Source organism: Carcharhinus amblyrhynchos, chromosome 11 (assembly GCF_965287045.1).
Source record: "Carcharhinus amblyrhynchos chromosome 11, sCarAmb.v2.hapA, whole genome shotgun sequence".
NCBI lineage: Eukaryota > Metazoa > Chordata > Chondrichthyes > Carcharhiniformes > Carcharhinidae > Carcharhinus > Carcharhinus amblyrhynchos.
In genome coordinates, this window is record NC_137334.1 from 94,336,279 (window position 1) to 94,408,367 (window position 72,089).

At 44.7% G+C, this 72,089-nt stretch overlaps 2 protein-coding genes and 1 pseudogene across 2 annotated transcripts in view; all 3 read left to right on the top strand.

Moving 5' to 3' along the window:
- Window positions 1-12,839: 12,839 nt before the first annotated feature.
- On the top strand, window positions 12,840-53,293 carry LOC145350230 (C-X-C chemokine receptor type 2-like). Its single transcript, XM_080199293.1, has 3 exons — window positions 12,840-12,847; window positions 13,438-13,499; window positions 51,586-53,293. The coding sequence occupies exons 1-3, from the start codon at window positions 12,840-12,842 to the stop codon at window positions 52,689-52,691; spliced, it is 1,176 nt and encodes a 391-aa protein (XP_080055419.1). The 3' UTR covers window positions 52,692-53,293.
- A 10,357-nt stretch (window positions 53,294-63,650) lies between these two features.
- LOC145350231 (C-X-C chemokine receptor type 2-like) lies at window positions 63,651-66,383 on the top strand (annotated as a pseudogene).
- Window positions 66,384-69,495: 3,112 nt separating this feature from the next.
- The window catches only part of LOC145349788 (C-X-C chemokine receptor type 2-like), a 9,049-nt gene continuing 6,455 nt past the window's right edge, over window positions 69,496-72,089 (top strand). Inside the window, exon 1 of the mRNA XM_080198333.1 lies at window positions 69,496-69,752. The gene's annotated coding sequence lies outside the window, so the exon portion shown is untranslated. The remainder of the gene's footprint in view (window positions 69,753-72,089) is intronic.

The window sequence follows — 72,089 nt, forward strand, 5'->3', positions numbered from 1 at the left end:
CTGTTTGTTATATACCAACTGCTGTTCACCAAACCTTGCGATTACTACACTGGTGACAAGGTAAATCAGAACCCCTCCGTTTGCAGAGAACATTGAAAAAGAAGGAGCAGGCATGCCTCACTTTGGGAAGCTGCGAAGTCTGATGGAACCTCTCCATAAACTGGCAAATATTGGAGAATCAACACCAACATATCTACGAACTAACACCAACCACTCTACATCAGGCAGCGCAGTGATTAGCACTGCTGCCTCACAGCACCAGGGACCCGGGTTTGATTCCTGGTTTGGGTGACTGTCTATGTGGAGTCTGCACATTCTCCCCATGTCTGCGTGGGCTTCCTCTGGGTACTGTGATTTCCTCCTACAGTCCAAAGATGTGCAGGTTAGGTTGATTGGCCATACTAAATTGCCCCTTAGTGTCCTGGGTGCATAGGTTAGAGGGATTAGGGAGGTAACTATGTGGGTTTCCGCGGATAAGACCGGGGTGGAATTGTTGTCTGTGCTGACTTAATGGGCCGATTGGCCACCTTCTGCACTATTGCGTCCCTTTGATTCTGCATCTACTATTTCATTAGGGAAATGAGAAAAGGGGGCTCTGCAAGTGTAGGGGAAGGGCAAACATGAGTGGGGGGCAATGGGGATGATGGGCTGTGCAAGGGCAAAGGATGAATGAGGAGACACAATGGCAGGTTGAGGGACAAGGCGGGGGGTCATGGTAAGAACAATGGAAGGCAGAGGGAAGGCTGAGGGCTGGGAAGCTGGCCATGGATAAAGGTGCCTGAAACGCAATTAAACAAAGGGATTAAATAGATAGCACTTTGTGTACAGGAAGGGGATGCATGCAGACTCTGGAATATGGAGTGGGAGCTCGTTAATATGACAGAATAGGGAATGTTTGCTTTAGGACTTAGAAGGTTGGGCTGGTGAGGTTGGCGAGGTGGGGTGGGGGGGAGGTAGGATGGTGAGGTTGGAGGGGTTGGGGGGGGGTGGTGGTGTTCACTATTGTCCTTAGTCCTCTTGAGAAAGAGGAAGTTTGTCATAGTTACCATTTGAGTTCAGGGACTTGCAGACAGGAGTCAGAGAGTGCAGACAATACCACTGCAAAATGAAAAGGGATCATAGATGCCAGGCAGTCCTGGGGCTGTGCGGACCTCACAGTCTAAAGTCAGGATAAGGAGACAGTGCAGTGGGCATGCAGCAAGCGCAATCATTGGAAACATGGTGTACCTCAGCTGCAGGGAGGAGCAAGGGCTGCTTGCTTCACTGGAACACTGCACAGCTTGGTCTGTGCGTCACAGTCAATGATCCTGGACTTGGTAGACTCTACATTTGGCTGCAGAAGATATGGTGATGGTCACTAGGGGCATCTTCAGCCTGCAGATAGGGAAGATCTAATACAGGGGAGGGTATGTGAAGCTCTTTTGGGAGTGGGTTCATTCTCTGTAAGTAACGGTGCATGAAGCATCCAGATGAGTTGGGTAGAGGTCCACATGGGGCATGGTGCTTCACAGATGGTGGGTTCAGAGGGGAAAGTCAGAATGTCCACTGCCACCTCGATGGGATCCAGTGTTACTGGTGGAGGCTGCAGAGTAACAGGAAGCAGCTCAATCTGCACATCATAAAGTTCCAGATAAACTGGGGGCACATGGGCAGTCAGGGAGGGAGGGTCAAACTCGGTCCTGAAATGCAGGTCTAGGAGCACGATCTTGAGGTCCCAGAACAATGACAGTGTACAAAAATGAAACTAAGTCACTCCTCAGTGGCCTCCAGATGTCATATCTGTGGATGGATTTGTTGCTCACCTCTATGTGTGTGCTAGCATCTCAGACATAAGACTGCACCAAGCACAATGTAAGCATGGCTCCCAAAGATCTGCAGCCCTAATCTCCCATTGGCTATCAATTAGAGCTTCCCTTTCTCATGGATTCACAGAGGCTTACAGCATGGAAACAGGCCTTTCTGCCAAACTTGTCCGTATCGCCCTTATTTTTGTTAAAACCCCTAAACTAATCCCAATTGCCTGCATTTGGCCCATATCCCTCTATACCCATCATACCCATGTAACTATCTAAATGTTTTTTAAAAGACAAAATTGTACCCCCCTCTACTACTACCTCTGGCAGCTTGTTCCAGACACTCACCACCCCTGGATTGCCCCTCTGGACCATTGAAGTGGTGGAGGCTACCTTGTTGAATATATTTAAGTCACAGGTAGATAGATTTCTGATTGATAAGGGAATTAAGGGTCATGGGGAGAAAGTGGGAAAGTGGAACTGATACACTACAGATCAGCCATGATCTTATTGAATGGCGGGGCAGGCTCAAAGGGTTAGATGGCCTGCTCCTATTTCTTATGTTCTTATGTCACCAATCTTGGTGTCATCTACGAGCTTACTAACCATGCCCCCAATGTTCTCACCCAAATCATTCATATAAATCACAAATAACTGTGGACCCAGCACTGATCCCTGAGGCACACCACTGGTCACAGGCCTTCAGTTTGAAAAACAACCCTCTACAACCAGCCTCTCTGCTAGGGGACCCGCAATTTCCCCACTAGCCTCCCACAACGTCCTGGCATATATCTCATCAGGTCCTGCAGATTTATCTACCTTGATGCGTTTTAAGACTTCCAGCACCTCCTTCTCTGTAATATGTACACTCCTCAGGATATCAATATTTAATTCCCCAAGTTCCCAGACATCCATGCTTTTTTCAATACTGATGAGAAATATTCATTTAGGATCTCACCCATTTCTTGTGGATCTGCACATAAATGACCTTGTTACTCCTTTGCCTTTTATGTATTTGTAGAAGATCTTTGAATTCTCCTTTGCCTTATCTGCCAAAATAATTTTGTGTCCCCTATTCGCCCTCCTGATTTCTCTCTTAACTCTACTCCTGCACCCCCTATACTCTTCAAGGGATTCACTTGATCCCAGCTACCAATGCACGTCATGTGCCTCTTTCTTCTTCTTGAGCAGGGCCTCAATATCCCAAGTCATCCAGGGTTCCCTACTTCTGTCAGCCTTGCCCTTCACTCTAAGAGGAATGTATTTACCCTGAACCCCGGTTAACACACTTTTGAAAGCCTGCCACTTACCAGACACCCCTTTGCCTTCCCGCAGACTCTCCCAGCTAACTTTTGGAAGTTCCTGCCTGATACCATCAAAATTGGCCTTGCCCCAATTTAGAATTTTAATTTTTGGGCCAGACCTATCATTCTCCATAGCTATCTTAAAGCTAATAGAATTATGGTCACTGGTCCCAAAGTTCATCACTGGTCTGGAGGTCCATCATCGTTGATGAGGACCTCAACTCCATTAGTCACTTTGAAGCTGGTTGCGATATGTCCGAAGATGACTGATCAGGCCAATTCGTGCACGGAATGTTCTGGCATATATTGGACAGACTTGTGTAGTCACTGTAGTTGTTGCGCCGGTGGCTCTGGACTGGCGCAAGTCACGCTTAAGTTGTGCTTCAGCAATACACCTTGCTTCGTGAGCTTGACAGCTTTTGTGGATGAGGCAGTGCCAGGTAGGGTGGTTTTTGTGCCAGTGTTTCCCAGGTGGTCGTGTCAATGTCAAGCAACCTCAGGGAAGCTTTGAGTGTGTCTTTGTAATGTTTCTTCTGCCTTCCATGTGAGCGTCTTCAAAAAGCAGTCTACCAAAAGCAGAACTTGCCTTTGTTATTCTGTAGTTAACTTCTATATCAATAGTCACTGCTTGGGAGAAGGTGCTGCCAAGATAAGTGAACTGGTTCACTGCCTATAGTTTCTGCCCTTTGATTGTGATTATGGGTTCTGTGTACGGTGCATGAGGACCAGGCTGGTGCATGACTTCGGTCTTTTTACTGTTGATGGTGAGTCCAAAGTTGTCACAAGCCGTGGAAAATTTGTCCATACTGATTTGCATCTCTGGCTCTGAGCCTGTATACAGGGCGCAGTCATCGGCAAAGAGGAAATCTCTCAGAATAGTCTCCTTCACTTTGGTAATAGCTTGAAGTCTCCTCAGGTTGAAGAGCTTCCCATCCACTCTGTACTTGAGGCTGATTCCAGCAACACTGTCCTGGAAGGCATCATTCAGCATGGCAGTAAACATCATGCTGAACAGTGTGGGTGCGAGCACGCAGCCGTGTTTGACACCATTGGTGACTGGGAATGCCTCAGAGGATTCTCCGCCATCCAGTACTCTGGCCATCATGGAACTGGAGTACCATCTGAATGAATTTGGGAGGCCAGCTGAACTTTGATATGATCCTCCACAGGCCTTGCCGGCTTATAGTATCGAAGGCTTTCGTGAGGTCAACAAAGGTTGTGCAGAGCTCGTGATTCTGCTCCTGACACTTCTCCTGAAATTGGTGTGCAGCAAAAATCATGTCAGTACGCAGACAGGAATGACTTGAAACAGTTCTATGAAGCCCTCAACACTCTCTATGGACCTCAATCTCTTGGGAATTCCCCCCTCCTGAGTACAGATGGTACAACTCTCATTACAGAGAAGGCTCAGATCCTGCAGAGATGGGCTGAACACTTTGAAGCCGTCCTCAACCGACCGTCATCTATTAACGATGAGGCAATAGACAGGATTCCACAGGTCAATATCAACAGCACCATGGATGACCCACCGGTAGTAGCCAAAGTCACGAAAGCTGTCAGCCAGCTATCCAATGGCAAAGCCCCAGGGGCAGATGCTATACCCGCACAAATCTACAAAGCTGCTGATCCTGCACTTATCGAGAAGCTCACCGAGTTGTTCCAGTCCTTTTGGAAGCAAGGATCCATTCCTCAGGAACTTAAAGATGCTTCTATCGTACACCTCTACAAGAGGAAGGGCAATCGGCAAGTATGCGACAACCACCGAGGAATCTCGCTGCTCTCCATCACAGGAAAAACCCTCGCAAGAGTCCTGCTAAATTGTCTGGTCACTCATCTGGAGCTGGGCCTGCTTCCAGAGTCACAGTGTGGCTTCCGCAAAGGTCATGGGTCCCAAAGCGATCCCTCACTAACACTTCTGTCACCTGCCCTTCCTTATTTCCCAAGAGGAGGTCAGGTTTTGCCCCCTGTCTAATCGGGCCATCCACATAAATTCCTCCTGAATACACTCAACAAATTTCTCTCCATCCAACCCTCGAATACTATGGCTGTCCCAGTCAACGTTGGGAAAATTAAAATCTCTGACAATTACCACCCTATTTTTCTTTGAGCTCTCATTTATCTCCTTACATATTTGCTCCTCAGTTTCCCTCTGACTATTTGGGGGCCTGTAGTACAATCCTATCAAAGTGATTTCCCCCTTTTTATTTCTTAGTTCTACCCATATAGAGTCAGTGGGCGAACACTCAGATATATCCCCTCTCAGTACTGCCGTGATGTTCTCCCTAATCAAAGGTGCAACTCCCCCTCCTTTCTTACCTTCTGTTCTATCTTTCCTATAGAATCTGTACCCTGGAACATTGAGCTGCCAGGCCTGTCCCTCCTTTAGTCATGTTCTGCACCCTTTAACTATTGTTGCCTTCGATGTTTAATTTCAGAACAAAGGCACAAGGACCAGTGGATCCAGGACTCAATGCTGCATTTCTCCAAGTCCCTACCCAAAAGAGGAGGTGAAGGAAGGAGAGGCTTTACCATGTGCAGTTCCAGCAGGAGGCACTAACTGGGCGACATTGTCAACCAAATCCCGAGTGTGAACAGGAGGGTGAGAAGGAGAGACCCAGACAACAGAGGCACATTTCCAGACTGAGAGTATATTGTCAAAGAGTCTCCTACTTACAAATGAATGAGAAGCAGTGTTGGACATGTTTGTGATTGTACAGGGATCTGGTTCATCACATATGCCACATTCTTCATGAAAACCTGATACTATATGGAGTCTTTCCTCTGCCAGTGTTTCGAAAGCACACAATTTCTTTGCCTCTGGGCCTTTCCAGGGATCAACAGGGGACCTCTGTGGCATATTCCAGTGCACAACACACCACTGTATAAAGGATCACTTTATCATGGAATCACTACAGCACAGAAGGAGGCTATTTGGCTCATCGAGTCTGCACCGACAATGATCCCATCCAGGCCCTATCCCCGTACCCCCATATATTTACTATGCTATTCCCCCTAACACTAATGGACAATTTAGCGTGGCCAATCCACCTAACACACACATGTTTGGATTGTGGAAGAAATCCATGCAGACATAGGGAGAACATGCAGATTCCACATAATCACCCAAGGTCAGAATTGAACCCAGGTCCCTGGTGCTGTGAGGCAACAGTTGCTAAACACTGTGTCACTGTGCCATTGAACAGCCAAACCACAAAAAAAATTGTTTTCCTGCACACTGAGTTATTTCACACTGAGATGACACAAAAACTCATTCCTTCTCATCTTTCTTACACATTCCCTTACACACACACACACACACACGCACACACACACACACACACCCATTCACCCACACACACTCAGGCACAGGGACAGGCATACAAAACCCTAATTTATGGAAGTGTTTTCTTTTTCTTATATACATATATGCACATATGTACTATAATTACAATGTTCTCTTATTAAAAATGTTCTTAGGTCTCACCTTTTTGTCATTGTTAATGAGATTAGTGTCACTGCTTCTTTGGTTCAATTTGGGAAGGGTGCTATTGGAATACTGGATTCTCATCGTGGACACACACACACACACACACACACACATACACACACACACACACACACACACACTCACACACACACACACACACACACACACACAACTTGCAAACTCACTCATCGCACACACACAGCTTATTCTCTCTCACACAGACTTTCATCTCACACACTCATCTCACAAATGCACACTCTTAACGTGGCCCATGAGGTGGGCTACTTGGAGTATGATTGACTGAATAAATCCCTGCCCAATCAGGGATTCTCACCTGTGCATATAATGAGAAATGTCAGGTCTACTTACTTTGTAAATGAGGCACTCCTAGGAGTGGAGATAAGTTTGTAAATAAAGGAAATCTGGTAAAGGTTCACAGGCGTTTGATGATTTATTTCACACTAAGATCACACAAAAACTCATTCCTTCGCAGCTTTCTTACACATCCACTCACATACACACACACACTCACTCTCACACCCATTCACTCACACACACTCACACACTCATTCATCCTCATCTCTCTCACACACCCATTCACTCACACACACTTACCCTCATCTTTCTCACACTCATTCACACACACACACTCACTCACTCTCACACACACAAATACGCATACACACTCTCACACACACACACACACATACTCACTCACTCACACACACCTCTTTCTCTCACGCAGTCTTTCTCATCTCACACACCCACTCACACACAAATTTTCACACATTTACACACATAAAAATTTGCACACGCACTCACACCTACTCACACTCATCCTCACACATACCCAAATGCTCACACACTCACTCAGTCTCACATACACAGTCATCTCTCACTTGCCTCTCTTACTCAACCTCATCTCTCACTAACTTCCTATCATCTCTCCTTCACCTATTCTCATCCCTCAATCGCTGAGCCACTCTCATCTCTCACTCAATCTCATTTCTCACTCACTTAGTCATTTGCATCTATTTCTAATTTGATTTGTTATTGTCACATGTATTAAAATACAGCGAGAAGTATTTGTTTACTTGTACAGACAAAACATATTATTCATAGAATACATGGGGAGAAGAAAGGAGGGAGTGGAGAATGTAATGTTACAGTCATAGCTAGGGTGTAGAGAAAGATCAACTTAATATATGGTAAGTCCATTCAAAACTCTGCCAGCAGCGGGGAAGAAGCTGTTCTTGAGTTGGTTGGTATGTATGTGACTTCAGACTTTTGTATCTTTTTCCCAACAGAAGAAGATGGGAGAGAGAATGTCAACCTCCTGAGAAAGTAGAGGTGTTGGTGGGTTTCTTAACTATAGCGTCAGCATGGGGGGACCAGGACAGGTTGTTGGTGATCTGAACACCTAAAAACTTGAAGTTGTCAACCATTTCCACTTCATTGCACACATTCTGAGGCCCATCCGCTCTGCTCCTGGCCCAACCACCCTGCCCTTCCCTGCTCTCCCTTGCCTGCCCATGCTCACTCCCTTCCACAGACCACATGGTTACCTCCTCCCTCTCCAGGCCACACTTCCTCCCATCCGCTGCAGGGCATGATCTCATTGCCTCTCCTAGGCATTGCTTTCACTCCAGCTCACAGGTTCTGTTCTTGATGCCCCTTGCAGGACCCACTGTCACTCCCACTTGTAGTCTCCACTATTGTTCCGTCTTGCACGCCATGCTCTTACTCTCACTAACAAATCATACTCATGCTTTCCTTCAAAGACCTGCTCTCATCTTTGCTTCATTTTCTGCATTCACCCTGATGGATACAATTTGCTGTTCCCATCTCGTTCAGTCAGAAGCAGGATTCTGGAGAAGCCAGCCTCTGAATAGACAAGCTGGAAACAGCATGATATTCAAATTGTATCAATCTACCTTGTCTGGCATGGAATTCCTGGGAAGGAGGCTCTCATGGACCCCCCAGGTTCCAGGGTGGTCCATCAGAGAGGTTTGGAAACCTCTACACTAGTGGTTAGAAAAATCAGAGGCGATTTGATTGAAACATTTAAGACCCTGAGAGATTTTAACAGTCCAGATGTGGAAAAGATGTTTCCTCTTGTCTGAGAATCTAGAACTAGGGCTCACTGTTTAAGGTCATTTATTTAAGACAGAGATGACAATTTTTTTCAGCGTTGATTTTATTGAATGGTGGAGCAGGCTTGAGGGGCCAAGGGGCTGGCTCCTGCTCTTAATGCTTATGTTTGTATGCTCTTCTTAAATAACCCATGCTAAATTTTGTTTGATATCCCTCCTGTAAAACACTTAGGGACACTTTGAAGGTGCTAAATAAATACAAGTTACTGTTATTCTGACACACTTCTAAATGATCCAAACTGACAACTACAATCTATTTAATCTCAATCTTTACACCAAAGTTTCTCCTCAATAACTAGTCACAATCTGGGAAAACTCATAACTATACTGTGAAAATAAAAATATCAGTTTTTGCTGGATTTATCACTGACTGTTTATGAGTGGAATTGAGAAAATTAATATTTCAACACACTTGACACATAATTGCTAAATTGAATCAGGAAGGAAGTGCAGCTCATCGCCAATCGTTTGAAGAGGATTTCCTCACTCAACACAGGGAACAGTTTGTATTGTTTTATGAATTCCAGCCATCTCAATTCCAAGCTGACTAACAGCAATCCACCTGTTTGTATCTGATTACATTCTATCAATATAAACCAATCAGATTAGTCAGGAGGTGAGACATAGAGAACAGAGAAATAGAGAGGTTACAGTTTGGAAACAGATAAATTGGTTTGGCCAACCAAACCTGCGTTGGCTTTTCTGCCATTTCCGACACCTCCAGCATGCTGCCACCAAGAAGCACGTCTTCTCCATGCCCTTCTGTCAGTATTCCACAGGGACAACTTCCATTGACACTCTGGTACACTCCACCATCACCCCCATCCCTTTCTCACAGCACCTTCCCATGCAATTGTAGAAGATGCAACACATGCCCCTCTACCTCCTCCCTCCTCACCATTTAAAGCCCAAACAATCCTTTCAAGTTTAGAAATGTTTCGCTTGCAATTTCTTCAATTTGGCCTACTGTATTGTCTGCTCCCAATGCAGTCTCCTCTGTACAGAGGGATGCTAAAGACAGATTTGGTAACCGCTTTGTAGAACATCATTGCTCAGTCAACCTTCCTCTTGCTTGCCATTTTAACTCAGCACCTTGCTCTCATGCCTATATGTCTGATCTTGGCTTTCAGGGATGCTCCAATGAAGCCCAGTGCAAGCTGGAGAAGCAGCATCTCATTTTCGTTGCACGTTGCAACACTCGGGACTCAACATTGACTTGGGCTGCTTTAGATTGTTACCTTTCTCCTGCACCCTAAACTCCCTTTTTCAAATATTCCATGCATGCAGTGCTTCAATGCAAACCACTCCATCACTATCCCACACCAGGCCACTTGTTGCTATACTTTGCAAAATTGGATTATGCTAACAGAAAGCAAAGAGTGGGTGTAAATGGGTGTTTTTCTGGTTGGTGATCAGTGCCTAGTGGTGTGCCTCAGTGATCAGTGTTGGGACCACAATTATTTACAATTTACAGAGATGATTTGGAGTTGGAGACCAAGTATAGTGTGTTAAAGTTCACAGATGACACTAAGGTGAGTGGTAGGGCAAATTGTGCAGAGGACACTGAACATCTGCAAAGGGATATAGATAGTTTAATTGAATGGGCAAGGGTCTGACAGATGGAGTAAATGTTGGTAAATATGTTGGTAAATAGATGCTGTTGCAATCTCACACAGCAAGACTTTAAAATCTAACACATTCTTCCTCGCTTCAATTCTAACAAAGAGCCAAAAGGATTCAAATCATTAACTCAACTTTCTCATCTTACAGATGCTGCTAGACCAGCTGAGATTTTCTAGCATCCTATCTTCTTGGCTTTGAGCATTCATACTTGTATATAGTCTTACTCACATTTGCCTGCCTTGTTCTATATCTCTTCTGCTGTCTCATCCTTCAACCATTTATGATATGTGACATTAGTGTACCATTAAGAAAGTGTTTTTTGAAATCATGATCTCTGCAGCTCTCAGAGTTTCAACATTTTCTTAGCTCACAGTCTTAGCTGATGTCATTATGGCATTGGCTTGACTGGAGATAGAACATAGAACATTACAGCGCAGAACAGGCCCTTCGGCCCACGATGTTGCGCCGACCAATTAAGAAAAAAGCAATGACCCTCTCACCTAAACCAATCCCTTTCCATCCATAAACCTATCCACGGACCTCTTAAACACCCCCAAACTGGGCGCATCTACAACTGCAGCAGGCAGGGCATTCCATTCCCCCACCACCCTCTGGGTAAAGAACCTACCTCTGACATCCGTCCTATAACTACCACCCCTTAATTTAAAGCTATGTCCCCTCGTGCTAGCTTTCTCCATCCGAGGAAAAAGGCTATCACTGTCCACCCTATCTAAACCTCTAATCATCTTGTATGTTTCAATAAGGTCTCCTCTTAGCTGCCTTCTTTCCAACAAAAACAACCCCAAATCCCTCAGTCTCTCCTCATAGGACCTTCCCTCCATACCAGGCAACATCCTGGTAAACCTCCTCTGCACCCTCTCCAATGCCTCCACATCTTTCCTATAATGTGGGGACCAGAACTGTACACAATACTCCAAGTGCGGCTGCACCAGAGTTTTGTACAGTTGCAACATGACTTTGCGGCTCCTAAATTCAATCCCCCTACCAATAAACGCCAAGACACCGTATGCCTTCCTAACAACCTTATCGACTTGATTTCCAACTTTCAGGGATCTATGCACATATACACCTAGATCCCTCTGTTCGTCAACACTATTCAGAGTCCTACCGTTAGCCCAATACTCTGCTATTCCTGCCAAAGTGAATTACCTCACACTTTTCCGCATTAAACTCCATCTGCCACCTCTCGGCCCAGCTCTGCAACTTGTCCAAGTCTCTCTGTAAACTATGATACCCCTCTTCACTATCTACCACTCCTCCGACTTTGGTGTCATCAGCAAATTTACTAATCCATCCTTCTATACCCTCATCCAGATCATTTATAAAAATTACAAACAGCAGTGGCCCCAAAACAGATCCCTGAGGCACACCACTTGTAACCGAACTCCATGACGAATACTTTCCATCAACCACCACCCTCTGTCTTCCATCAGCTAGCCAATTCCTGATCCCATTACCTAAATCACCCTCAATCCCATACATCTGCATTTTCTGCAGAAGCCTTCCATGGTGAACCTTATCAAATGCCTTACTAAAGTCCATATAAACCACGTCAACTGCCTTACCCCCATCCACCTCTTTGGTCACTTTTTCAAAAAACTCAATAAGGTTAGTAAGGCACGACCTACCCGCCACAAAACCGTGCTGACTATCTCCAATCAATTCATTACTCTCTAAATAACTATAAATCCTATCCCAAATAATTTTTTCCAATACTTTGCCCACAACAGAAGTAAGACTCACTGGTCTATAATTCCCGGGGAAGTCTCTATTCCCCTTCTTAAACAATGGGACAACATTCGCTATCCTCCAGTCTTCTGGCACTATACCTGTGACCAACGACGACCTGAAGATCAGAGCCAGAGGCTCTGCAATCGCCTCTCTTGCCTCCCAGAGAATCCTAGGGTAAATCCCATCCGGCCCAGGGGACTTATCTATTTTCAAACCCTCAAGAATTTCTAGCACATCCTCCTTATCTACTGCAATACTATCCAGTTTACAACCCTGTAACCCAGTGTTCTCCACAACTACAACTACAACCTTTTATTGCTGCTTAAAACCACGGGTTTGTTTATTTTTATTGCGGAATCTTTTATGGCTCAGCATTAAGAACATAAGAACTAGGAGCAGGAGTAGGCCATCTGGCCCCTCGAGCCTGCTCCGCCATTCAATAAGATCATGGCTGATCTTTCCGTGGACTCAGCTCCACTTACCCACCTGCTCACCATAACCCTTAATTCCTTTACAGTTCAAAAATTTATCTATCCTTGCCTTAAAAACATTCAGTGAGGTAGCCTCAACTGCTTCACTGGGCAGGGAATTCCACAGATTCACAACCCTTCGGGTGAAGAAATTCCTCCCCAATGTTTCCCCTTATTTTGAGGCCATACCCCCTAGTTCTGGTTTCACCTGCCAGTGGAACAACTTCCCTACTTCTATCTTATCTATTCCCTTCATAATGAGCAGGTAAGCTTTTCTCTTTCTCTCTTTCACTTCTCAGTAAGGGAAGTTAGCAGGGATGGCAGTGCAGGGAGTGCAATGTTCTTCCTGTGGGATGTTTGAGGTGAGGGACACCATTAGTGCCCCAGCTAAGTTCACCTGCAGGAAGTGCCGCCAATTCCAGCTCCTTGGAGTCCATGTAAGGGAACTGGAGCTGGAATTGGATGAACTTGGGATCATTTGAGAGGCAGAGACAGTTATAGATAAAAACTACAGGGAGGTAGTTACTCCTAGAAATGAGGATACCTGGGTTAGAAGGGGTAAGTAGCAGTCAGTGCAGCAATCCCCTGTTGCCATTTCTCTGTATAACAAGTATACTGTTTTGAATACTGCTAGGGGGTCGACTCACCAGGGGTAAGTTATGGGTTACAGGTCTCTGGCACAAAGTCTGCCCCTGTTGCTCAGAAGGGAAGGGGAGAGGAGACTAAAGCATTAGTCATTGGGGACTCCATAGTTAGAGGGACAGATAGGAGATTCTGTGGGAACGAGAGAGACTCGCGGTTGGTGTGTTGCCTCCCAGGTGCCGGAGCCCATGATGTCTTGGATTGTGTTTTCAGGATCCTTAACGGGGAGGGGAACCAGCCCCATATTGTGGTCCACTTAGGCACCAAAGACATAGGTAGAAAAAGGGATGGGGATGTAAGGCAGAAATTCAGGGAGTTACGGTGGAAGCTTACAGCTAGAACAAACAGAGTAGTTATCTCTGGTTTGTTACCTGTGCCACGTGCTAGTGAGGTGAGGAATAGGGAGAGAGAGCAGTTGAACACATGGCTACAGGAATGGTGCAGGAGGGAGGGATTCAGATACCAGGATAATTGGGGGTCATTCTGGGGTAGGTGGAACCTCTGCAAACAGGATGGTTTACACCTGAACCTGAGGGGTCCCAATATCCTCGGGGGGGAATTTGCTAATACTCTTTGGGAGTATTTAAACTAATTCAGCAGGGGGATGGGAACCTGGATTGTAGCTCCAGTGTACAGGAGGTTGTCAGTAGTGAGGTCATGAATAAGATTTCAAAGTCACAGGAGTGTACTGGCAGGCAGGAAGGTGGTTTGAGGTGTGTCTACTTCAACACCAGGAGCATCCGGAATAAGGTGGATGAACTTGCAGCCTGGGTTGGTACCTGGGACTTTGATGTTGTGGCCATTTTGGAGACATGGATTGAGCAGGGACAGGAATGGTTGTTGCAGGTTCCAGGGTTTAGATGTTTCAGTAAGATCAGGGAAGATGGTAAAAGATGGGGAGGTGTAGCATTGTTAGTCAGGGACAGGGTTACGGTGGCAGAAAGGAGGTTTGATGAGGACTCGTCCACTGAGGTAGTATGGGCTGAGGTTAGAAACAGGAAAGGAGAGGTCATCCTGCTGGGAGTTTTTTATAGGCCTCCAAAAAATTCCAGGGATGTAGAGGAAAGGATTGCAAAGATGATTCGGGACAGGAGCGAAAGTCATGATGTGGGTATGCCGGCGTTGGACTGGCGTAAACACAGTAAAAAGTCTGACAACACCAGGTTTTAGTCCAACCTATTTATTTGATAATATACTCACAAGCTTTCGGGGTTAGCCCCTTCGTCAGGTGAATGGAGAGTTCTGGCCTCAGACAGAGCATATAAAGCACAGACAGCTTAGAGATTACTGATTAGATTCGCATTCTAATCAGTAATCTCTAAACTGTCTGTGCTTTATATGCTCTGTCTGAGGCCAGAACTCTCCATTCACCTGACGAAGGGGCTAACCCCGAAAGCTTGTGAGTCTATTATCAAATAAATAGGTTGGACTAAAACCTGGTGTTGTCAGACTTTTTACAGGAGCGAAAGTAACAGGGTAGTTTTATGGGGGATTTTAACTTTGCAGATATTGACTGGAAAAGCTATAATTTAAGTACTTTAAATGTGTCAGTTTTTGTCCAATGTGTGCAGGAGGGTTTCCTGACACAGTATGTAGATAGGCCAACAAGAGGCGAGGCCACATTGGATTTGGTACCGGGTAATGAACTAGACGAGGTGTTAGATTTGGAGGTAGGTGAACACTTTGGCGATTGTGACCACAATTCGGTTATGTTTATGTTAGCGATAGAAAGAGATAGGTATATACCGCAGGGCAAGAGTTATAGCTGGGGGAAAGGAAATTATGATGCGATTAAGCAAGATTTAGGATGGGGAAGAAAACAGCAGGGGATGGCACAACTGAAATGTGGAGCTTGTTCAAGGAACAGTTACTGTGTGTCCTTGATAAGCTATGTACCTGTCAGGCAGGGAGGAAGTGGTCGAGTGAGGGAACCGTGGTTTACTAAAGAAGTTGAATCACTTGTGAAGAGGAAGAAGGAGACTTATGTCAAGATGAGGTTCAGTTAGTGCGCTTGAGAGTTACAAGTTAGCCAGGAAGGACCTAAAGAGAGAGCTCAGAAGAGCCAAGAGGGGACATGAGAAGTCTTTGGCAAGTAGGATCAAGGAAAACCCTAAAGCTTTCGATAGGTAAGCCAGGAATAAAAGAATGACTAGGATAGGATTAGGGCCAGTCAAGAACAGTAGTGGGAAATTGTGCGTGGAGTCCGAACAGATAGGAGAGGCGCTAAATGGATATTTTTTGTCAGTATTCACACAGGAGAAAGACAATGTTGTCAAGGAGAATACTGAGATACAGGCTATTAGACTAGATGGGATTGAGGTTCATAAGGAGGAGGTGTTAACAATTCTGGAAAGTATAAATCCCCTGGGCCGGATGGGATTTATCCTAGGATTCTCTGGGAGTCTAGGAAGGAGATTGCACAGCCTTTAGCTTTGATCTTTAAGTTATCATTGTCTACAGGAATCGTGCCAGAAGACTGGAGGATAGCAAGTGTTGCCCCTTTGTTCAAGAAGGGAGCAGAGACAACCCTGGTAATTATAGACCAGTGAGGCTTACTTCTGTTGTGGGCAAAGTTTTGGAAAGGATTAAAAGAGATAGGATTTATAATCATCTAGAAAGGAATAATTTGATTAGGGATAGTCAACACGGTTTTGTGAAGGGTAGGTCGTGCCTCACAAACCTTATTGAGTTCTTTGAGAAGGTGACCAAAAAGATGGATGAGGGTAAAGCAGTTGATGTGGTGTATATGGTTTTCAGTAAAGTGTTTGGTAAGGTTCCCCATGGTAGGCTATTGCAGACGATACAGATGCATGGGATTGAGGGTGGATCAGAAATTGGCTAGCTGCAAGAAGACAGAGGGTGGTGGTTGATGGGAAATGTTCATCCTGGAGTTCAGTTACTAGTGCTGTACTGCAAGGATCTGTTTTGGGGCCACTGCTGTTTGTCATTTTTATAAATGACCTGGATGAGGACGTAGAAGGGTGGGTTAGTAAATTTGTGGATGACATTAAAGTCAGTTGTGGACAGTGTAGAAGGATGTTGCAGGTTACAGAGGAACATAGATAAGCTGCAGAGCTGGGCTGAGAGGTGCCAAATTGAGTTTAATGTGGAAAAGTGTGAAATGATTCACTTTGGAAGGAGTAACAGGAATGCAGAGTTCTGGGCTAATGGTAGGTTACTTGGTAGTGTGGATGAGCAGAGAGATCTCGATGTCCATGTGCATAGATCCCTGAAAGTTGGTACCCAAGTTAATAGAGTTGTTAAGAAGCTGTACGATGTGTTAGCTTTTATTGGTCGAGGGATTGAGTTTAGGAGCCATGAGGTCATGTGCAACTGTACAAAACTCTGGTGTGGCCACACTTGTAGTATTGTGTACAATTCTGGTCATCGCATTACAGGAAGGATGTGTAAACATTGGAAAGAGTGCAGAGGAGATTTACCAGGATGTTGCCTAGTATGGTGGAAAGTTCTTATGAGGAAAGGCTGAGGGACTTGAGGCTGTTTTTGTTAAACAGAAGAAGGTTAAGAGGTGACTTAATAGAGGCATATAAGATGATCAGAGGATTAGATAGGGTGAACAGTGTGAAGCTTTTTCCTTCGATGTAGATGGCTAGCATGAGGGGACATAGCTTTAAATTGAGGGGTGATAGATATAGGACAGATGTCAGAAGGAGGTTCTTTACTCAGCGAGTAGTAGGAGCGTGGAATGCCCTGCCTGCAACAGTAGTGGACTTGCCAACATTAAGGGCATTTAAATGGTCATTGGATAAACATATGGATGATATTGGAATAGTGTAGGCTAGATGGGCTTTAGATTGGTTTCACAGGTCAATGCAACATCGAGGGCCGAAGGGTCTGTTACTGCGCTGTAATATTCTATGTTCTATGATCTATGTTCTAACTTTCTATGAGGTCCCCTCTCACTCCTAAATTCCAATACGCCTTAGTCTGTCCTCATAAGCCAACCCTCTCAACTCCAGAATCGACCTAGTGAATCTCCTCTACATCCCTACCAGTACCATATATCCTTTCTCAAGTAAGGAGACCAAAACTGTACACAGTACTCCAGGTGTGGCCTCACCAGCACCTTATACAGCTGCAACATAATCTCGCTGTTTTTATAAGAACATAAGAAATAGGAGCAGGAGTAGGCCATCTAGCCCTTCGAGCCTGCCCCGCCATTCAATAAGATCATGGCTGATCTGAAGTGGATCAGTTCCACTTTCTCGCTTTCTCCCCAAAACCCTTAATTCCCCTGTCTATCAGAAACCTATCTACCCGTGACTTAAATATATCCAGCGAGGTAGCCTCCACCACTTCAATGGGCAGAGAATTCCAGAGATTCACCACCCTTTTAATGAAGAAGTTCCTCCTCAACTCTGATCTAAACTGCTCCCCCCGACCCTTATCTTGAGGCTGTGCCCTCCAACCCTGCTATCCTCTCTAAGCTGGAAGAATCTCTCTATCTCTACCCTATCTATCCCCTTCATTATCTTATACGTCTCTATAAGATCCCCCCTCAGCCTTCTAAACTCCAACAAGTACAGGCCCAGTCTATTTAGTCTCTCTTCATAGTCCAACCCCCTCATCTCCGGTATCAGCCTAGTGAACCTTCTCTGCACTCCCTCCAAGGCCAATATATCCTTCCGCAAGTGCAGCAACCAAAACTACACACAGTACTCCAGCTGCAGCCTCACCAGTACCCTGTACAGTTGCAGCAAGACCTCCCTGCTTTTATATTCTATCCCCCTCGCTATAAAGGCCAGCATTGCATTCGCCTTCTTGATCACCTGCTGCACCTGCAGACTGGGTTTTTGCGATTCGTGCACAAGGACTCCCAGGTCCCTCTGCACTGTAGCATGCTGCAGCTTTTCACCTTTTAAATAATAATCCCTCCTACTATTATTTCTACCAAAGTGGATAACCTCACACTTGCTAACATTGTACTCCATCTGCCAGGTCCTCGCCCACTCACTCAGCCTATCCAGATCTCTCTGCAGACTTTCCACACCCTCCACACAATTTGCTTTTCCACTCATCTTTGTGCCATCAGCAAATTTCATCCCCCTACACTCAGCCCCTTCCTCCAGATCATCTATATAAATGGTAAACAGTTGAGGCCCCAGCACCGATCCCTGCGGCACTCCACTAGTCACCAACTGCCAACCAGAATAGCACCCATTGACACCAATTCTCTGCTTCCTATTAGACAGCCAATCCTCTATCCACGCTAACACCTTACCCCCAACTCCGTGCACCCTAACTTTCTGCAGCAAACTTTATCCGTCTAGCAATGAAGGACAAATTTCCATTTGCCTTTTTAATTACCTGCTGCACCTGCAAACCAACTCCTGATGATTCTTGCACAAGGACACCCAGGTCCCTCTGCACAGCAGCATGCTGTAATTTTTACCATTTAAATAATAGTCCATTTTGCTGTTATTCCTACCAAAATGGATGACTCATATTTACCAACATTGTAATCCATCTGCCAGATCCCTGCCCACTCAATTAAACTATTTATATCCCTTTGCAGATGCTCAGCGTCCTCGGCATTATTTGCTCTACCACTCACCTTGGTGCCATCTGTGAATTTTAACACACTACACTTGGTCCCCAACTCCAAATCATCTATGTAAATTGTAAATAATTGCGGTCCCAACACTGATCCCTGAGGCACACCACTAGTCACTGATCGCCAACCAGAAAAACACCCATTTATCCCTACTCTTTGCTTTCTGTTCGTTAACCAATCATCTACCCATGCTAATACATTACTCGCAACACCATGCACCTTTATCTTATGTACATAAGAACATAAGAACATAAGAAATAGGAGCAGAAGTAGGCCATCTAGCCCTTCGAGCCTGCCCCGCCATTCAATAAGATCATGGCTGATCTGTCGCTGCTCAGTTCCACTTTCCCGCTTTCTCCCCAGAACCCTTAATCCCCTCTCTTATCAAAAACCCATCAACCCGCGTCTTAAAAATATTTAGCGAGGCAGCCTCCACCACTTCAACGGGCAGAGAATTCCAGAGATTCACCACCCTTTGAGTGAAGAAGTTCCTCCTCAACTCCGTTCTAAACCGCCCCCCTTTTATCTTGAGGCTGTGCCCCCTAGTCCTACTGTCTTTTTTGAGCGGGAAGAGTCTCTCCTTATGTAGCAGTCTTTTGTGCAGCGCTTTGTGAAATGCCTTCTGGAAATCCAGATACACCACATCCACAGGTTCCCCATTGTCCACTGTGCTCGTAATGTCCTCAAAGAATTCCACTAAATTAATTGAACATGGCCTACCTTCATGAGCCCATGCTGCGTTTTCCCAGTGGGATAATTTGTATCCAGATATCACGCTCATTCTTCCTTGATGGTAGATTCAAATGTTCTCCCTACTACAAAAATCAAGCTAACCGGCCAATAGTTACCCACCTTTTGCCTACCTCCTTTTTTAAACAGTGGCATCACATTTGCTGCTTTTCAATTCGCTGGAGCAGTCCCAGAGTTCATGGTAATTTTAATTTTAACTTTTTTGTAATTTTCCATGTAGTGAAACCTTCTCCCCACATGCTAACCTGCTGCTTTGTCTCTTATCAACCATTATACTTCCCTTCCCCCCACTTGCTAGTTTAAAATCCTTATGACCATCCTATTTATCCTTTCCGCGAGAACTGGTCCCAGATTGGTTCAGGTGAAGACCATCTCAACAGTACAGATCCTTCCTCTTCCAACACTGATACCAATGCCCCATGGAATGAAACCCCTCTTTCCTGCACCATTCCTTTAGCCACGTGTTCACTTCTCTAATTTTCTTATCCCTATGTCAATTCACAGAAGGCTCAGGCAGTAATCCAGAAATTATTACCCGTTCTTTATTTTAGTTCTACATAAGAACATAAGAACATAAGAAATAGGAGCAGGAGTAGGCCGTCTAGCCCTTCGAGCCTGCCCCACCATTCAATAAGATCATGTCTGATCTGAAGTGGATCAGTTCCACTTATCCACCTGCTCCCCATAACCCTTAATTCCCTTCTCTATCAGAAATCTATCTAACCGTGACTGAAACAAATTCAACGAGTTAGCCTCCACCACTTCAGTGGGCAGAGATTCACTACCCTCTGAGAGAAGAAGTTCCTCCTCAAGTCTGTTCTAACCTTCACCCACCCCCCCACCCTTATTTTGAGGCTGTGCCCTCTAGTTCTGGTTTCCTTTCTAAGCGGGAAGAATCTCTCTACCTCTACCCTATCTAGCCCCTTCATTATCTTATATGTCTCTGTAAGATCCCCCCTCAGCCTTCTAAACTCCAACGAGTACAGGCCCAATCTACTCAATCTCTCCTCATAAGCTCTCCCCCTCATCCCCGGTATCAGCCTGGTGAACCTTCTCTGTACTCCCTCCAAGGCCAAATAAGGGGACCAAAATTGCACACAGCACTCTAGTTGTGGCCTCACCAGTGCCCTGTACAGTTGCAGCAAGACCTTCCTGCTTTTATATTCTATCCCCCTCGTGATAAAGGCCAACATTCCATTCGCCTTCTTGATCACCTACTGCACCTGCAGACTGTGTTTTTGCAATTCGTGCACAAGGACCCCCAGGTCCCTCTGCACTGTAGCATGCTGCAACTTTTCACCATTTAAATAATATTCCATCCTACTATTATTTCTTCCAAAGCGGATAACCCCACATTTGCCAACGTTATACTCCATCCGCCAGGTCCTCGCCCACTCACTCAGCCTATCCAGATCTCTCTTCAGACTTTCCGCGTCCTCCATGCAATTTGCTCTTCCACTCATCTCCGTGTCATCAGCATACTTTGTTACCCTACACTCAGCCCCCTCCTCCAGATCATCTATGTATATGGTAAGCAGTTGAGGCCCCAGCACTGGTCCCTGCAGCACGCCACTAATCACCAACTGCCAACCAGAAAAGCACCGATTTAATGCTGGATAACTATGTTAACTACCCTGTTCTGAAGCTGTTCTGACTAAAACTGTTCTTAGTCTATGCAGAGAACTGCAGACTTTATCCAAAGGACTCAGGTTCAGTATCACATGAGCATTAGTCTATGTTGTATTAAACTTGTTTGAAGGGTCTTGTTTATGGGATAGATTTGATTGGGACAGCTTCTGTATTCATTAACGGTTGTCAATTATTGTGTTGTTTTGGTGCTGTTTATAATTGATACAAGTTATTTCCTGTAATCTTACTATACTTGTTAACTATATTTCGAAATAAACTTTGTTTGATAAAAGCTCCCTAGTGGGTCATTTGAATCATACCTGAACTGAAACCTATCATGCTTATCATAGATGCAAAACTTAAGATCCAGCCAGGCTCCATAACACACTTTGGAGTTTCTCACCTGAACCATAACATTATCCATTCCATTGTATTGAAAGCAGAATTTATATTATTTCCATTATTTGCAGCACTGAAACAGGTCATTTTGACAAAAAGGCCCATGCCAAGGTTCATGCTGCACATAAAACTACTTTTATTTATTTTGTTCTGGCAATGTGAGCATTGCTGGTTAGACCAGCACTTATTTTCCACACTTAATTACCGCTGAGAAAGTAATGATGAGCTACCTTCTTGAAGTATGGCAGTTTATGGGGCGTAGGTACACTCACAGTGCTATTAGCAAGGGCATTCCAGGATTTTGACCCAACAATAGTGATGGCAATATATTTCCAGGTCAGGATGGTGAGTGGTGTTCCATATATCTGCTGCCCTTGTTTGAGGTTGTGGGATTAGAAGTGTGATGATATTGTGCCATTACGCTATATTTTATACTTAAGGTGGGGCTGCTTTAAGAGGCAACATTTTATTACAAGAGTCAACTTGTCTGGGGAAACATGCAGCACCAATGATGAGAATGCAGGAAAGTAGCTGATTTTAGCCAGGAATGTGTTATTTTGTTGAGTTAACAAGCCTTCTGTTCATTTAAGTTTCCCTGGGATTTTACACCAGGAGTCATGCAGAGTCATCTGAGTTTTGATTAGCTTGATTGACAGGGTGTTAGGATATCAGATCAGAATCCCAAGGTGTTTATGAAGCCAGGCTAGATCCCAACAATTTTCTATTTTGACATTATTTGTGAAGATTGGATGTTTCTCTCGAGAGGTAATTCTATTGGCAAATTAGGGATCTTTTATAATAAACCAAACTCTATTCAATAACACTGTTTAAACATACGTCTAACAAATGAACCAGTTTAACTATTAACAGTTAAACAATGCTTAAAAAATGAAACAAAAAAACTTTAATTTCTGACTTATTATGGTTTCAGTTGCAAATAAGCAACATTCCTCTTACATCTTAAATACAGTTAGCAGTTATAGATATACATGACGGCACAATGGTTAGCACTGTTGCCTCACAACACCAGCGACGCAGATTTGATTCCTGGTTTGGGTCACTGTCTGTGTGGTGTATGCATGTTCTCTCCGTGTTTGCATGGGTTTCCTCCGGGTGCTCCGGTTTCCTCCCACAGTCCAAAGATGTGCAGATTAGGTGCATTGGCTGTGCTAAATTCTCCCTCAGTGTACCTGAACAGGCGCCAGAGTATGGTGACTAGTGGATTTTCACAGTAACTTCATTGCAGTGTTAATGTAAACTGACTTGTGATGAATAGATAAACATTATTTTGTCTTGAAGCTTTCAGAGAGAGAGAGTTTCAGTAACTTGCAGAAAACATCTGAATTCAATCAATTCCCAGCTGAAACTGATAAACCGTTTCTTTGCTACAGACAGACCTAGCTCTTCCTATTAACTACATCATCACATGGCCCTGCGTATCTCAACACATCTTTTATTTCTTTAATCAAAAGCCCTGGGAAATCTTCATCCATGAACAAAAATTCATGAGCTCTATCCTCATAAACAATACATGGCCCGCTCTCCCAGCATCTGAGCTAAATGTTTCCTAGACACACCAACTGTCTACAGAACAGAGGTGAATCTGTAAACAGTCCCCTTAGACATTAATATAACATATATAGCAATATATATATGATGTACTAGCAATATATATATGATGTACTATTATCACAGTACATCTACAGAAATGGCAGATGGAGTTTAATCCGGACAAGTGCGAGGCATTTTGGAGGATCAAATTTAGGTGTGAATTATATTGTAGGTGGCAGAACCCTCAGGCACATTAACATACAGAGGCATGCTTGCCTTCATTAGCTAGGGCACTGAGTACAGAAGTTGGGAAATCATGTTGCAGCTATATAAACCCTTGGTTAGGCTGTGTTTGGAGTATTGTGTGCGGTTCTGATCACCACACATGGAAGCTTTGGAGAGAGAGCAAAGAAGATTCACCAGGATGTTGCCTGGTCTGGAGAGTGTTGGCTGTGAGGAAAGGTTGAATAAACTGGGATTGTTTTCACTGGAAAGACAGAGGTTGAGGGGAGACCTGATAGAGGTCTACAAAATTATAAGTGGCATGGACAAGGCGGATGGTCAAAGGCTTTTCCCCAGGGTGGAAGTATCAATTGCAAGGGGGCACAGGTTCAAGATGAGAGGAGAAAGTTTAAGGGAGATGCTGTTTGTCATCTATATCAATGATTTGGATGATAATGTGGTAAACTGGATCAGCAAATTTGCTGATGATACAAAGATTGGAGGTGGAGTGGACAGTGAGGAAGGTTTTCAAAGCTCGTAGAGGGATTTGGACCAGCTACAAAAATGGGCTGAGAAACGGCAGATGGAGTTTAATGCAGACAGGTGTGAGGTATTGCACTTTGGAAGGACAAACCAAGGTAGAACATACAAGGTAAATGGTAGGACACTGAAGAGTGCAGTAGGACAGAGGGATCTGGGAATACAGATACATAATTCCCTAAAAGTGGCATCACAGGTAGATATGGTCGTAAAGAGTGCTTTTGGTACATTGGCCTTTATAAATCAAAGTATTCAGTATAAGAGTTGGAATGTTATGGTGAGGTTGCATAAGACATTGGTGAGGCCAAATTTAGAGTATTGTATGCCGTTTTGGTCACCTAATTACAGGAAGGATATTAATAAGGTTGAAAGAGTGCAGAGAAGGTTTACAAGGATGTTGCCGGGACTTGAGAAACTGAGTTACAGAGAAAGGTTGAATAGGTTAGGACTTTATTCTCTGGAGCGTAGAAGAATGAGGGGAGATTTGATAGAGGTGTATAAAATGATGATGGGTATAGATAGAGTGAATGCAAGCAGGATTTTTCCACTGAGGCTAGGGGAGAAAAAAAGCTAGAGGACATGGGTTAAGGGTGAAGGGGGAAAAGTTTAAAGGGAACATTGTGGGGGGTGGGGGGGGGGGCGCTTCTTCACACAGAGAGTGGTGGGAGTGTGGAATGAGCTGCCAGATGAAGTGTAAATGCGGGCTCACTTTTAACATTTAAGAAAAACTTGGACAGGTAGATGGATGAGAGGGGTGTAGAAGGATATGGTCCAGGTGCAAGTCAGTGGGACGAGGCAGAAAAATGGTTCAGTACAGCCAAGAAGGGCCAAAAGGCCTGTTTCTGTGCTGTAATGTTTTTTGGTTCTATGGTTCTGTGAGAGGGGGTGATTTTTCACGCAGACAGTGATAGGTGCCTGGAACGTGCTGCCAGAGGAAGTGGTGGAAGGAGGCACATCAACAACATTTAAGAGGTATCTAGACGGGAACATGAGTAGGAAGGGGATAGAGGGATCCGGACAGAGTAAGAGCAGAAGGTTAGGGCATCATGATTGACACGGGCTTGGAGGGTTGAAGGGCCTATTCCTGTGCTATACTTTTCTTTGTTCTTTGGTTTTGCTCTTTGTTCCAGGGCAAGCCCCTCTCTTCCATTTTCTTCTGTTAGGAAAAAAATACAGAAGTCTGAGATCATGTACGAACCGACTCAAAAACAGCTTCTTCCCTACTGCCATCATGCTGAATGGACCAATCATATAGTAAGTTGATCTTTCTCTATACCCTAGTTATGACTGTAACACTACATTCTGCACTCTCTCCTTTCCTTTGAACATAGAAATATAGAAGATAGGAGCAGAAGGAGGCCATTTGGCCCTTCGAGCCTGCTCCACCATTCATCGCCACCATGCTGATCATCCAAAAAGCCTAATCCTGCTTTCTCCCCATAATCTTTGATCCCACTCGGCTCAAGTGCTATATCCAGTCGTCTCTTGAATATGTAAAACATAGAACATAGAAAAATTACACAGGCCCTTCGGCCCACAAGTTACGCCGATCATATGACTACCTACTAGGCTTACCTATAACCCTCAATCCTATTAAATTCCGTGTACTCATCTAGAAGTCTCTTAAAAGACCCTATCGAGTTTGTCTCCACCGCCACCGATAGCAGCCAATTCCACTCACCCACCACCCTCTGAGTGAAAAACTTACCCTGACATCTCCTCAGTACCTACCTACATACATTTATGCTTTGGCATCAACTATTTCCTGTGGTAATGAATTCCACAGCTCACCACTCTTTGGGGGAAGAAATGTCTCCTCATCTCCATTCTAAATGGTCTACGCTGAATCCTCAGACTGTGACCCCTGGTTCTGGATTCTCCCACCATCAGGAATATCCTCCCTGCATCTACCCTATCTAGTTCTGTTAGAATTTTATAAATATCTGTGAGATTCCCTCTCAGTCGTCTGAACCCCAGTGAAAACAACCCAGTCAAACTCTCCTCATACGTCAATCCCGCCATCCCAGGAATCAGCCTGGTAAACCTTCACTGCACTCTCTCGAGAGCAAGAACATCCTTCCTCAGAAAAGGAAACCAAAACTGCACACAATACTCTGGGTGTGGCCTCACCAAGGCCCTGTATAATTGTAACAACACATCCCTGCTCCTGTACTCAAAACCTCTCGCAGTGAAGGCCAACATACCATTTGCCACCTTTACCGCCTGCTGCACCTGCACGTATACCTTCAGTGACTGGTGCACAAGGACACCCAGGTCCCTCTGCACACTCCCCTCTCCCAATTTACAGCCATTCAGGTAGTAATCTGTCTTTTTGTTTTTGCTTCTAAAGTGAATAGCCTCACATTTATCTAAATTATACTGCATCTGACATTGATTTGCCCACTCACCCAATCTGTCCAGATCATTCTGAAGGATCTCTGCATCCTTGTCACAGTTCGCCCTCCCACCCAACTTGATGTCATCTGCAAACTTTGAGATGTTATATTTTGTTCCCTCATCCAAATCATTAATATATATTGTGAATAGCTGGGATCCCTGTGGCACCCCACTAGTTACATCTGCCAATTTGAAAAGTACCCATTAATTCCTGCTCTTTGTCTCCTCCCTGCCAAGCAGTTTTCTATCCATCTCAATACACTTTCCCCAGTCCCACGCATTTAATCTTGCACAATAACCTTTTGTGCAGGACTTTGTCAAACGCTTTCTGAAAGTCCAAATATACCACATCGACTGGCTTCCCCTTGTCAACTCCTCAAGTTACATCTTCAAAGATTTCCAACATATTTGTCAAGCATGATATCCCCTTCATAAATCCATGCTGACTCTTTCTGATCCTGCCACTGCTTTCCAAATGCTCCGCTATAAAGTCCTTGATAATGGATTTGAGAATTTTCCCCACTGCCGATGTTATGCTTACTGGTCTATAATTCCCTGTTTTCTCTCTACCCTTTTGATTACTGAAGTGACACTTGCTACCCTCCAATCTGCAGGGACTGTTCCAGAGTCTACAGAATCCTAGAGGATGATCACCAATGCATCCACTGTTTCTAAGGCCACTTCCTTAAATACTCTGGGATGTAGATTTTCAGGCCCTGGAGTTTTAACCACCTTCAATGCCATCAATTTCCCAGTACCATTTCTCTACTAATATTGATCACCTTCAGTTCTTCCCTCTCCCTAAACCTCGCATTCTCCAATATTTCTGGCATTTGATTCGTGTCCTGTTTTGTGAAGACAGAACATTTCTTTGTCCCCTATTATACATTCCCCTGTTTCTGTCTGTGAGGGACCTACATTTGTCTTCACCAAGCTCTTTCCTTCACATATCTATAGAGTATGCTTTGTCTGTAGAGTATGCAAGAAACTAAATTTTTCATTGTATCCCAATACATGTGGGAATAATATATCAAATCAAATCTTTTGTTCCATGTAGTATCTTCATTTTGTAGAATGCAACTTGTTTTTCTTTTTGAAGGTACCCAGATTCTTCTTCTGAATATTCTTCATAGGGAAGTTGGTTTAACCCAACAGGTTTTCCAACAATTCTTGCACTGACAATTCTCGCTCCAGCATTCGCTCACTGAATGGCCCACTTTAACACTTCTGAGATGTGTTTGTTGCTGTTCTGACTTATGGGTGGTTCCCAACTTGTGGATCTTCATTCTTGCATCAAATTGTGAAGCCTCTTCAGCAGCGAATTCCATCAACACTGCGATTTCTACTGCTGTCCTTAAAGTCAAAGCACATTTAGTGAGCAATCTTCTCTGGACATCTTCATTTTGGAGACATAAACTAGATGATCTTGAATAGTGGCCAGAATTCTCCCCAAAAAATTCTAAGTTCCCAATGTGCAGGAAAATAGGAGTAAATTCCCCGGGTTTGTTTTTTAGAGAGATTTGCAGAATGAATCTCCGACACTCTTTGCATCACAGATTGCCCTCATGAGATTCACTCTGGAAATCTGTGGGCGGTGCCTATTTCCACCTGAGAGGTTGACAGCATAGCGCTGAGTGGGCCACTACACATACCAATCTGTCAGCGCGGAGATCAGCAAGCCCCAATCTCCCCAACCCGCCCACTTGGCCAACCCTGAAGTCCCAATTCCACCCCCGGGCAGTGCCTATCTTCCAACCCCCTGTCCCCCACTCCCTCCCTTCAGTCCTGTCCCTACCACCCCAACCAGATGGCCAGCTCCAGTTATCTCTTCCCTCCCTCTCCCAGTCATCCCATGTGCACGATTGCCACAGAGGCCATAGGCCCCATCCCTCTCTCATCCAACGGGCAGTGCCAGATGTGATGTGGAGATGCTAGCGTTGGACTGGGGTAAACATAGTAAGAAGTCTGACAACACCAGGTTTTAGTCCAACCGATTTATTTAATAGTAAACTCACAAGCTTTCAGGGTTTGCCCCTTCGTCAGGTGAATGGAGAGTACTCCATTCGGAAACCTCAAAAGCTTGTGAGTTTACTATCAAATAAATCAGTTGGACTTAAACCTGGTGTTGTCAGACTTCTTACAGTGCCAGATGCCCAGTGGGCAATGTCAATTTTTCCATTAGGAAATGCCAGGGCACCAGACTGGCACTGCCCAAGGGGCACCCCACCTTACCCTCAACTTCCTTGGCAGGGGGCCACAATGGCCTCTCGTCCCTCTAGGGACAGGCTGCCTGTTCTCCGTTAGTGGGGAGCAGGAGTAAATCCTGCTGGAGTGTATCACTCCTGGCAGGAGGAAGAGATGCTAGCGGTCTTGGAGACTTCAGTCCCAGGCCCGGTAATAAAATATAAATTCTGGAAATCTTAGTGTGGGAGACCTGCGGAAGCTATGGCAGCGCAGTGGGCTGGGAGAATCACCCCCAGTATCTTCTGCTGACTCACCAAACTCACAATGTTGTACCAGCCTTTTTAAGGTTGCCACAAACAAAGAAGGGCTTTTACCTTCCATTTGATTCCTTTAGTGAAACCTGACCTGTCTTGTGATGATCAGTGTTTTTGGAGAGTAATGTTCTTCAAGGTTTTTTTCCAGTCATAGAACATAGAACACTACAGCACAGTACTGGCCCTTCGGCCCTCGATGTTGTGCCAAGCTACGTCCAAAACCTAAGCTATCCCACTCCATGTGCCTATCCAATAACCGCTTGAAAATCCCTAAAATGTCCGACTCCACTATCAAAGCAGACAGTCCATTCCACATCCCAACCACTCTCTGAGTAAAGAATCTACCTCGAACATCCCTCCTATATCTCCCACCATGAACCTTATAGTTATGCCCCCTAGTAACAGCTACATCCACCCGAGGAAATAGTCTCTGAACGTCCACTCTATCTATCCCCCTCATCATCTTATAAGCCTCTACTGGGTCATCTCCCATTCTCCCCCGCTCTGAAGAGAAAAGCCCCAGCTCCCTCAACTTTCCTCATAAGACCTACCCTCCAAACCAGGCAGTGTCCTGGTAAATCTCCTCTGCACTCTCTCCAGTGCTTCCACATCCTTCTTATAGTGAGGTGACCAGAACTGCACACAATATTCCAAATGTGGTCTCACCAAGGTCCTGTACAGTTGCAGCATAACCCTAAACTCTTAAACTCAAAACCCCTTATTAATAAACACTAACACACTATAAGCCTTCTTCACGACTCTATCCACTTAAGTGGCAACCTTCAGAGATCTGTGGATATGAACCCCAAGATCTCTCTGCTCCTCCACTTTCCTCAGAACCTTGCCATTGACCCTGTAATCCGCATTCAAATTTGTCCTACCAAAATGAATCACTTTACACTTATCAGGGTTAAACTCCATCTGCCACTTTTTGGCCCAGCTCTGAATCCTATCAATGTCTCTTTGCAGTCTACAAGAGCTCTCCACCTCATCCACTACTCCACCAATCTTGGTATCATCAGCAAATTTACTGACCCAACGTTCAGTCCCTTCCTCCAAGTCATTGATAAAAATCACAAATAGCAGAGGACCCTGTGGTAGACCGCTGGTAACTGGCCTCCAGTCTGAAAATTTTCCATCCACCACCACCTTCTGTCTTCTATGAGACAGCCAGCTACTTATCCAATTGGTCAAATTTCCTTCTGTCCCACACCTCCTCACTTTCTTTATGAGCCTATCATGGGGGACCTTATCAAACGCCTTACTAAAATCCATGTATATGACATCCATTGCTCTACCTAAGTCAGTTAGTTACTTCCTCAAAGAATTCAATCAAATTTGTGATGCAAGACTTACCCTTCACGAAACCGTGCTGACTATTCCAGATCAAACTGCATCTTTCCAAATGGTCATTAAGCCTATCTCTCAGGACCTTTTCCATAAACTTACCGACCACTGAAGTAAGACTAACCAGCCTATAATTACCAGGGTCATTCCTATTTCCTTTCTTGGACAGAGGAACAACATTCGCCACTCTCCAGTCCTCTGGCACTATTCTCATGGACAGTGAGGACCCAAAGATTAAAGCCAAAGGCTCTGCAATCTCATCTCTTGCCTCCCAAAGAATCCTAGGATATATCCCATCTGGCCCAGGGGACTTACTGACCCTCAGGAGTGCCTCAGGGGTCGGTGCTGGGGCCTCAGCTTTTTACCATTTATATAGATGATCTGGAGGAGGGAACCGAGTGTAGGGTGTCGAAATTTGCTGATGACACCAAGATTGGAGGAAAGGCAAATTGTGCGGAGGGTGTGGAGAGTCTACAGAAGGATCTAGATAGGCTGGGCGGATGGGCCAGGAAATGGCAAATGGAATTTAATGTTGGCAAGTGTGAGGTGGTCCACTTTGGTAGGAATAATGGTAGGAAGGATTATTACTTACGTGGCGAAAAACTGCAGCAGGCGACGGTGCAGAGGGACCTCGGGGTCCTTGTGCATGAGTCGCAAAAACCCAGCTTGCAGGTGCAGCAGGTGGTCAGGAAGGCGAATGGGATGCTGGCCTTCATAGCGAGGGGGATTGAATATAGAAGTAGGGAGGTCTTGCTGCGGCTGTATAGGGCATTGGTGAGGCCGCAGCTGGAGTACTGTGTGCAGTTTTGGTCGCCGTACTTACGCAAGGATATTTTGGCCTTGGAGGGAGTGCAGAGGAGGTTTACTAGGCTGATGCCGGAGTTGAGGGGGTTGAGCTATGAGGAGAGGCTGAATAAACTAGGCTTGTACTCATTAGAGTTTAGAAGAATGAGAGGAGATCTCATTGAGATGTATAAGATGATGAATGGGATGGATAGGATAGAGGTGGAGAGACTCTTCCTGCTCAGAAAGGATAATAGGACTAGGGGGCACAGCCTCAAGATAAAGGGGGGGCGGTTTAGAACGGAGTTGAGGAGGAACTTCTTCACTCAAAGGGTGGTGAATCTCTGGAATTCTCTGCCCGTTGAAGTGGTGGAGGCTACCTCGCTAAATATTTTTAAGACGCGGGTTGATGGGTTTTTGATAAGAGAGGGGATTAAAGGTTATGGGGAGAGGGCGGGAATGTGGAACTGAGCCACGACAGATCAGCCATGACCTTATTGAATGGCGGGGCAGGCTCGAAGGGCTAGATGGCCTACTCCTGCTCCTATTTCTTATGTTCTTATATCTTCCCTCAGAACATCTACCTCCTCCAGCCTATCAGCCTGTATCACACGCTCATCTCAAAAACATGGCCCCTGTCCTTGGTAAACACTGAAGAAAAGTAATCATTCAATGCTTCATCTATCTCTTCTGACTCCATGCACAAGTTCCCACTACTATCCTTTACTGGCCCTAACCTCACCCTGGTCATTCTTTTATTTCTGACATAAGAGTAAAAAGCCTTAGGGTTTTCCTTTATCTGACCTGCCAAGGACTTCTCATGCCCCCTCCTAGCTCTCCTAACCCCTTTCTTTAACTCATTCCTTGCTATCTTGTAATCCTCATTTGACCCAACTGACCCATGTTTTCTCATCCTTACATACTCTTTTCTCTTGACAAGACATTCAACCTCTTTTATGAACCATGGTTCCCTCACTCAGCCATTTCCTCCCTGCTTGACAGGGACACACCTATCAAGGACACGCAGTGTTTGTTCCTTGAACAAGCTCCACTTGTAAGCTTTGGTTCCTGGCTTTGTAGGTTGAACCAAGTACTGGAGCAAATTGGAAGTTTTATTTCCAATTGTACTGCGGAAAGTTGATAACCTGTTTGCAAATTCATTTGCTTGTACAAAGTTCTGAAAATGCTCAACGTAAGGATTTCATGATTCCTTTTCTTCATTGAAAGTACCCATGGATTCTAGTTGACACATTATTGCTCTTGCAGACATGAGTGACTCGAGACTGCTCAGTATATATTTTTTGCTGTTGTCCTAGTACTCCCCTTTTATCCTGCTGTTGGGGAGGAAGACTCAACCGGGGTAAGCCATGGGGTACAGGTCTCGGGAGTAGAGTCTGTCCTTGATGCTCAGGTGGGAAGGGGGAAGAAAAGAACAGGATTAGTGATTGGGGATTCCATAGTTAAGGGGATAGATAGGAGAGTCTGTGGGAACGAGCGAGACTCGCGGTTGGTATGTTGCCTCCCAGGTGTCAGGGTCTGTGATGTCTCTGATTGAGTGTTCGAGATCCTTAAGGGGGAGGGGAACCAGCCCCAAGTTGTGGTTCATGTAGGCACCCATGACATAGGTAGAAAAAAGGACAGGATATAAAACAGAAATTCAGGGAGTTAGGGTGGAAGCTTAGGGCTAAAACAAACAGAGTGGTTATCTCTGGTTTGTACCTGTGCCGCGGGATAGCATGGAGAAGAATAGAGAGAGAGAACATTTGAACTCGTGGCTAAAGGGATGGTGCATGAGGGAAGGGTTCAGATACTTGGACAATTGGGGCTCATTCTGGGGTAGGTGGGACCTCTACAAAAGGGATGGTCTGCACCTGAACCAGAGGGGTACTAATATCGTGGGGGGGAAATTTGCCAATGCTATTCGAGGGGGGGGGGGTTTAAACTGATTCAGAGGGGGGATGGGAACCTGAATTGTAGCTCCAATGTACAGGAGGATGAGAATAGGGAGGTCATGGATAAAGTTTCTAGGTCACAGCAGTGTATTAGCAGGCGGGAGGGTGGTTTGAAGTGTGTATACTTTAATGTGAGGAGCATATGCAATAAGGTGGACGAACTTGCAGCCTGGATTGGTGCCTGGGACTTCGATGTTGTGGCCATTTCAGAGACATGGATAGAGCAGGGACAGGAATGGCTGTTGCAGGTTCCGGGGTTCAGATGTTTCAGTCAGAGCAGAGAAGGTGGTAGAAGAGGGGGAGGCGTGGCATTGTTAGTCAAGGACAGTATTACGGTGGCAGAAAGGACGTTTGATGTGGACCTGTCTATTGAGGTAGTATGGGCTGAGATTAGAAACAGGAAAGGAGAGGTCACCCTGTTGGGAGTTTTTTATAGGCCTCCAAAAAGTTCCAGAGATGTAGAGGAAAGGATCGCAAAGATGATCCTGGGTAGGTGCGAGAGTAACAGGGTAGTTGTTATGGGGGACTTTAACTTCACAAATATCGATTGGAAAAGCTATAGTTCAAGCACGTTAGAGGGGTCAGTTTTTGTCCAATGTGTGCAGGAAGGTTTCATGACACAGTATGTAGATAGGCCAACAAGAGGTGAGGCTACATTGGATTTGGTACTGGGTAATGAACCAGACCAGGTGTTAGACTTGGAGGTAGGTGAGCACTTTGGTGATAGTGACCACAATTCGGTTACGTTTACCTTAGTGATGGAAAGGGATAGGCATATACCGAAGGGCAGAAGTTATAGCTGGGGGAAAGGTAATTATGAGGCTATTAGGCGAGGTTTAGGATACATAGGTTGGCGTAGGAAACTGCAGGGGCTGGGAACAACTGAAATGTGGAGCTTATTCAAGGAGCAGCTACTGGGAGTCCTTGATAAATATGTACCTGTCAGGCAGGGAGGAAGTGGTCGAGCGAGGGAACCGTGGTGTACTAAGGAAGTTGAATCTCTGGTGAAGAGGAACAAGGAGGCTTATGTAAAGATGAGACGTGAAGGCTCAGTTAGGGTACTGGAGATTTATAAATTAGCCAGGAAGGAGCTAAAGAGAGAATTAAGAAGAGCTAGAAGAGGACATGAGAAGACTTTGGCAGATAGGATCAAGGAGAACTCTAAAGCTTTCTATAGGCATGTCAAAAATAGAAGATTGGTTAGGGCAAGATTAGGGCCAGTCAGAGAAAGCAGTGGGAAGTTGTGCATGGAGCCTGAAAAGATAGGAGAGGCACTGAATGAGTATTTTTTGTCAGTATTCACGCAGGAAAAGGTCAGTGTAGTTGAGGAGAATACTGAGATACAGGGTTGTAGACTAGACGGGATTGAGGTACATAAGGAGGAGGTGTTAGCAATTCTTGAGAGTATGAAAATAGATAAGTCCCCTGGGCCGGATGGGATTTACCCTAGGATTCTCTGGGAGGCTAGGGAGGAGATTGCAGAGCCTTTGGCTTTGATCTTCATGTCGTCATTGGCTTCAGGTATAGTGCCAGAAGACTGGAGGATAGCAAATGTTATCCCCTTGTTCAAGAAGGGGAGTAGAGACCATCCTGGGAATTATAGACTGGTGAGCCTTACTTCTGTTGTGGGCAAAGTTTTGGAAAGAATTATAAGGGATAGGATTTATAACCATCTAGAGAGAAATAAATTGATTAAGGATAGTCAACACGGTTTTGTGAAGGGTAGGTCGTGCCTCACAAACCTTATTGAGTTTTTTGAAAAGGTGACCAAAGAGGTGGATAAGGGTAAGGCAGTTGATGTGGTGTATATGGATTTTAGCAAAGCATTTGATAAGGTTCCCCATGGTAGGCTACTGCAGAAAATGCAGATGCGTGGGATTGAGGGTGATTTAGCAGTTTGGATCAGGCATTGGCTAGCTGATAGAAGACAGAGGGTGGTGGTTGATGGGAAATATTCAACCTGGAGTTCAGCTAAAAGTGGTGTACTTCAAGGATCTGTTTTGGGCTACTGCTGTTTGTAATTTTTATAAATGACCTAGATGAGGGTGTAGAAGGATGGGTTAGTAAATTTGCTGATGATACCAAAGTTGGGGGAGTTGTACACAGTGAGGATGGATGTTGCAGTTTGCAGAGGGACATAGATAAGCTGCAGAGCTGGGCCAAGAGGTGGCAGATGGAGTTTAATGCGGAAAAATGTGAGGTGATTCACTTTGGTAAGAGTAACAGGAGTACAGAATATAGGGCTAATGGAAGGACTCTTAGTAGTGTTGACGAGCAGAGAAATCTCGGTGTACATGTGCATAGCTCCCTGAAAGTTGGCACCCAGGTTGATCAGGTTGTTAAGAATGTGTATGGTGTGTTCGCTTTTACTGGTAGAGGGATTGAATTTTGGAGCTGTGAGGGCATGTTACAACTGTACAAAACTCTGGTGCGGCTGCACTTGGAGTATTGCGTTCAGTTCTGGTTGCCACATTATAAGGAAGATGTGGAGGCATTGGAAAGGGTGCAGAGGAGGTTTACCAGGATGTTGCCTGGTATGGTGGGAAGGTCTTATGAGGAAAGGCTGAGGGACTTGAGGTTATTTTCATTAGAGAGAAGAAGGTTACGAGGTGACCTAATTGAGGCACAAGATGATCAGAGGGTTAGATAGGGTGGATAGAGAGAGCCTTTTTCCTTGGATGGTGATGGCTAACACGAGGGGACATAGTTTCAAATTAAGGGGTGATAGTTAGAGGACGGATGTCAGAGGTAGGTTCTTTACTCAGAGGGTAGTAAAGGCGTGGAATGCCCTGCCTGCAGCAGTTGTGGAAACGTCAACTTCAAGGGCGTTCAAATGGTCAGTGGATAGGCATATGGGTAACATTGGAATAGTTTAGGTTAGAGGGTCATTAGATTGGCTCCACTGGTCAGCGCAATATCGAGGGCCGAAGGGCTGTACTGCACTGTAATGTTCTATGTGCTATGTTCTACAGTAATGTTGCAATTTCTGTTTGCAAGCTAACTTTGCTGGTGTGGTGTGTAATATTTACTGACTGTAATCTGTGGGATTTTCTCCAGCATGCTTGAGTCAGTTTCCATGCGTATTCTGCATTTTCTTCTTTACATTTCTTAATGCCTTGCAACACGCTTCTCAAGTTACAAAACATATATTGTTGTTTGTCAGGCTAAGCCACACACTGGAGAGCATTTTCCCTGGTGCAGCTCATGTTACTAAATATTGTAGAATCTTGTGAGTGAATCCTTCTTGTGTCTGGCACATTAGATAGCCAAGAAAATTATTTTTATCAACTTACAAAGAAATTCCAATCACCTTTGTGAAGGTATGTTGATTTTAATTATTTATAGACATGTTCTGTATTATTTACCCAATATATGTTAGTCAGTTATTATAATTATTTATGATGTGTACTTTTCTGATATCAATCATTCTAACCTTAGTTACAGCCAGGAGATCAATCAAACTAAATAGTGGGAAATAAATTTTGGGAAGAGAAACAAGGGAAGAAAAGGGATTTTGTTTGCTTGATGATTGATATTGCCCGGCACTGCACACAGATCCTGAGAATAAATATTTCATTACAAATCTAGCACAGTGGCACAGTGGTTCGCACTGCTGTCTCATAGCGCCAGCGTCCGGGGTTCGATTCTGGCCATGGGAGGTTGTCTATGTGGAGTTTTCATATTCCCCCTGTGTCTGCGTAGGTTTCGTTTGGGTGCTCCGGTTTCCTCCCACGCTCCAAAGATGTGCAGGTTATGTGAATTGGCCATGGTCAACTGTCCTTTAGTGTCTCAAGATGTGCAGGTTAGTTGGATAGGCGACATTGAGGGAGAGATTATTGTCATTGCACCAGTTCAGTAGATTCTCTATCTGATTCCTGGACTCTGTCTCGTTATTGTTTGAGATCTGACCCACTACGGTGGTGTTACCAGCAAACTTGACGATCTAGTTGAATGGGAATTTGGCCACACAGTGATGGGTATATAAGGAGTATAGTAGGGGGCTGAGGATACAGCCTTGTTGAAGGCTGAGCTGCAGTCAATAAATAGGAGTTGAATTTGAGTTGGCATGGATGAGCAGAAGGTGTTTCACTCCAGGTATGATTCAAGCGACCCACTAGGAAACTTATATCAAACAAAGTTTATTTAAGAACACAATTAACATATAATAAAATGAATTAGCATAACTTTCTTTTCCCAGAGTCAATTACTAGGGGGCACAGGTTTAAGGTGCAAGAGGCAAGGTTTAAAGGAGATGTATGAGGCAAGCTTTTGACACAGAGGGTGGTGGGTGCCTGGAACTCGCTGCTGGGGGAGGTAGTGGAAGAGGATATGGTAGTGGCTTATAAGGGACGGCTTGGACAAATCCATGAATAGGATAGGAATAAGGGGATATGGTCCCTGGAAGGGTAGAGGGCTTTAGTTCAGTCAGGCAGCATGGTTGGTGCAGGCTTGGAGGACCGAAGGGCCTGTTCCTATGCTGTAATTTTCTTTGTTTTTTGTTCTTTTACCAATCACAAGATTTAAACATTACATATCATAAAACTTAACAGTTAACCATCTATGTTGTTCTGAGTCAAAAGCCATCCCATAGTCAGACACCCTTCTCTAGATTTGACACAGAAAGCAAGTATTCCCAGGTGATGCTGGCTTTGCAGCTTTTTAACACCTGCTGTAAATTGTTGCTTTGAATGTTGAATTAAATCTCTGAGGTTTCACACTTCTGGAACTTTCAGCACAGAGAGAGTGAAACATCTCATCCATGGCAAATTCAAATCTAGAAACTTAGGGTCCAGGCCACCTTCAGAAAACACCTTTGAGTTTCTGGCCTGGGTCTTAACATCCTCAATGGTTCAACCACGGTTCTGAGGTTTGGGATATGCATTGTTCACAAGTCCCAGAGAGGTTTGTTGGAATTTTGTGGTTCAGATGCATCTGCTATCACCTTATCCTGTCTTCGTATGGATTGATTCTGCTGCTTATGAGTTATAGTCATAGAGTCACAGGGATAGGCAGCATGGAAGCAGGCCCTTCGGCCCAACCCATTCATGCTGACCAGGTTTCCAAAACTGAACTAGTCTCATTTGCCTGCATTTTGCCCATATCCCTCTAAAATTTTCCTATTTATGTTATCTGTCCAAAGGTCTTTTAAATGTTGTAACTTTATCAGCCTCTACTGAACCTCCTCTGGCAGTTCATTCCACACATGCACCATCCTCTGTGTGAAAAAGTTGCCCTTCATGTTCCTTTTAAATCTTTCCCCTCTCACCTTAAAATTAACCCCTCTAGTTTTGAACGCCCCTTCCTCTGGGGAAAAGACTTACTCTTAACTCTTATCCTTATCTATGCCCTCATGATTTTACAGACTTCTATAAGGCCACCCCTCATCCTCCTATGCTCCAGGGAAAAAAGTCCCAGCCTATCCAGCCTCTCCTTATAATTCAAATATTCCAGTCCCACTAACATCCTTGTAAATCCTTTTTGCATCCTTTCCAGTTTAATAACATCCTTCCAAGAGCAGGGAGACCAGACTTGGATGAGGACCTCAAAAGTGGCCTTACCAATATCTTGTACAGTTGTAACATAACATGACATCTGAACTCCTGTACTCAATGCTCTGATCACTGAAGGCAAGTATGCCAAAAACTTTCTTCACCTCGCTGTCTACCTGTGATGGCACTTTCAAGAAATTATGTACCTGCTCCCCGAGGTCTCTCTGTTCGACAACCCTCCCCAGGGCCCTACCACTAACTGTGTAAGTCCTGCCTTGGTTTGTCTTACCAAAATGCAACACCTTCCATTTATCTGAATTGAACTCCATCTGTCATTCCTCGGCTCACTGGCCCAGTTAATGCCGAATGAAAGTTATGTCTGGCAAGACCCAGAAAGTACTTTCCTACATTTACTAACTGCAATCTAACCAATACCAATCTCTATCTCTCCTGTTCTTCCCCTCCACTACCTCCTTGAATAATGAGTTATTGGTTGTTTGTGAGATGCTGTGGTTTCACTTTATGGATATTGTGTTGGCAAATCTCTGGTGCTGTATTGATGCCAAATCTTGTATCATGGAATGGGGCAGTTCAAGAAGGCAACTCATTACCACTTTCTAAGGGCATTTATAGATGGGCAAAAAATACTGCCCTAGCCAGTAAAGCCCGCATCCATGAATAAATGAAAAGAAGTAAACTCCACACTGAATGACAGAATTTGTCACCTTCCTCGAATCAGGATGAAGCTTCAGGTGGCATTCCCATTTTTAGAAAATACTTTGTTTGATGACAACTCTTGAAGCCTTCATCCAAAGTGAGAATTGAGTTTACTTTTCTCTGTGCAATTTCATTCATTTCTCACATATCAACACACAGTTTGACATCAGCATTTGATCTTGGCATGGTCAAAACAGGCTCACCCAAGGTGTTAGAGTCAGAGCATCAGAGAAGTTTACAGCATGGAAACAGATCCTTTGGCGCAACTTGTCCATGCTGCCCCCTTCTTTAATCCTAAACTAGTCCCAATTGCCTGAATTTGGCCCATATCCCTCTATACAAGCCTAGTTGAGATCTTTGAAAATGTGACTGAACATATTGATGAAGGAAGAGCGGTGGATGTGGTTTACATGGACTTCAGCAATGTGTTTGATAAGGTACCCCATGCAAGACTTCTTGAGAAGGTGAGAGGGCATGGGATCCAAGGGGCTTTGGCCTTGTGGATCCAGAACTGGCTTGCCTGCAGAAGGCAGAGAGTGGTTGTGGATGGGTCTTTTTCTGCATGTAGGTCGCTCACAAGTGGAGTGCCCCAGGGATCTGTTCTAGGACCTTTGCTGTTTGTCATTTTCATAAATGACCTGGATGAGGAAGTGGAGGGATGAGTTAGTAAGTTTGCTGATGACACGAAGGTTGGTGGTGTTGTGGATAGTTTGGAGGGATGTCAGAAGTTGCAGCGTGACATAGATAGAATGCAAGACTGGGCGGAGAAGTGGCAGATAGACTTCAACATGGATAAATGTGGTACATTTTGGCAGGACCAACGGGATGCAGGAGTACAATATCAAGGGTAGGACTCTTAGCAGTGTTGAGGAGCAGAAGGACTTGGGGTCCGGGTCCATAGGACTCTTAAATCAGCCTCGCAGGTGGAGGATGTGGTTAAGAAGGCGTACGGTGTGCTAGCCTTCATTAATTAAGAGATTGAGTTTAGGATTCAGGAGGTAATGCTGCAACTTTATAAGACCCTTCTCAGACCCCACTTGGAGTACTGTGCGCAGTTCTGGTCGCCTCACTACAGGAAGGATGTGGAACCTATTGAGAGGGTGCAGGGGAGATTTACAAGGATGTTGCCTGGATTGGGAGGCATGCCTTATGAAGATAGGTTGAGGGAGCTAGGTCTCTTCTCCATGGAGAGACGAAGGTTGAGAGGCGACCTGATAGAGGTTTATAAAATGTCGAGAGGTATAGATAGGGTGGATTCTCGGAGGCTATTTTGCTACGAGAGGACACAGGTTTAAGGTGTTGGGAAGCAAGTACAGAGGAGATGTCAGGAGTAAGTTTTTCACTCAGAGGGTGGTGAGTGAGTGGAATCGGCTGCCATCGGTGGTGGCAGAGGCGAACTCGCTGGGGTTTTTTAAAAGACTTACGGATGAGTACGTGGGATTTAATGGGATTGGGAGTTATAGATCTATGGCCTGGTAGGTATGGATATGATCGGCGCAACTTGTGGGCCGAAGGGCCTGCTTGTGTTGTAGTGTTCTATGTTCTATACCCATTGACCCATATAACTATCTAAATGCTTTTTAAAAGACAAAATTGTACCTGCATCTACTACTGCCTCTGGCAGTTCATTCCAGACACTCACTACCCTCTGTGTGAAATAATTGCCCCTCTGGGCATTTTTGTATCTCTCCTCTCTCACCTTAAACCTGTGCTCTCTAGTTTTAGTTTTCCCTACCTTTGGGAAAAGATATTGACTATCGACCTTGTCTATGCCCCTCATTATTTTATAGACCTCTATAAGATCACCCCTAAGCCTCCTATGCTCCAGTGAAAGAAGTCCCAGTCTGTCCAGCCTCTCCTTATAACTCAAACCATCAAGTCCCGGTAGCATCCTACTAAATCCTTTCTGCACTCTTTCTAGTTTAATAATATCCTTTCTATAATAGGGTGACCAGAATTACATACAGTATTCCAAGTGTGGCCTTACCAATGTCTTGTACAACTTCAATAATACGTCCCAACTCCTGAATTCAATGTTCTGACCAATGAAACCAAGCATGCCGAATGTCGTCTTCACCACTCTGTCCATCTGTGACTCCACTTTCAAGGAGCTATGAACTTGTGCCCCTCGATCTCTTTGTTCTATAACTCTCCCCAACGACCTACCATTAACTGAGTAAGTCCTGCCCTGGTTCAATCTCCCAAACTGCATCACCTCTCATGTATCTAAATTGAACTCCATCTGCCATTCGTCAGCCCACTGGCCCAATTGACTGAGATCCTGTTGCAATCGGAGATAACTTTCTTCACTGTCCACTTTGCCACCAATCTTGATGTCATCTGCAAACACATTAATCATGCCTACTAAATTCTGATCCAAATCATTAACATAAATGACAAATAACAGTACACCCAGCACCAATCCCTGAGGCACACCGCTGGTCACTGTCCTCCAATTTGAAAAACAACCACCCTCTGTCTTCTGTCATCAAGCCAATTTTGTGTCCATTTGGCACCCTGAACCCCGTGAGATTTAACTTTATGCAACAACCTACCATGTGGTACCTTGTCAAAGGCCTTGCTAAAGTCCATCAACTGCACTGCTCTCATCTACCTTCTTGGTTACCCCTTCAAAAGACTCAATCAAATTGTGAGACATGATTTTCCACTCACAAAGCCACGCTCGTTGTCCCTAATCAATCCTTGCATCTCTAAATGCCTGTAGATCCTGTTTCTCAAAATACCTTCCAACAACTGACCCATTACAGATGCGAATCTTACCATCTCGTAATTCCCAGGCTTTTCCCTGCAGCCCTTCTTGAACAAAGGCACAACATTTGCCACTCTCCAATCTTCAGGCACCTGACCTGTGACTATCGATGATTCAAATATCTCTGCTAGGGTCTTACAATTTCCTCCCTAGCCTTCCATAATGTCCTGGGATATATTTCATCAGGTCCCAGGAATTTATCTACCTTGGTAAGCTCTAAGGCTTCTAGGACCTCCTTCTCTGTTATATGTACAAGAAATCACTATTTATTGTTGGTCCTTCAAATATCAAGATGATGTCTTGGTCAAGTAATTCCTTGAACTTTGCTTCAACAGTCTTTCTCAAACAAGAAGGTGTTTGCAATATAGACCAAGCTACAGGCCTTGCGTTCTCATGAATGATTAATCCAATTTGCGGTTGTGTATCATCCTCGAACAGTGGAGCAAACTCTGTGAATTCAGAGAATTCACTTTCAATCGAAAGGCAACACCTCCTCCTCCACGATCATCCTCAACACTGGTACCCTACAAGGGTGTGTCCTTAGCACCCCCTACTATACTCCTCTTACACCTATGACTATATGGCCAAATCCCCCCTCCAACTCGATTTTCAAGTTTGCTGATGACATCATCGTGGTGGGTTGGATCTCATAAGAAATAGGAGCAGGAGTAGGCCATCTGGCCCTTCGAGCCTGCCCCGCCATTCAATAAGATCATGGCTGATCTGTCGTGGCTCAGTTCCACTTTCCCGCCCTCTCCCCATAACCCTTAATCCCCTCTCTTATCAAAAACCCATCAACCCGCTTCTTAAAAATATTTAGCGAGGCAGCCTCCACCACTTCAACGGGCAGAGAATTCCAGAGATTCACCACCCTTTGAGTGAAGAAGTTCCTCCTCAACTCCGTTCTGAACCGCCCCCCCTCTATCTTGAGGCTGTGCCCCCTAGTCCTACTGTCTTTTTTGAGCGGGAAGAGTCTTTCCACCTCTATCCTATCCATCCCATTCATCATCTTATACGCCTCAATGAGATCTCCCCTCATTCTTCTAAACTCTAACGAGTACAAGCCTAGTTTATTCAGCCTCTCCTCATAGCTCAACCCCCTCAACTCCGGTATCAGCCTAGTAAACCTCCTCTGCACTCCCTCCAAGGCCAAAATATCCTTGCGCAGGTGCGGCGCCCAAAACTGCACACAGTACTCCAGCTGCGGCCTCACCAATGCCCTATACAGCTGCAGCAAGACCTCCCTACTTTTATATTCAATCCCCCTCGCTATGAAGGCCAGCATCCCATTCGCCTTCCTGACCACCTGCTGCACCTGCAGGCTGGGTTTTTGCGACTCATGCACAAGGACCCCGAGGTCCCTCTGCACCGTCGCCTGCTGCAGTTTTTCTCCACGTAAGTAATAGTCCTTCCTACCATTCTTCCTACCAAAGTGGACCACCTCACACTTGCCAACATTAAATTCCATTTGCCATTTCCTGGCCCATTCGCCCAGCCTATCTAGATCCTTCTGCAGACTCTCCACACCCTCCGCACAATTTGCCTTTCCCCCAATCTTGGTGTCATCAGCAAACAATCTCAAACAATGATGAGACAAAGTACAGGAAAGAGATGGAGAATCTGGTGAACTGGTGCGACGACAATAATCTCTCCCTCAATGTCAACAAAATGAAGGGGATTGTCATTGACTTCAGGAAGCGTATTGGAGGACACATCTCTGTCTCCATCAATGGGGTGAAGTAGAAATAGTTGTTAGGTTTCCAGATCACCTGTCGTGTCCCTCCATACCAGCGATAGTTAAGAAAGCCCACTCATGCCTCTATTTTCTCAGGAGGTTAAGGAAATTTGGCATGTCAGCTACAACTCTCACCAACCTTTACAGATGCACCATAGAAAGCATTCTTTCTGGTTCACAACTTGGTATGCCTCCTTCTCTGACCTAAGACTGCAATAAACGACAAAGGGTCGTGACCAAAGCCCAGTCCATCACACAAAATAGCCTCCTATCCATTGCGAATGTCAACTACACTTCCCGCTGCCTTGTAAAAGCAGCCAGCACAATCAAGATCCCACACACCCGGACATACCGTAGTTTACCTTCTTGGACCTACTTCACATTAAGTTGATCTTCTTCTAACCCTAGCTATGACTGTAACACTGCATTCTGCATGCTCTTCTTCTCTATATATGGTATGCTTTGTCTGCAGAGCGTGCAAGAAGCAGTATATTAATACATGTGACAATAATAAATCCAATCAAATCAAATCAAAATCAAATCTTTCAATGCCACCTCAAAGGACACTATCACTAAATCTCCCACACACATCTTCATTTCCTATGCAGGTCACGTCCTCATCATGTCTCTGATCCTACTCACAGTCCACACCTACCTTATCATCTGTCCTAGCATGCGTCCTGCTTATCTATTCTTCATCTGTCTTCATGGGACAAGATGGCATACACTAAGAGGGAGAGATCCATGAGGGATGCCAGAACTGAAAGTCCTCATCGATTTTGGGGCAGAGCCATTCAGGCAGCGAGGGGGGATGTGGACCGTTCTGTGCTGATGTTGAATTCAGCAGAGCTCAGCCAGTGAGGGTGCAGCACTGTAGCATCGATTAGACAACAATGCTGTGAGTGATATATCCTGTTTCTCAGGTCCTTGACATGTACTAATGACCTCTCCTTCCTTTTTCAGGCATATCTGGGAAACAGCTGAGGGGGTTCATGAGCCAGGTCCTTGCTCCAGCCCTGGGAGCAGCATGGACTATAAATTCGCACATCCCAAATTAGAAGAGCCAACACATTGCTCATTCACACCTTCCCCCAGCAGGGAGGCACACACCTGAGTGGGACCTCGTCCAAGGGCAACCTCTGGGTTACAACCTGTGAGCACATCACACTAGTTATAGAACAAAGAGATCTAGGGGTACAGGTTCATAGCTCCTTGAAAGTGGAGTCACAGGTGGACAGAGTGGTGAAGAAGGCATTCGGCATGCTTGGTTTCATTGGTCAGAACATTGAATACAGGAGTTGGAATGTCTTGTTGAAATTGTACAAGACATTGGTAAGGCCACATGTGGAACACTGTGTACAGTTCTGGTCACCCTATTATAGAAAGGATATTATTAAATTAGAAAGAGTGCAGAAAAGATTTACTAGGATGCTACCAGGACTTGATGGTTTGAGTTGTCAGGAGAGGGTGGATAGACTGGGACTTTTTTCACTGGAGCTTAGGAGGCTTAGGGGTGATCTTATAGGGGTCTGTAAAATAATGAGGGGCATAGATCAGCTAGATAGACAATGTCTTTTCCCAAAGGTAGGGGAGACTAAAACCAGAGGGCATAGCTTTAAGGTGAGAGGGGAGAGATACAAAAGGGTCCAGAGGGGCAATTCTTTCACACAGAGGGTGGTGAGTGTCTGGAACAAGCTGCCAGAGGCAGTGGTAGAGGCGGGTACAATTCTGTCTTTTAAAAATCATTTAGACAGTTACATGGGTAAGATGGGTCAAGCATGGGCAGTTGGAACTACCTTAGGGGTTAAAAAAGGGCCAGCATGGACAAGTTGGGCTGATGAGCCTGTTTCCATGCTGTAAACCTCTATGACTCTATGACCTGATCCACAGCAGGCGGTCGCATGGACATCCCTGATGCCGGCGCTCATAGGATTACTGGAATCTGCTGAGCCCGAGTCAGATAATAAGCCTCTGGACTCTGTCATGCCCATAGCTGGAGCTCCACAGGCAAGGCAATGAAAATCAGGAAGGATGTCAGATGCATTCCTTACATTGCAAGACTTCATTGGGGAGTCTGTTTTCAGATTGAGATGATTGCACTGACAGGCCAACGCACCAAGGTCACAATGGTAGCATGGTGGCTGCCACGTAGACCTTGGTCCAAGACATCTGTTCTTCACAGCTATGAGGGGCACCGTGGCACAGTGATTAACACTGTTGCCTCATAGCACCAGGGATGCAGGTTGAATGACCTCTTTCTGCTCTGTAGAGATTCTAGGAGAAATAGCGGCCTTGTTCAATTATTGCTAGGCCAACAATCCAGAAACTCAACTAATGTTCTACGGATCTGAGTTCGAATCCCATCCATCACAGCAGCTGGTGGAATTTGAATTCAAGAAAAGTAAAATCTGGAATTAAGAATCTACTGATGATCATGAAACCATTGTCAATCGTCGGAAAAACCCATCTGGTTTACTGGTGTCCTATAGGGAAGGACACCTACATGTGACTCAAGAGCCACAACAACGTGGTTACTCTTAACTGCCCTTGGGCAACTAGGGATGGGTAAGCAGCAATGCCCATGTCCCATGAATGAATAACAATGAATAACAAAAAAAGATACACACAGGGCTGCCAGCTGCTGTGTTGAGTGAGAGGATTTACCGGTAACTTAAAGAAGGTGTTCAGCCCCTGAGGCAGATGAACACTCTAGCAAAGACTAGTTACATATACTGTAGAAGCCAAAAAGATAGGAATGACCACAGTCCCTGTGAGTTACAGACTGCAGTTGGCACATTACTGGTGTCCACTGATCACCACTGATAGTGATGTCAGACCAAAGCCCAAGTTTAATGGGGCATGATTGATTCCAGATTAAGTTGGAGATTTTTGAAATCATGAATCATAGAATTCTTAAAGTGCCGAAAGAGGCCTTTTGGCCCATTAGGTCTGCAGCAACCCCCCTCTCCCAACAGAGCATCAGAGATCAAAGAAGGGGGTCTGCACAAGGTCATTTAGGAAGTACCGAGAGTTGTAAGTGTTAACAGTGTGAAAGTATTCTGTGTATTAATCTGCTTGTAAGTAAACTGTTACAGTTTGTTATATACCAACTGGTAATTGTCAATCCTTGCACTTACCGCAGCAGGTAAAAGAGGTAAACTGCTCTGTAATTGGAAAATCTGCAAGAGTCACTGGGACTATCATTGAAGTCTCACTTGACCTGAAGTATGACAGTCACATGGGCTGAAAAGTGGGGAAACTGTTCGATAACAGATGATGCAAACTAGGATGGAATTTGTCAAGATATTAAAATTTATATATAATGAGAAGAAACATGTGGCTGGCACAGGTCCACTGGGTCCTACCTTAATCTGTCCAGAACCCCACTGATGTTACAAGCGAGGGTATCCCAAAATCCAGAAGGGTAATTTGGAACACTAAGTGGTGTATATTTTTGATTTGGTAAATGTAAGAAAAGATATACAAACCAGTCAACCATGTAAAGAGTAATTGTTAAACGAAAACACAGAACAGAAATACTATAATACAGTACAACAGTAAACTTAGCTACAATAGTTGCTGTAAACAATGATCTCATGAAATCAATACTTGTTCCCAACTACCTACATTTCCCAAACTCCGAAAATGTCCCCTTTCTCAAACAGCATCCAAAATTATATAGTCATTGAACTAAATCCATCACATAATTACCATCCACAGGTAAATTTCCAGGTTTGGCAAGATCTGCAGTTCAATGCAACAGTTCTTCTTTGTTAGGGTTTTTTTTAACAATAGCCTATTCACTGCCTTGTCTTTTTGGGGGAGGGAGCCTGCTTTCTCCATCTTGGTGTGGTTATGGTAGTAGATGCTTCTCTGTTGCTGTATCAGCTTTCCTCCTATGGTTATACCCATGCATGTGGAACTTGGCTGTCATCCGGCACAACCGGGATCTTGGGTTCATGTCACACTATATGTAACCTCCACCATTTGGTCTGGGTTTGCAAAGTCCTACTAACAGTCCTGGCTTGAGGCAATTCACACCTCTTTAACCTGTGATTATCCCTCTCTCCACTCACATTGTCTGTACCTGTAAAGACTTGATTACCTGTAAAGACTTGCATTCCAACCATTACCTTGCAATTGTGTCTTTGTCTATGTATGCCATGTTTCTGAAACCTACCTTTCCACTCACCTGATGAAGGAGCAGCGCTCCAAAAGCTCATGTTTCTAAATAAACCTGTTGGACTTTAACCTGGAGTTGTGAGACTATTTAATTAGTCAAATAGGGCAAATCCAAACTTGATCATTGCATTCCTTTCCAAATACTCACCAACAATATTTAGGATTGTGGATTTAAAGAGTTTGCAATAAGTCCTCACTGACATATCCACTCTGAATTTAATAGAACATAGAACATAGAACACTACAGCACAAACAGGCCCTTCGGCCCACATGTTGCACCAATCACATCCATAGCTACCAAGCCATAGAACTATCTGTAACTCCCAATGCCATTAGATCCCATATACTCATCCAGAAGTCTTTTAAAAGACCCCAGTGAGTTTGCCTCTACCACCACCGACGGCAGTCGATTCCACTCACTCACCATCCTCTGAGTGAAATACTTACCCCTCACATCTCCTCTGTACTTGCTTCCCAGCACCTTAAACCCGTGTCTTCTCGTAGCAACCATTTCAGCCCTGGGAAATAGCCTCCGAGAATCCACTCTATCTATTCCTCTCAACATTTTATAAACCTCTATCAGGTCGCCTCTCAACCTTTGTCTCTCCATGGAGAAGAGACCTAGCTCCCTCAACCTATCTTCATAAGGCATGCCTCCCAATCCAGGCAACATCCTTGTAAATCTCCTCTGCACCCTCTCAATAGCTTCCACATCCTTCCTGTAGTGAGGCGACCAGAACTGTGCACAGTACTCCAAGTGGGGTCTGAGAAGGGTCTTATAAGGTCTTATGGATAGGATAGAGGTGGAGAGACTCTTCCCGCTCAAAAAAGACAGTAGGACTAGGGGGCACAGCCTCAAGATAAAGGGGGGGCGGTTTAGAACGGAGTTGAGGAGGAACTTCTTCACTCAAAGGGTGGTGAATCTCTGGAATTCTCTGCCCGTTGAAGTGGTGGAGGCTGCCTCGCTAAATATTTTTAAGACGCGGGTTGATGGGTTTTTGATAAGAGAGGGGATTAAGGGTTATGGGGAGAGGGCGGGAAAGTGGAACTGAGCCATGACAGATCAGCCATGATCTTATTGAATGGCGGGGCAGGCTCGAAGGGCTGGATGGCCTACTCCTGCTCCTATTTCTTATGTTCTTATAAGTTGCAGCATTATCTCCCGACTCCTAAACTAATCCCTCGATTAATGAAGGCCAGTACACCATACGCCTTCTTGACCACATCCTCCACCTGCGAGGCCGATTTAAGAGTCCTATGGACCCGGACCCCAAGATCCTTCTGCTCTTCAACACAGCTAAGACTCCTACCCCTTGATATTGTACTCCTGCATCCCGTTGGTCCTGCCAAAATGGACCACTGCACATTTATCCGCGTTGAAGTCCATCTGCCACTTCTCTGCCCAGTCTTGCATCCTATCTATGTCACACTGCAACTTCTGACATCCCTCCAGACTATCCACACCACCAACCTTAGTATCGTTGGCGAACTTACTAACCCATCCCTCCACTTCCTCATCCAGGTCATTTGTGAAAATGACAAGCAGCAAGGGTCCTAGAACAGATCCCTGGGGCACTCCACTGGGACCGACCTCGATGCAGAAAAAGACCCATCCACAACCACTCTCTGCCTTCTGCAGGCAAGCCAGTTCTGGATCCATAAGGCCAAAGCCCCTTGGATCCCATGCCCTCTCACCTTCTCAAGAAGTCTTGCATGGGGGACCTTATCAAACGCCTTGCTGAAGTCCACCGCTCTTATTTCGTCAATGTGTTCAGTCACATTTTCAAAGAACTCAACTAGGCTCGTAAGGCACGACCTGCCCTTGACAAAGCCATGCTGACTATTTCTGATCATTCTAAACTTCTCTAAATGCTCATAAATCTTGTCCCTCAGAATCCTCTCCATCAACTTACCAACCACTGAAGTCAGACTCACCGGTCGGTAATTTCCCGGGCTATCCCTGTTCCCTTTCTTGAAAATAGGAACCACATCCGCAATCCTCCAATCCTCCGGAACCTCTCCCGTCTCCATCGATGATGCAAGGATCATCGCCAGGGGCTCTGCAATCACTTCCCTCACCTCCCACAGTAACCTGGGGTACATCCCATCTGGTCCCGACGACTTATCACAAGAACATAAGAACATAAGAAATAGGAGCAGGAGTAGGCCATCTAGCCCTTCGAGCCTGCCCCACCATTCAATAAGATCATGGCTGATCTGAAGTGGATCAGTTTCACTTTCCTGCTCTCTCCCCATAACCCTTAGTTCCCTTGTCTATCAAAAACCTATCTACTCGTGACTTAAATATATTCAGCGAGGTAGCCTCCACCACTTCAATGGGCAGAGAATTCCAGAGATTCACCACCCTTTGCGTGAAGACGTTCCTCCTCAACTCTGATCTAAATTGACCCCCCCTTATCTTGAGGCTGTGCCCTCGAGTCCTGCTATCCTTTCTAAGCGGGAAGAATCTCTCTACCTCTACCCTATCCATCCCTTTCATTATCTTATACGTCTCTATAAGATCCACCCTCAGCCTTCTAAACTCCAATGGCTACAGACCCAGTCTATTTAGTCTCTCCTCATAATCCAACCCCCTCATCTCCGGTATCAGCCTAGTGAACCTCCTCTGCACTCCCTCCAAGGCCAATATATCCTTCCTCAAGTGTGGCGACCAAAACTGCACACAGTACTCCAGCTGCGGCCTCACCAGTACCCTGTACAGTTGCAGCAAGACCTCCCTGCTTTTAAATTCTATCCCCCTCGCTATAAAGGCCAGCATTCCATTCGCCTTCTTGATCACCTGCTGCACCTGCAGACTGGGTTTTTGCGATTCGTGCACAAGGACCCCCAGGTTCCTCTACACTGTAGCATGCTGCAGCTTTTCGCCTTTTAAATAATAATCCCTCCTACTATTATTTCTGCCAAAGTGGGTAACCTCACACTTGCCAACATTATACTCCATCTGCCAGGTCCTCGCCCAGTTGCTTAGCCTATCCAGATCCCTCGGCAGACTTTCCACAACCTCCACGCAATTTGCCTTTCCACTCATCTTCGTGTCATCAGCAAACTTCGTCACCCTACACTCAGCCCCCTCCTCCAGATCATCTATATAAATGGTAAATAGCTGAGGCCCCAACACCGATCCCTGCGGCACTCCACTAGTTACCAACCGCCAACCAGAATAGCACCCATTGATTCCAACTCTCTGCTTCCTATTAGACAGCCAATCCTCTATCCACGCTAACACCTTACCCCCAACTCCCTGTACCCTAACCTTCTGTTTCAACCTTTTATGAGGCACCTTATCAAACGCCTTTTGGAAATCTAAAAACACCACATCCATCGGTTCCCCTCTGTCTACCGCACTAGTCACATCCTCAAGAAATCTAATAAATTCGTCAAACTATCTTGATAGAACTTATAAGTTCCAACACATCCTCTTTCTTAACATCCACATACTCAATCTTTTCAGTCTGCCGCAAGCCTGTAGTACAACCTCCCAGATCACTTTCCACCGTGAATACCGAGGCAAAGTACTCATTAAGCACCTCTGCCATTTCTTCCGGTTCCACACAGACTTTTCCCCCTTCACCTTTTATAGGTCCTATCCCTTCTCTTCTCATCCTTTTACTCTTCACATATTTGTAGAACACCTTGGGATTCTCCTTAATTTTACCCACCAAGGCCTTCTCATGTCCCCTTCTGGCTGTCCTAATTTCCTTTTTAAGCTCCTTTCTACAAGCCTTATAGTCCTCGTGGATTGTTTCTTTAAAACAATTCACATTTAACTTGGCTTTATTCTCAACTGATTTTTTTTTCTTTCAGGAATGGCCAAACAGATCAGTCTGTCAATAAATCAGTACGATTGGTTTGGAAATGACACCAGTGAAGATTATTATTCCCCTTACAACTACAGTGAAGAATATCCTTCCTTTGATGCCGACACAAGCCCCTGTACCATTGTGATTGGTGGCAATTGGATCAACACGGCACTGGCTTTTGTTTATAGCCTGGTGTGCTTCCTCGCTGTTACAGGGAACATGATTGTAATGGTTGTCATACTTTCCAATCGACGCGCAATAATATTCACAGATGTCTACCTGCTCCAACTGGCAGTGGCCGATCTGCTTTTTGCCGTGACTTTGCCTTTTTGGGCAGTAGATGCCATATCTGGCTGGGTGTTTGGTGATGCCATGTGTAAGATTATCAGCTTGTTACAGGAAATTAACTTTTACAGTGGGATTTTGCTACTGGCTTGTATCAGTGTCAATCGTTATCTATCCATTGTCTACTCTACACAGACTCACAAACAGAAAAGACCATTTCTAATCAAATTGGTTTGTATTGTCCTTTGGGTGCTGGCTATTGTTCTATCATTACCCACTCTTTACAAAGGCGAATACATGCCACACTCTTCCAATAGAAAGATGTGTTATGAGATATTCAGTACTGAATCGGCTGAAACATGGAGAGTAACCACCAGGTTTATGCGGCACATTATTGGGTTTCTCATCCCGCTGGCTGTCATGATTTTCTGCTACAGCATGGCAGTTCGGAAACTGTGTCAGACAAAGGGATTCCAGAAGCAGAAAGCCATGAAGGTGATCATAGCAGTGGTGCTGGCTTTTCTCATTTGTTGGCTCCCACACAATATTACTGTGTTCATCGACACACTGATGAGGAGCGGGTTCATTGCTGAGACTTGTGATAGGCGCAATCATATTGACAGAGCTCTATTTGGAACCCAAAGCTTGGGATTCCTGCATTGCTGCATCAACCCGATCTTATACGCATTCATCGGGGTGAAATTCAGAAACAACCTGCTCAAACTCTTGGCTACAAAAGGAATCATTAAACAAAGTGGAAGGCCACATTTTAAGAGATCTGTGTCCTCTTCTTCCGAATCAGGATTGATTTCAAGCACCATATAGAATCTTTGCAACAGAGGTAGTCTGATCAATCAATGAGATTGCAAACAAAATAAATAAAGATGAATGGACAGAGCTGTTGCAGAACTAAATGATTGAGCAACAGTGTTAGGTATGAACAGAATGAAGTAACTTTACCCTGATGGTTCTTTGTGTTTGTATCCAATACAAATTGATCAGAAATAAGCCAAGGTTTTTCTACTGTACACTAATGTCCACTGAATTATTTGTTTATTTTCTGATTATTTTCCTTTGATTTCTGTATTATTCATCGTAAATTGTTGACAAGGGTTATTTGCTTAACAGTTTCTACCTTGAAACATGGAATTTCATGGCACAGAATGAGGCCCTTTGGCCTATTTTGTCTGTTCTTCTTCTTTGAAAGAATAATTCAGTTGCATCCAAATTATCTTCTTTTTAAATCTCTCCCATTGTTCATTTACTTTTTTAGCTGCTATTTCCTGTTTTAAATCAATCTATGTCAAATCCTTATCCAAGTCTATTGTTTCCAGAGAAGTTGGAGTGGCGATTCATTACAAAAAGCTTGAAGATAAAAGGGATTTTTACTTTACTTTTTTTGGAGGTTTTTGTTTAAACTGGGAGTGTAAAACAGGAAGTAGGCCCTGTGATCCCTGGGAAAGTTTTTTTTTCTCTTTAAAAGGAGCTTGCCTTAGCGATTTCGACCTCATTGTTTCCAGGGGAGAAGTTGGAATGGAGATGCATTATAAAAAGTTTGAATGTAAAAGAAATTTTTACCTTACTTTTTTTGGAGGTTTTTGTTTAAACTGGGAGTGTAAAACAGGAAGTAGGCCCCAGTGACTCTTGGGAAGGTTTTTTTCCCCCCAATAAATTTGAACGGAGAGGAAATGTGAGACTCTAGACTTCTAGAGTCTTACCCTCCCCCCCTCCTCTAACCTAAAAAGAAGGCTTGGAGTGAGAGCAGGTAAGCTTAATTTTTTTCTCTTGAGACCGTGCAGGTGACTGACGTCAGCCAGTGGTGAGCGGGAGGTATAAAGAGCGGGCAGCGGAGTGAGAGGGAGCAGAGTGAAGGCTGAAGGGCTTTGGCTCAAAACAGGCTTTGGCGGGAACAAGCAGAGGCGAGAGTAGGTTTTTTTTCTTGTTGGAAAGTTTATTCTTGTTTTCCCCCAGAAAAAAAAATGCCAGGCAAGATGTTGGAATGCTCCTCTTGCAGGATGTGGGAGATCAGGGAGACCTCCAGCATCCCTGATGACAACACCTGCAAAAGATGCATCCAGCTGCAGCTGCTAGCAAAGCGTGTTAGGGAACTGGAGAAGGAGCTTGATGATCTCCGTCTAATTCGGGAGAATGAGAAGTATCTTTAGCTTTAGTAGCTTTAGGGAGGTAGTTACACCTAAGCAGCAGAGTGAAGGAAATTGGGTTACTGTAAGAAGAGGAAATGGAAATGTGAAAGGACAGGCAGAGCAGGGTTCCCCTGTGGCCATTCCCCTCCACAGCAGGTATACTGAATTGGATACTGTTGTGGGGGATGCTTTGCCTGTGACAAGCTGCGACAGCCGGAACTCTGATACTGAGTCTGGTTCTCCATTGCAAAAGGGTGGGAGAAAGAAGAGGAGAGTGGTAGTGATAGGGGACTTGATGGTCAGAGGTATGGACAGGAGGTTCTGTGGTCGGGACAGGGACTCCCGCATGGTTTGTTGCCTCCCGGGTGCCGAGGTCAGGGATGTCTCTGATCGCGTGCACAGCGTTCTAAACTGGGAAGGTGATCAGCCAGATGTTGTGGTACATACTGGTGCCAATGACGTAGGTAGGAAAAGTGAGGAGGTCCTAAAGGGAGTATAGAGAGCTTGGAAGGAAGTTAAAAAGCAGGACCCCGAGGGTAGTAATCTCAGGATTGCTACCTGTACCACGTGCCAGTGAGGGTAAGAGTAGGTTGCTTGGGTGGATGAACACATGGCTGAGGAACTGGTGTAGGGGGCAGGGTTTCCAGTTCTTTGATCACTGGGACCTCTTCTGGGGTAGGTGGGACCTGTGCAAGAGAGATGGGTTACACCTAAGCTACAAGGGAACCAATGTACTTGCAGGAAGGTTTGCTAGTGTTATTGGGGAGCCTTTAAACTAGATTTGCAGGGGGATGGGAACCAGCGTGCCACAGCAGATAGTGGAGTCGGGGTAAAAAGACAGGTTAGTTCAAGCAAAATCACAAATGGAATAATGTTTTGAGGTGTGTATATTTCAATGCCAGGAGTATTGTGGGGAAGGCAGATGAGCTGAAGGTGTGGATTGACATGTGGAAATATGACATTATAGCCATTAGTGAAACTTGGCTACAGGAGGGGCAGGACTGGAAGCTCAATGTTCCAGGGTTCCTATGTTTCAGGTGTGATAGAAGTGGAGGGATAAAAGGTGGGGGTGGGGGGTGGTGGCATTGTTGGTCAGGGAAAATGTTACAGTGGTACTCAGGCAGGATAGATTAGAGAGCTTGTCTACAGAGGCCCTATGGGTGGAGCTGAGAAACAGGAAGGGTATGACCTCATTAATGGGGCTGTATTATAGACCATCCAATAGTCAGTGAGAATTGGAGGAGCAAATCAGCAGAGAGATAGCTGACAACTGCAAGAAACAGAAAGTTGTGATAGTGGGGGATTTTAATTTTCCACATATAGATTGGGACTCGCATACTGTTAAAGGTTTAGATGGGGTAGAGTTTGTGAAATGTGTTCAGGAGAACTTTCTACATCAGTATATAGAGGTGCCAACGAGAGAGGATGCGATACTGGATCACCTACTGGGAAATGAGTTAGGGCGGGTGATGGATGTGAGTGTGAGGGAACACTTTGGATCCAGTGATCATAATGCCATTAGTTTCAACCAGATCATGGATAAGGATAAGGATCTGGTCCTCGGCTTGAAGTTCTGAACTAGAAAAAGACCAAATTTGATGAAATGAGAAGGGATCTGGGAAGTGTGGATTGGCACAGGCTGTTCTTTGGTAAGGATATAAATGGAAAGTGGGAGGCCTTCAAAGGAGAAATTTTGAGTCTGCAGAGTTTGTATGTTCCTGTCAGGATTAAAGGCAAAGTGAATTAGAATAAGGAACCTTGGTTCTCGAGGGAGACTGTAACAATGGCAAATGAAATTTAATGTTGGCAAGTGTGAGGTGGTCCACTTTGGTAGGAATAATGGTAGGAAGGATTATTACTTACGTGGAGAAAAACCACAGCAGGCGACGGTGCAGAGGGACCTCGGGGTCCTTGTGCATGAGTCGCAAAAACCCAGCTTGCAGGTGCAGCAGGTGGTCAGGAAGGCGAATGGGATGCTGGCCTTCATAGCGAGGGGGATTGAATATAAAAGTAGGGAGGTCTTGCTGCGGCTGTACAGGGCATTGGTGAGGCCGCAGCTGGAGTACTGTGTGCAGTTTTGGGCGCCGTACTTACGCAAGGATATTTTGGCCTTGGAGGAAGTGCAGAGGAGGTTTACTAGGCTGATGCCGGAGTTGAGGGGGTTGAGCTATGAGGAGAGGCTGAATAAACTAGGCTTGTACTCGTTAGAATTTAGAAGAATGAGGGGAGATCTCATTGAGACGTATAAGATGATGAATGGGATGGATAGGATAGAGGTGGAGAGACTCTTCCCGCTCAGAAAGGACATTAGGACTAGGGGGCACAGCCTCAAGATAAAGGGGGGGCGGTTTAGAACAGAGTTGAGGAGGAACTTCTTCACTCAAAGGGTGGTGAATCTCTGGAATTCTCTGCCCGTTGAAGTGGTGGAGGCTACCTCGCTAAATATTTTTAAGACACGGGTTGATGGGTTTTTGATAAGAGAGCGGATTAAGGGTTATGGGGAGAGGGCGGGAATGTGGAACTGAGCCACGACAGATCAGCCATGATCTTATTGAATGGCGGGGCAGGCTCGAAGGGCTAGATGGCCTACTCCTGCTCCTATTTCTTATGTTCTGAAGAGGAAGAGAGAGTTGTATGTAATGTACAGGCAGCAAGAAACAGATCAGATGCTCGGAGTATAAAAAATGCAAGAAGCTACTTAAGAGGGAAATCAGGAGGGCTAAAAGAAGGCATTCTAATCAGTAATCTGTAAACTGTCTGTGCTTTATATGCTCTGCCTGAGGCCAGAACTCTCCATTCACCTGATGAAGGGGGTAACCTCGAAAGCTAGTGAGTTTACTATCAAATAAATCGTTTGGACTTAAACCTGGTGTTGTCAGACTTTTTACTGTGTTTACCCCAGTCCAATGCCGGCATATCCACATCAGGGCTAAAAGAAGACATGAGGTTGCTTTGGCAGACAGAGTGAATGAAAATCCAAAGAGCTTCTATAGGTATGTAAGGAGCAAAATAATAGTGAGGGATAAAATTGGTCCTGTTGAAGACCAGAGTGGAAGACTGTGTACAGAACCAAAAGAGATGGGGGAGATACTAAATGGGTTTTTTGAATCCGTATTTACTGAGGAAATGGGCATGGAGTCTACAGAAATAGGGTAAACAGGTAGGGAGGTCGGAACCTTTACAGATTAAAGAAGAGGAGGTGCTGGCTGTCTTGAGGCAAATCAAATTGGATAAATCCCCAGGACCGGACAGGGTATTCCCATGGACTTTGAGGGAGGCTAGTGTTGGACTTGCAGGGGTCCTGGCAGACATATTTGAAATATCAATATTCACGGGGGAGGTGCCAGATGATTGGAGGGTGGCTCACGTTGTTCCGTTATTTAAAAAAGGTTCCAAAAGAAATCTGGTAAATTACAGGCCAGTAAGCTTGATGTCGGTCATTGGCAAGTTACTGGAAGGTGTGATAAGGGATAAGATCTACACATATTTGGATAGACAGGGACTTATTAGGGAGAGTCAACATGGCTTTGTGCCTGGTAGGTCATGTTTGACCAATCTATTAGTGTTCTTTGAGGAGGTCACCAGGAAAGTGGATGAAGGGAAGGTGGTGGGTGTTGTCTACCTGGATTTCAGCAAGGCCTTTGACAAGGCCCCTCATGGGAGGTTAGTTAGGAAGGTTCAGTCGCTAGGTATAGATGGGGAGGTAGTAAATTGGATTAGACACTGGCTCAATGGAAGAAACCAGAGAGTGGTTGTGGAGGATTGCTTCTGAGTGGAGGCCTGTGACTAGTGGAGTGCTGCAGGGATTGGTGTTGGGTCCGTTGTTGTTTGTCATCTATATCAATGATCTGGATGATAATGTGGTAAACTGGATCAGCAAATTTGCTGATAAAACAAAGATTGGAGGTGTAGTGGACAGTGAGGAAGGTTTTCAAAACTTGCAGAGGGACTTGGACCAACTAGAAAAATGGGCTGAAAAATGGCAAATGGAATTTAACGCAGACAAATGTAAGTTATTGCACTTTGGAAGGACAAACCAAAGTGGAACGTACAGGCTAAATGGTAGGACTCTGAAGAGTGCAGTTGAACAGAGGGATCTGGGAATACAGGTACAGAATTCCCTGAAAGTGATGTCACATGTGGATAGGGTCATAATGAGTGCTTTTGGTACATTGGCCTTTATAAATTGGAGTATCGAGTATAAAAGTTGGTGTTATGGTAAGGTTGTATAAGACATTGGTGAGGCCGAATTTAGAGAATTGTGTACAGTTTTGGTCACCTAGTTACAGGAAGGATGTAAATAAGGTTGAAGAGTGCAGAGAAGGTTCACGAGGATGTTGCCGGGACTTGAGAAGCTGAGTTACAGAGAGAGATTGAATAGATTAGGATTTTATTCCCTGGAGCGTAGAATAATGAGGGGAGATTTGATAGGGGTGTATAAGATTTTGATGGGGATAGATAGAGTGAATGCAAGCAGGCTTTTTCCACTGAGGCTAGGGGAGAAAAAAACCAGAGGGCATGGGTTAAGGGTGAAAGGAGAAAAGTTTAAAGGGAATATTGGGGGGGCTTCTTCACACAGAGAGTGGTGGGAGTGTGGAATGAGCTGCCGGATAAAGTGGTAAATGCGGGGTCACTTTTAACATTTAAGAAAAACTTGGATGGGTTCATGGATGAGAGGGGTGTGGCGGGATATGGTTCAAGTGCAAGTCAGTGGGACTAGGCAAAAAATGGTTCGGCACAGACAAGAACGGCCAAAAGGCCTGTATTGAGCTGTAATTTTCTATGGTTTTATGGTTCTAAGTCACTGCATTCAGTCTTCTTCCAGTTGAGTATCTTTGTCTTTGATTGTTCCTTGTCATTTTTCAGAACTATTTTAAACCTAGTAAAGTTTATTTATTAGTCACAAGTAAGGCTTACATTAACACGGCAATGAAGTTATTGTGAAATTCCCCAAACACCAGTGCCTGTTTGAGTCGATGCATGCAACCAGCACGTCTTTCAGACTGGAGGAAACTGGAGCACCTGGAGGAAAACCGCACAGATCTAGGGAGAATGTGCAAACTTCACGTAGACAGTGACCCAAACCAGGAATGAAGCCCGAGTCCCTGGAGCTGTGAGGCAAGTGTGCTAACCACTGTGGCACCGTGTTGCCCACCTAGTGATAATATATTTGCTATTTCCTCAATGCAATATGCTCCATTTGCCCCATTTCATTCCCAATAAAAAGATATAGAATACCTACAGAGCAGAAGGAGACCATTCAGCCCATTGAGTCTGCACCAACCGTCCGACAAGAGAATCTTATCCATGTGCTATCCCTGTAACTCCACGTGTTTATCCTGCTATTCCCCCGAACTCACAAATCTTGGACCAATCCACCTACCCTGAACATCTTTGGACTGTGGGAGGAAACCAGAGCATGGGAAGAAAATCTACACAATCATGGGGAGAACATGCAAACTCAACACAGCCAGCCAAGGCTAGAAATTGAACCCAGGTCCCTGGTGCTGTGAGACAGCAGTGCTAATTATTGGACCACTGTGCCTCAATCTCCACTGTATTAATACATTAAAAAGAACTACTTTCTTCTTCAATAGAGGGATACGTACATGTCAAGAAATATCTTCTGCACACATTTCAGGATTCCTCCACCTCTTTTCCCCATATGCTGTTGTTCCCTGATTATTTATGGGTAATTTATGTACCCCATTATTAATAATCTAATGCCCTCCCTCTATGACAATAAATATTTCCATATTTCTTTGATTTTATGCTCTGAAATTTCTTTGTCCTTAGTTTCCTTATCTTGTTCCCACTATTGGTGCCTATTGCAAGGGAGAAATGAGAGGTGTGAGGATGTGAAGGAAAGATCTTGGTGCCAAAGTTAGGCACATTAAATCATTATTTTACACTTAGACACAGCCCAGTCATCTAGTCAAGTATAATGCTGCAGGACAGTTGCTGTGGTGAAGGAAAGGGTGTTGGATGTGCATTTAAGCAGGTTTTTATATTTTATGTATGTGTGATTGCTCTGAAATGAACTGAATAGCCATAGTACCAGTTGCTAAGTTAGAGCCACTCAACAAAAATAGTTTTCTTAGGTATTATGTTTGAGAAACTGTTGAAAGAAGTGATTGCAAAATAATCATTTATATTTGTTTCCATTTTATGTCAGTATTCTAACCAATTGCTTATTTAAACAATATGGCTCAGAATACATTTTATAAGACATGTTTATCACATGGTCACAAACTGTATGCTTTTCGGGTTAGTGCACGAATTGTTAACATTTGGAGGCGAAGCTATCTGTAGCTAACACCTGTCTGTGAGAACATGGGCGTCAGTTAGAGATATATATGCTTTCAACTCCAGGAACTTTGAGATAATGGGCGTGTAAACTGCAACAAGGTTTATCAAAATCATGTGAACGAATGTAATTCAAAAGATATAAAACGTGTAAAAGGAAGGGAATCATATGGAAAGTTGAGTTCTAACGTGTGTAACTTTGTCCTTTGTGATTTTGATGCTTGGTCGTGAGTATGTAACATTTAACTTTTAATAAACTACAATTTTGGCATGAAGAAATAGTGTTCCAAAAATATATTTTATTTGTATAAGTGTATCTTTAAAAGGGTGAAGAGGGTGGAAGAATCCACTGTTGAAAGGATGAGTGTGTTAACTGGATATTTGGGCTCAATTTGTGTGACTTCTTTTAGCACCTTTCTCTATGCCTGGTGGCAGGTTGCTTCCCTCTGGGCAGTGTGATTGACATTCTTACAGAAAGTAAAACACTGCAGATTTGGCTCTCCAACAGTTTCTGATTGATGTAGCAGGCTGGTTAGGTGGATTGCAGACCAGAGAGTTTATAACTCCTGCCAGCAATGCTTGGCAATTTTCCTTGGAGAGGTTTTACACTTTTTGCCTGACTGTAGCCTTCCCTTGCTGTCCTCTTGTTTCACATGACATTTGACTGATCACGATGCTGTCAAAAACAATCAAAGTAATGATAATGTTTCATGAGGAACAGTTGAGAATTCTGGGTCTGTACTCGTTGGGAGTTTAGAAGGATGAGGGGGGGATCATCTTGAAACTTACTGGATACTGTGTGAGGCCTGGATTGATTGGGTGTGGAGAGGATGTTTCCATTAGTAGGAAAAACTGGAGCCACAGGGCACAACCTCAGGCTGAAGGGACGACCCTTTAAAACAGAGATGAAGAGGAATTTCTTCAGCCAGAGAGTGGTGGAACTGTGGAACTCTTTGCCGCAGAAGGCTGCGGAGGCCAGGTCATTGAGTGTCTTTAAGACAAAAATAGATAGGTTCTTTATCAGTAAGGGATTAGCCGTTGTGGGGGAGAAGGCAGGAGAATGGAGGTGAGGAATAAAAATCAGCCATGATTGAATGACGGAGCAGACTTGAAGGGACGAATGACCTAATTCCACTCCTCTGTCTTATGGTCTTATAATGAGACAGGCATTGAGGTAAATTCAGAGAAAAATGAGAGGGAGCCAGTTTTTGAATTAATTGCTTGTTTCTCAGCTTGCTGTTGAAGAGTGCAGAAGAACAACTCGTAAAGAAATTGCAGAGAATTTTCTAGAGGCCCAATTGTTTCCACTTGTTTTCCACAAGTTTTACATCAATGTATCAATCAATGATGCAAATAAACATACACAGGAAACTTCAGTGAATCTTCCACCTAATGTGCAACAGCAGCGCAAATCATAAACAAAGAACAACTCAGCCGGGAAACAGGCCCTTCGGCCCAACGAGCCCGCGCCGCCATCTTAACAAAGCATTTTCCTACACCTACCTTGACCGTGTGTATGCGTGTGGTACCCCCATTGGAAACCAGATTCAGGGTAGAATAATTTAGGGACAATTTATTACACCAATCAGCCTAAGGGCATGTCTTTGGGGTGTGGGAGGAAACCGGAGCACCCGGAGGAAACCCACGTAACCACAGGGAGAATGCGCAAACTCCCACAGACACTGGCCCAAATCCATGTATCTGCACAGCTAGCGGTGATAGTCACTGAGCTGTTGTGGTGCCCATCTGCTGGTCCAGTTTTAAGCACACACAACGACGCGAAGTACTAGGCCACTCTTGAAACATCCAAGAGTAGCCCACGCATGACCCACCGTGTGCATGCCCCTCTCTAGACAACAAGGTGGACCGACACACCTGCGGAGTAATAGAGTCATGTTGAGGAAATTGTTGGACATAACCGATCTCAACTGATTTGATATGAACTTGCAATAAATAAATAATCTTGCTCAGTGACTGATGCTGATTCACTTTATCCTATCCCTTGAAATTTTTTTTTTATTCATTCGTGGGACATTGGTGTCACTGGCTGGCTAGCATTTATTGCCCATCCCTCGTTGTCCTTGAGAACAAAGAACAATGAACAAAGATCAAAGAAAATTACAGCTCAGGAACAGGCCCTTCCCCCTCCAAGCCTGCACCGACCATGTTACCCGACTGTACTAAAACCCCGGTCTCTTCCGGGGACCATATCCCTCTAATTCCATCCTATTCATGTACTTGTTAAGATGCCCCTTAAAAGTCACTACCATATCTGCTTACACTACCTTCCCCAGCAATGAGTTCCAGGCACCCACTACTCTGTGTAAAAAAAAAATCTGCCTCGTACATCTCCTTTAAACCTTGCCACTCGCACCTTAAAGATGTGCCCTGTAGTAATTGACTCTTCCACACTGGGAAAAAGCTTCTGACTATCCGCTCTGTCTGTGCCTCTCATAATCTTGTAAACTTCTATCAGTTCACCCGTCAACCTCCATACTTCCAGTGAGAACAAACCAAGTTTCTCCAGCCTGTCCTCATAGCTAATGCTCTCCATACCAGGCAACATCCTGGTAAATCTTTTCTGAACCCTCTCCAAAGCCTCCATCTTTCTGGTAGTATGGCGACCAGAATTGAACACTATATTCCAAGTGTGGCCTAACTAAGGTTCTACAAAGCTGAATATGACTTGCCAATTTTTAAACCCAATGCCCCAGCTTTTCTCCACCTTTGGTGTGGTTATGGTAGTAGATGCTGCTCTGTTGCTATCCTCCTATGGTTATACCCATGTATGTGGAACTTGGCTGTCATTCAGCCTCAGCCGGGATCTTGGTTTCATGTCATACTTTATGTAACCTCCACCATTTGGCCAGGGTTTGCAAAATCCTACTAACAGTCCTGGCTTGAGACAATTCACACCTCTTTAACCTGTGATTATCCCTCTCTCCACTCACACTGTCTGTACCTGTAAAGACTTGATTACCTGTAAAGACTCGCATTCCAACCATTATCTTGCAATTGTGTTGTTGTCTATGTGTGCCATGTTTCTGAAACCTACTTTCCATTTACCTGATGAAGGAACAGTGCTCCAAAAGCTCATGTTTCTAAATAAACCTGTTGGACTTTAACCTGGTGTTGTGAGACTATTTAATTAGTCAAATAGGGCAAATCCAAACTTGATCATTGCATTCTTTTCCAAATACTCACCAACAATACTTAGGATTGTGGATTTAAAGAGCTTGCAATAAGTCCTCACTGACATATCCGCTCTGAATTTCTTCAAAACTATTCACATTTAACTTGGCTTTATTCTCAACTGATTTTTTTTCTTTCGGGAATGGACAACCTGATCAGTGAGTTAATAAATCAGTACGATTGGTTTGGAAATGACACCAGTGAAGATTATTATTACCCTTACAACTACAGTGAAGAATATCCTTCCTTTGATGCCGACACAAGCCCCTGTACCATTGTGATTGGTGGCAATTGGATCAACACGGCACTGGCTTTTGTTTATAGCCTGGTGTGCTTCCTCGCTGTTACAGGGAACACGATTGTAATGGTTGTCATACTTTCCAATCGACGCAAAATAATATTCACAGATGTCTACCTGCTCCATCTGGCAGTGGCCGATCTGCTTTTTGCCGTGACTTTGCCTTTTTGGGCAGTGGATGCCATATCTGGCTGGGTGTTTGGTGATGCCATGGGTAAGAATATCAGCTTGTTACAGGAAATTAACGTTTACAGTGGGATTTTGCTACTGGCTTGTATCAGTGTCAATCGTTATCTATCCATTGTCTACTCTACCCAGACTCACAAACAGAAAAGACCATTTCTAAACAAGTTGGTTTGTATTGTCCTTTGGGTGCTGGCCGTTGCTCTATCATTACCCACTCTGTACAAAGGCGAATACATGCCACACTCTTCCAATAGAAAGATGTGTTATGAGATATTCAGTACTGAATCGGCTGAAACATGGAGAGTAACCACCAGGTTTGTGCGGCACATTATTGGGTTTCTCATCCCGCTGGCTGTCATGATTTTCTGCTACAGCATGGCAGTTCAGAAACTGTGTCAGACAAAGGGATTCCAGAAGCAGAACATAAGAACATAAGAAATAGGAGCAGGAGTAGGCCAACTAGCCCTTCGAGCCTGCCCCGCCATTCAATAAGATCATGGCTGATCTGTCGTGGCTCAGTTCCACATTCCCACCCTCTCCCCATAACCCTTAATCCCCTCTCCTATCAAAAACCCATCAACCCGTGTCTTAAAAATATTTAGCGAGGCAGCCTCCACCACTTCAACGGCAGAGAATTCCAGAGATTCACCACCCTTTGAGTGAAGAAGTTCCTCCTCAACTCTGTTCTAAACTGCCCCCCCTTTATCTTGAGGCTATGCCCCCTAGTCCTACTATCCTTTCTGAGCGGGAAGAGTCTCTCCACCTCTATCCTATCCATCCCATTCATCATCTTATACGTCTCAATGAGATCTCCCCTCATTCTTCTAAACTCTAACGAGTACAAGCCTAATCTATTCAGCCTCTCCTCATAGCTCAACCCCCTCAACTCCGGCATCAGCCTAGTAAACCTCCTCTGCACTCCCTCCAAGGCTAAAATATCCTTGCGTAAGTACGGCGCCCAAAACTGCACACAGTATTCCAGCTGCAGCCTCACCAATGCCCTATACAGCCGCAGCAAGACCTCCCTACTTTTATATTCAATCCCCCTCGCGATGAAGGCCAGCATCCCATTCGCCTTCCTGACCACCTGCTGCACCTGCAAGCTGGGTTTTTGCGACTCATGCACAAGGACCCCGAGGTCCCTCTGCACCATCGCCTGCTGCAGTTTTTCTCCACGTAAGTAATAGTCCTTCCTACCATTATTCTTACCAAAGTGGACCACCTCGCACTTGCCAACATTAAATTCCATTTGCCATTTCCTGGCCCATTCGCCCAGCCTATCTAGATCCTTCTGTAGACTCTCCCCACCCTCCGCACAATTTGCCTTTCCACCAATTTTGGTGTCATCAGCAAATTTCGACACCCTACACTCGGTTCCCTCCTCCAGATCATCTATATAAATGGTAAAAAGCTGAGGCCCCAGCACCGACCCCTGGGGCACTCCACTAGTCACCATCCGCCAATCCGAATAGCACCCATTGACCCCCACTCTCTGCCTCCTATTTGACAACCAGTCCTCTATCCACGCTAACACCCTACCCCCAACTCCATGCCCCCTGACCTTCTGCAATAACCTCTTGTGAGGTACCTTGTCAAACGCCTTCTGAAAATCAAGAAAGACCACATCCACCGTCTCTCCTCTATCCACCGCCCTAGACACATCCTCATAGAACTCCAGTAAATTTGTCAGACACGACTTCCCTTTAAGGAAACCGTGCTGCGTCTGCTCTATCAAGCAGTTCCCCTCAAGATGCCTCGCTATTTCCTCCTTGATGACGGATTCTAACATTTTACCTACAACAGACGTTAAACTAACAGGCCTATAATTCCCCACCTTTTGCCTGGCACCCTTCTTAAACAACGGCGTAACATTAGCCATTTTCCAATCTTCCGGCACTTCCCCGGAATCCAGCGACGCCTGGAAAATAACCACCAAGGCATCCACTATCACCTCCGCCATTTCTTTCAGGACCCTCGGATGCATTCCATCCGGTCCTGGGGACTTGTCCACAATCAGCCCCTCCAGTCTGTCGAGCAAAGCCATGAAAGTGATCATAGCAGTGGTGCTGGCTTTTCTCATTTGTTGGCTCCCACACAATATTACTGTGTTCATCGACACACTAATGAGGAGCGGGTTCATTGCCAAGACTTGTGATAGGCCGAATCATATTGACAGAGCTCTATTTGGAACCCAAAGCTTGGGATTCCTGCATTGCTGCATCAACCCGATCTTATATGCATTCATTGGGGTGAAATTCAGAAACAACCTGCTCAAACTCTTGGCTTCAAAAGGAATCATTAAAAGGAATCATTAAACAAAGTGGAAGGCCACATTTTAAGAGATCTGTGTCCTCTTCTTCCGAATCAGGATTGATTTCAAACACTATATAGAATCTTTGCAACAGAGGTACTCTGATCAATCAATGAGATTGCAAACAAAATAAATAAAAATGAATGAACAGAGCTGTTGCAGAACTAAATGATTGAGTAAGTGTTAGGTATGAACAGAATGAAGTAGCTTTACCCTGATGGTTCTTTGTGTTTTTATCCAATACAAATTGGTCAGAAATAAGCCAAGGTTTTTCCATTGTAGGAGCTGTACACCAATCTCCACGGTATTATTTGTTTGCCTTCTGATTATTTTCCTTCGATTTCTGTATTATCCACCGCAAATTGTTGACACGGGTTATTTGCTTAACAGTTTCTACTCTGAAACATGGAATGTCATGGCACAGAATGAGGCCCTTTGGCCTATTTTGTCTGTTCTTCCTCTTTGAAAGAATAATTCAGTACACCCAAATTATCTTCTTTTTAAATCCCTCCCATTGTCCATTTACTTTTTTTATCTGCTATTTCCTGTTTTAAATCAACCTATGTCAAATCCTTATCCAACTCACTGTATTTAGTCTCCTTCCAGTTGAGTATCTTTGTCTTTGATTGTTCCTTGGCATTTTTCAGAACTATTTCAAACCTAGTAAAGTGAAAGTAATGTTTATTCATTAGTCACAAGTAAGGCTTACATTAATACTGCAAAGAAGTTATTGTGAAATTCCCCAAACACCGGTGCCTGTTTGAGTCAATGCATGTAACCAGCACGTCCTTCAGACTGTGGAGGAAACTGGAGCACCCAGAGGAAAGCCGCACAGATATAGGGAGAATGTGCAAACTTCACACAGACAGCGACCCAAACTGGAAATTGAACCTGAGTCCCTGGAGCTGTGAGGCAAGCGTGCTAACCACTGTGGCACCGTGTTGCCCACCTAGTGATAATATATTTGCTATTTCCTCAATGCAATACCCTCCATTTGCCCCATTTTATTCCCAATAAAAAGATACAGAATACCTACAGAGCAGAAGGAGACCATTCAGCTCATTAAGTCTGCACCAACTGTCCGACAGAGAATCTTATCCATGTGCTATCCCAGTAATTCCACGTATTTATCCTGCTATTCCCCTAACTCACAAATCTTGGGCCAATCCACCTACCCTGAACATCTTTGGACTGTGGGAGGAAACCAGAGCACGGGACGAAAACCTACACAGTCATGGGGAGAACATGCAAACTCCACACAGCCAGCCAAGGCTAGAATTGAACCCAAGTCCTTGGAGCTGTGGGACAGCACTACTAATTATTGGACTACTGTGCCTCAATCTCCACTGTATTAAGACATTAAAAAGAATTACTTTCTCCTTCAATAGGAGGGATACGTACATGTCAAGAAATATCTTCTGTACACATTTCAACATTCCTCCACCTCTTTTCCTCATATGCTGTTGTTCCCTGATCTATCTTTGGGTAATTTATGCCCTCCCTCAATGACAATAAATATTTCCATATTTCTTTGATTTTATGCTCTGAAATTTCTTTGTTCTTAGTTCCTTTATCTTGTTCCTACTATCGGTGCCTATTACGAGGGAGAAATGAGAGGTGTGAGGATGTGAAGGAAAGATCTTGGTGCCAAAGTCAGGCACATTAAATCATTATTTTACACTTAGACACAGCCCAGTCATCTAGTCAAGTATAATGCTGCAGGACAGTTGCTGTGGCAAAGGAAAGGGTGTTGGATGTGCGTTAAAGCAGGTTTTTATATTTTATGTATGTGTGATTGCTTTGAAATGAACCGAATAGCCATAGTACCAGTTGCTAAGTTAGAGCCACTCAACAAAAATAGTTTTCTTAGGTGTTATGTTTGAGAAACTGTTGAAAAAAGTGTTTGCAAAATAATCATTTATATATATATATGGAGTTGGGGGTAGGGTGTTAGTGTGGATAGAGGATTGGTTGTCAAATAGGAGGCAGAGAGTGGGGGTCAACGGGTGCTATTCGGATGGGCGGATGGTGACTAGTGGAGTGCCCCAGGGGTCGGTGCTGGGGCCTCAGCTTTTTACCATTTATATAGATGATCTGGAGGAGGGAACCGAGTGTAGAGTGTCGAAATTTGCTGATAACACCAAGATTGGGGGAACGGCAAATTGTGCGGAGGGTGTGGAGAGTCCACAGAAGGATCGAGATAGGCTGGGCGAATGGGCCAGGAAATGGCAAATGGAATTTAATGTTGGCAAGTGTGAGGTGGTCCACTTTGGTAGGAAGAATGGTAGGAAGGACTATTACTTATGGGGCGAAAAACTGCAGCAGGCGATGGTGCAGAGGGACCTCGGGGTCCTTGTGCATGAGTCGCAAAAACCCAGCTTGCAGGTGCAGCAGGTGATCAGGAAGGCGAATGGGATGCTGGCCTTCATAGCGAAGGGGATTGAATATAAAAGTAGGGAGGTCTTGCTGCAGCTGTATAGGGCATCAGTGAGGCCGCAGCTGGAGTACTGCATGCAGTTTTGGGCGCCGCACCTGCGCAAAGATATTTTGGCCTTGGAGGGAGTGCAGAGGAGGCTTACTAGGCTGATACCGGAGTTGAGGGGGTTGAGCTATGAGGAGAGGCTGAATAAACTGGGCTTGTACTCGTTAGAGTTTAGAAGAATGAGGGGAGATCTCATTGAGACGTATAAGATGATGAATGGGATGGATAGGATAGAGGTGGAAAGACTCTTCCCGCTCAAAAAAGACAGTAGGACTAGGGGGCACAGCCTCAAGATAAAAGGGGGGCAGTTTAGAACGGAGTTGAGGAGGAACTTCTTCACTCAAAGGGTGGTGAATCTCTGGAATTCTCTGCCCATTGAAGTGGTGGAGGCTGCCTCGCTAAATATTTTTAAGACGCGGGTTGATGGGTTTTTGATAGGAGAGGGGATTAAGGGTTATGAGGAGAGGGCGGGAAAGTGGAACTGAGCAGCGACAGATCAGCCATGATCTTATTGAATGGTGGGGCAGGCTCGAAGGGCTGGATGGCCTACTCCTGCTCCTATTTCTTATGTTCTTATGTTTTTATTTGTTTCCATTTTATGTCAGTATTCTAACCAATAGCTTATTTAAACAATATGGCTCAGAATACATTTTATAAGACACGTTTATCACATGGTCACAAACTGTATGCTTTTCGGGTTAGTGCACAAATTGTTAACATTTGGAGCCGAAGCTATCTGTAGCTAACACCTGTCTGTGAGAACGTGGACATCAGTTAGAGATATATATGCTTTCAACTCCAGGAACTTTGAGATAATGGGCGTGTAAACTGCAACAAGGTTTATCAAAATCATGTGAACGAATGTAATTCAAAAGATATAAAACATGTAAAAGGAAGGGAATCAAATGGAAAGTTGAGTTCTAACGTGTGTAACTTTGTCCTTTGTGATTTTGATGCTTGGTCGTGAGTATGTAACATTTAACTTTTTAATAAACTGCAATTTTGGCATGAAGCAATAGTGTTCCAAAAATATATTTTACTTGTGTAAGTGCATCTTTAAAAGGGTGAAGAGGGTGAAAGAGTCCACTGTTGAAAGGATGAGTGTGTTAACTGGATATTTGGGCTCAATTTGTGTGACTTCTTTTAGCACCTTTCTCTATGCCTGGTGGCAGGTCGCTTCCCTCTGGGCAGTGTGATTGACATTCTTACAGAAAGTAAAACACTGCAGATTTGGCTCTCCAACAGTTTCTGATTGATGTAGCAAGCTGGTTAGGTGGATTGCAGACCAGAGAGTTTATAACTCCTGCCAGCAATGCTTGGCAATTTTCCTTGGAGAGGTTTTACACTTTTTGCCTGACTGTAGCCTTCCCTTGCTGTCCTCTTGTTTCACATGACATTTGACTGATCACGATGCTGTCAAAAACAATCAAAGTAATGATAATGTTTCATGAGGAACAGTTGAGAATTCTGGGTCTGTACTCGTTGGGAGTTTAGAAGGATGAGGGAGGGATCATCTCGAAACTTACTGGATACTGTGTGAGGCCTGGATTGAGTGGGCGTGGAGAGGATGTTTCCATTAGTAGGAAAAACTGGAGCCACAGGGCACAACCTCAGGCTGAAGGGACGATCCGTTAAAACAGATGAAGAGGAATTTCTTCAGCCAGAGAGTAGTGAAACTGTGGAAATCTTTGCCGCAGAAGGCTGTGGAGGCCAGGTCATTGAGCGTCTTTAAGGCAAAAATAGATAGGTTCTTGATCAGTAAAGGATCAGGGGCTATGGGGAAAATGCAGGAGAATGGGGATGAGGAAAAATAATCAGTCTGATTGGTGGAGCAGACTTGAAGGGACGAATGGCCTCATTCTGCTCCTTTGTCTTATGATCAGACAGGCATTGAGGTAAATTCAGAGAAAAATGAAAGAAGGAGCCAGGTTTTGAATTAATTGCTTGTTTCTCAGCTCGCTGTTGAAGAGTTCGATGTTGTGGCCATTTCAGAGACATGGATAGAGCAGGGACAGGAATGGTTGTTGCAGGTTCCGGGGTTCAGATGTTTCAGTCAGAGCAGACAAGGTGGTAGAAGAGGGGGAGGCGTGGCATTGTTAGTCAAGGACAGTATTACGGTGGCAGAAAGGATGTTTGATGTGGATCTGTCTATTGATGTAGTATGGGCTGAGATTAGAAACGGGAAAGGAGAGGTCACCCTGCTGGGAGTTTTTTATAGGCCTCCAAAAAGTTCCAGAGATGTAGAGGAAAGGATTGTAAAGATGATCCTGGATAGGTGCGAAAGTAACAGGGTAGTTGTTATGGGGGACTTTAACTTTACAAATATCGATTGGAAAAGCTATAGTTCAAGCACGTTAGAGGGGTCAGTTTTTGTCCAATGTGTGCAGGAAGGTTTCATGACACAGTATGTAGATAGGCCAACAAGAGGTGAAGCTACATTGGATTTGGTACTGGGTAATGAACCAGACCAGGTGTTAGACTTGGAGGTAGGTGAGCACTTTGGTGATAGTGACCACAATTCGGTTACATTTACCTTAGTGATGGAAAGGGATAGGTATATACGGAAGGGCAGAAGTTATAGCTGGGGGAGAGGAAATTATGAGGCTATTAGGCGAGATTTAGGATCCATAGGTTGGAGTAGGAAACTGCAGGGGCTGGGAACAACTGAAATGTGGAGCATATTCAAGGAGCAGCTACTGCGAGTCCTTGATAAATACGTACCTGTCAGGCAGGGGGGAAGTGGTCAAGCGAGGGAACTGTGGTGTTCTAAGGAAGTTGAATCTCTGAAGAGGAAGAAGGAGGCTTATGTAAAAATGAGACATGAAGAACATAAGAACATAAGAAATAGGAGCAGGAGTGGGCCATCTACCGAGTAGGATGGTGGAGGCAGGAACGTTGGACTCGTTTAAGGTTCAGTTAGATAGACACGAGTGAAATGAGGATGGAGGGTTATGGTAGGGGCTATTAAATAAGGTTAGAACCTCGGGAGACACCGGAAAAGCAGACTTGTAAGATTAACGTTTTTGTCTTTTTATTCTGCAGGTGGAGGTCCACCTTGTTGTCAAACGAGGGGCATGCACACGGTGGGTCGTGCGTGGGCTGCTCTTGGAGGTTCCGGGAGTGGCCTAGTACTTCATGTCGGTGTGCTTGATCCTGGACCGGTAGACGGGCGCCGCAACAGCTCGGTGACTAGCACTGCTTGCTGTACAGATACATGGATTTGGGCCTGTGTCTGTGGGAGTTTATGCATTCTCCCTGTGGTTGCGTGGGTTTCCTCTGGGCGCTCCGGTTTCCTCCCACACCC

Bases quoted from the DNA above. Each gene is read 5' to 3' on its own strand.
- LOC145350230 (XM_080199293.1), top strand. The intron at 13,500-51,585 runs GTAGAAAAAGGG...TTTTTCTTTCAG, and splicing joins CTTAGGCACCAAAGACATAG to GAATGGCCAAACAGATCAGT.